The sequence below is a fragment of the Oryctolagus cuniculus genome, chromosome 3 (genome assembly GCF_051225735.1).
Source record: "Oryctolagus cuniculus isolate XC-2025 breed Fujian yellow rabbit chromosome 3, ASM5122573v1, whole genome shotgun sequence".
NCBI lineage: Eukaryota > Metazoa > Chordata > Mammalia > Lagomorpha > Leporidae > Oryctolagus > Oryctolagus cuniculus.
In genome coordinates this window covers 7,616,302-7,684,570 of record NC_142869.1, presented here as the reverse complement: position 1 = coordinate 7,684,570, position 68,269 = coordinate 7,616,302, and the positions used below count along the sequence as shown (strand labels likewise).

The following is a 68,269-nucleotide window of genomic DNA, read 5'->3' as shown; positions in this document are numbered from 1 at the left end:
AAAGAATCTGGACTGGCAGGCCTTGCCGCTAACCCTCTGCCATCCCCCAGCGCACGTCTGCTCCAGCCTATTTCACCAAGCCCAGGGAGCACCGGCCCCCCTGGGGCTGCATCTACAGGGCTCCTGCGAGTGCGAAATGCCTGCCTGCCGGGGGTCTGTCTTGTCGTCTGTCCTTTGTGATGGGGCCTCAGCCAGGACCCCACTGAGAGCACAGACATGCGTACACCACCTGCCTCCTCACAAAGGAGGTCGAGCCAGGGTCCCGTGCTGCACTGTCCAGATGTCAAAGGCGGGGCCGGCCTTGTGACACAGCAGGTTAAGCTGCCACCTGCAACGCTGGCCTCCCATCTTGCAGCACCAGACCAAGTCCCAGCTGCTCCACTTCCGGTCCAACTCCTAACTGTGATGCTCCAAGTACTTGGGCTCCTGCCACCCACTTGGGAGAACCGGATGGAGTTCCAGGCTCCTGCGTTCAGCAGGGGCTCAACCATTGCAGCCCTCTGGGGGTGAACCAACAGATGGAAGATCTTTCTCTCCTCTCTCTGCCTCTCAAATACATAAATATTTTTTTTAATTTTAAAGATTTGTTTATTTATTTGAAAGACAGAGTTACAGAGAGGCAGAGACAGAGGCAGAGAGAGAGAGAAAGGTCTTCCACCTGCTGGTTCACTCCCCAAATGGCCGCAACAGCCAAAGCTGGGCTGATTTGAAGCCAGGAGCCAGGAGCCAGGAGCTTCCCCCCAGGCCTCCCACATGGGTGCAGAGGCCCAAGGACTTGGGCCATCCTCCACTGCTTTCCCAGGCCATAGCAGAGAGCTGGGTCGGAAGAGGAGCAGCCAGGACTTGAAGCGGTGCCCTTATGGGATGCCAGCACTGCAGGCGGTGGCTTTACCTGCTGCACCACAGTGCCAGCCCCCAAACATATAAATCTTAAAAAAAGATATTTTAAAAAGATGTTGAAGTTGTAGTGCTTATTGTTTTTCTATAACGGAGTTAGGATTTTAAAAATCCCTGAGAGCCAGTAAGTTTGCCTTTCCCCCACGCCCAAAGACTGAAAACAACCCAAGCTCGTGATTTGTCTGTTAATGCGCAAAGTGGTCCTCTAACTGTGTTTGCAGGGCTGAATTTGGAAACAAAGGCGAGGCATTGTTTGCAACGCACTAAAGACGATTTCCAAAGAACAATCCTTGGCTAACGCTTGACAGGTACAGAAATAGACTCGGGCCACTGCACGGAAAAGCCCAGGTTTTCCAAGAGGAAACAATAGAGGCGAGGAGTCTGGGACGACTGTGCGCGTTCCCGAGGCCCCGCAGGAGTAGGGGAAACTTGTCTGGACGCAGTCCAAATCCAGGCCACATCTGGGCTGTGGGAGGGGGCTCCCCGGTTACCCACCGCTGCTAACATGGGGCTTCCCCTGGGGGCACGTTCGCAGGCGCAGAGTCTGCACAAAACAGCCCACTTCCTGGGATCCTGCCTGTGCCCAACAGCACCAGGGTGTTGTCCGAGCCGGGTGTGGCGCTCCGTGTTGCTGCCTGTTGCCCGGCAACCCAGTGTGCGGGGCGTGTCCCCCCCACTCCTGGCATCCAGGGCTGTGCCTGTGGGGTTCTCCCACGCTGCTGCTGGGAGGTGGCAGCTGAGGCTGGGAGCTTCCACGTGGCCACGTGTGTGCGGCCCTCCGTGTCCCAATGTGGGACTGTCCCAGGGGTCGACCCCTCTGAAAGCTTCCAGGGGTTCTCTCCCTGGGAGCTGACCTGGGCCTCGGCCAGACTTGGCTGAAGAGACAGTGTCTGCCCAACACTCACACCATCCTCACAAGAATCTTTTTATCTTTTCTTTCTTCCTTTCTTCCTTTCTTTCTGACAAGCAGAGTGGCAGTGAGAGAGAGAGACAGAGAGAAAGGTCTTCCTTTGCCGTTGGTTCACCCTCCAATGGCCGCCACGGCCGGCGCGCTGCAGCCGGTGCACCGCACTGATCCGAAGGCAGGAGCCAGGTGCTTCTGGTCTCCCTGGTCTCCCATGGGGTGCAGGGCCCAAGCACTTGGGCCATCCTCCACTGCCCTTCTGGGCCACAGCAGAGAGCTGGCCTGGAAGAGGGGCAACCGGGACAGAATCCGGCGCCCTGACCGGGACTAGAACCAGGGGTGCCAGCGCCACAGGCGGAGGATTAGCCTAGTGAGCCACGGCACCGGCCTTCTTCTTTCTTTAAAAAAAAATAAATTTGGGCTGGTGTTGTGGCATGCTGGCTTGAGCTGCCGCCTGCAATGCCAGCATCCCACGTGGATGCCAATTCAGGTCCCGGCTGCTCCACTTCCTATCCAGCTCCCTGCTAATGCACTTGGGAAGGCAGAGCAAGATGGCCCAAATCCACGAGCCCCGTCACCCACGTGGGATACCCTGGTGAAGCTCCAGGCTCCTGGCTTCTGCCTGACCCAGGCCTGGGCGTTGCGGCCATTTGAGGAGTGAACCAGTGGATGGAAGAGCGCTCTGTCTGTCTGTCTGCCTTTTTCTGTAACTCTGCCTTTCAAATAAATAAGCAAAGCTTTTAAATAATAAATTTTTAAAATTTAAGTTGAGAGGCAGAGAGAAACCTTCCATGTACTCACTCACTCCCCCAGAGGCCCAGGACAGCCAGATGTGTCCAGGCAGAAGCCGAGAGCAAGGAGCTCCGTCCAGGTCTCCCACGTGGGTGTCAGGGACGAAACTACCTGAGCCGTGGGTCACCTGCTACCTCACAGTGTGCGCATCAGCAGACACGGAGTCAGGAGCCCCAGTGTGTACGGAATGAACCCAGGCACCGTGGCACGGATCGCAGGATCCTAAACCAACATTTTTTTTTTAAGATTTATTTATCTATTTGAAAGGCAGAGATACATAGGAGAGGGCGAGAGAGAGAGAGAGAGAGAGAGAGAGAGAGAGATGTTCCATCTGCTGACTCATTCCCCAGATGGCTGCCACAGCTGGAGCTTGGTCAAGCCAATTCCACCCGGGTCTCCCACGCAGGTGCAGAGGCCCAAACCTGGCCGTTGCGACCGCTGGGGGAGTGAACCAGGTGAGAGTTCTCTTTGTGTGTGTCACTTTGCCTTTCAAATAAAATTTAAAAAAATATATTTATTTGAAAGGTAGAGCTAGAGAGCGAGAGAATGAGAGGGGGAGAGAGGTCTTCCATCCTCTGGTTCACTCCCCAGATGGCCGCAAGGGCCGGGGCTGGGCCAGGCTGCAGCCAGGAGCCAGGAGCTCCATCCGGGTCTCCCACGTGGGTGCAGGAGCCCAAGGGCTCGGTCCATCTCCCCGCTGCTTCCCCAGGTGGATCAGCAGAGCTGGATCGAAGTGGAACAGCCGGGACTGGAAGGGGCGCCCATGTGGGATGCTGGCGGCAGCTTAGCCCCCGTGCCACAACTCCAGCCCCCAAATAAATAAATCTCCAACAAATATATTTTGATCGAAGAGAAGCATCCTCGGGCGATTCACTCAGAACTCTGTTCCTTCATGGGGCAGAGGCGCGAAGAGGGCTTGGGGTGGGGTGGGGGAGGACCCGCTCGTGTTCTGCGGCGCAGGGAGCCGGGCGGAGCCGGGAGGGTCGGGTCGCTGCGTGTTTATACCGGGCGCGCCGGCTCCCAGGGAGGGGGAAGTCCAGGGGCTGGCCCGCCGCGGCTGCGGTGAGCCGTTATTTCCTGGGGAGGAAACCGGCTCCCAGCCAGGAGCGACAGCGTTTCCACTCCGGGAGGGCGCGCGAGGCGCGGTCGCGGGAGGCCGAGCTGTCCACACCCAGGCCTCCAGACGCGGGTTAAATTTAGATCTCCTATTCTGGTCCTGGCTGCGCACGCGAGCGCCTCACCTGCAGCCGCACGGTCGGCCACGCCCCCTCCCAGACGTGGACTACGCAGGTGTGGGACTGCCAGGTCGGAGGAGCGGAAGAAAGACCCAACCAGAAAAACCCAGCGCCCTAACGCACCTGGGCGACCCTGGGGCCGGGAGCCCACACAGCCCACTGCGGCTGCGCCGTGGCCACCCGCGGAGCCCGCTACCGAGCACGGGGGATCTGACTCAGTCCTGGCTGCCTGTCTACTGGAAACTCACACAAGGACTGGGAAGTGGGTGTTTGGCCGGGCGGTGGAGACGCCTGCGTCGCATGCCTCGGTGCACTTCCCAGCTCAGCTCCTGCCTCCAGCTTCCTGCTAGTGTGCGCCCTGGGAGGCAGCAGGTGATGGCCAAGTACTTGGGTCTCTGCCACCCGCGTGGGCGACCTGATGGAGCTCCTGGCTCCTGGATGTTGTGGGCATTTGGGGAGTGAACCAGCAGATGGGAGCTCTCCGTGCCTCTCAAATAAGTAAAATAAGTTAATTTATTTTAAAAATACACTGCATTAAAAACAAAAAGATGAAAAGGACTGATTAAGTGCCGTGGGGAGCGTGCGTGCGTGGAAACAATGCGGCCCACTCTACTCTGTGCCCTTCCCCCGCCCTGCAGACCAGCCGGCACCTCCCCGCCTCCACCGGGATTCGTTTTCCTCCTGTTCCACAGATTCTGATAAGGGTGAAACTTCGCTTGTCAGACAGGTCTGTCTCCAGAATGCAAACCCCAGGAGCGGGAGCGGAGGGGGAGGTCCTGCCCACTGCCCAGGTGCTGCGCACCACCAGGTCCCCAGCGCCTAGGGAATTGAACTGTATTAACGCCCGGCACTGTATTAAACGTTTCAGATGATCTAACTATACCTCATGACAGCAGAACGAGGGTTTTTATCAAGCAGGAAACAAAGCCCAAAGAAGCTGAGTTTTGTTTTGTTTTAAGATTTATTTGTTTGAAAGGCAGCAGGGGAGGGGAGAGAGAGAAATCTTTCATCCACTGGCTCATTCTTCAGATGGCTGCACCAGCCCGCGCTGGGCCAGGCCCAAACCAGGAGCCCCACGTGGGTGCAGGAACACAAGCCTCCCAGGAACACAGCAAGAGCAGGACGCTGGATTGGAAGCAGAGACTCAAATCGGCAACTCCCATGTGGCGTCCCACACTGCGGCTTAACCCACTGCCCAGCGGTCGCCCCAGAAGTTGAACCCCGTGTGGGAGGACACACTGGAGGTCTCAGACAGCCTTGCCCACGCCTGCGCCCCGGGCCTGCCCATGCCTTGCCCAGGCAGCGGCCCTCTGCTCAGCCCCAGCTTGCTGAGCTCCCCGGCCTGCTGCAGACACGCTGGGCCAGACCCTTGACTCCCACGGGCCACCCAGCCCAGCCTGGCCTTCTTGGGGCGGGAAAAGAGGTGCGTTCATTGGCCAGCGCCGCGGCTCACGAGGCTAATCCTCTGCCTGCGGCGCCGGCTCCCCGAGTTCTAGTCCCGGTTGGGGCGCCGGATTCTGTCCCGGTTGCTCTCTGCTGTGGCCTGGGAAGGCAGAGGAGGATGACCAGCAGGAAGCACCTGGCTCCTGGCTTCGGAGCCGCCATTTGTGGGGTGAACCAACAGAAGGAAGATCTCTCTCTAACTCTGCCTGTCAAAAAAAAAGAGGTGCCTTCATGCCAAAGGGGTAGATCACCCTGAAGACTCGTGCCACCCCGGTTCCCCTTATCTGAAAGCAGAGCCTCCAGAAAGAATCCACACACACTCACACACACACATTCACACACCGCACCGCCCGGGTGGGTTTCGTTTTCGCAACAGGGAAGGTTGAGAAGTCAGATCTAGGATGAGAAATTGCCTAAACAGACCTGCTGTAAAGCTGGCCTATCGTCCATCTGCTGGCCCACTTATCTGTGCTAAATGTCATTGTTTTCCCATATCCCCCCCCCCCCCCATGAAAACAGCAGTAAGCCCTGGGTTCCAGCCCCCTCTGCAGGTCCCACCGGCCCACATACCTGTCTCTGCCCTTGCAATTCTCTCTCTCTCTTTTTTTAAAGATTTATTTATTGATTTGAAAGGCAGAGGCAGAGAGAGAGAGAAAAACAGAGAGAGAGAGAGAGAGAGAGAGAGAGGCTGGTTCACTCCACAAATGACCACAATGGCTGGAGCTGAGCCAATCTGAAGCCAGGAGCCAGGAGCTTCTTCCTGGTCTCCCAAGTGGGTGCAGGGACCCCAGGACTTGGGCCATCTTCCACTGCTTTCCCAGGCCATAGCAGAGAGCTGGATCGGAAATGGAGCAGCTGGGACTTGAACCAGTGCCCATGGGGATGCCGGTGCTACAGGCGGTGGCTTTCCCCACTAAGCACAGGGCCGGTCTCCCTTGCAGGTCTCTCTTCCGTCATTTGACTTGCAGCCTCCCAAACCCTGAACCTGAGAGGGTAGAGGAGCGCTTTCCTCCTGACAATGCTGAGTTCGCTGCAGAGGGAGCGGCACTGCCGGTGCCAGCCTAGGGACAGCAAGGGACCCGCTGACCCCCAACCAGTGGTGTGGTTAGGGTGGGTTTGGGCTAACTTATCTCCCCACTCGGACACTGTGATCTGTGTAACCGAGTGGCCCTCACGTGAAGCTGTCATAACCTGGAACCCTCTCCCTCAGCCGCTCAACAAGGAAGGTCCATCAGGGTCAGCACCGTGCCGTAACAGGCTAAGCAGCCGCCTGCAGTGCCGGCATCCCATATGGACACTGGTTCTAGTCCCGGCAGCTCCACTTCCGATCCAGCTCCCTGCTAACGCACCTGGGAAAGCAGAGGAAGACGGCCCAAGTGAAGACCTGGGAGACCCACATGAAGCTCCTGGCCCAGCTCTAGCCATTGCGGTCATCTAGGGAGTGAACCAACTGTTGGAAGATCTCTCCCCCTCTGACTCTCCATATCTCTCTGTAAGTCTTTCACATAAATAAAACTTTTTAAAAAAAGAAAGGCCCACCAAGGGGGCCACTGGGCCAGCCGCAGAGGGCATGGAGGCACTCAGCCTGTGGAATTCACCCGGTTCTGCAGTGCAGCCCCTAGCTCTGTGAGGACCAACTCACATTAAACAGACTCACCAAGCACCAATGAACAAACCAGAAGGCCAACTTACTAATTTGCAAATGCTGATGGGATCATGACACGTCAACACCGAAGCACGGGGGACTGCCCTGGGTGGGCAGAGGGATGCCCATCCCATGGCAGGGGCTCTAGGGGAAGCTCTGAACTTTGATCTTTCTGTCCAGTGGCTGCCAGTTTGCCTGACTCATGGCGTGAGGGAAACTGAGGCACAGACCTGGTTGGTGGCCAGAGGGTTTAGTATTAGGAAGGTGGCGCTGACACTGTTTTTTTTTTTGTTTGTTTTTTTTGTTTTTTTTTTTTCTGTTCATTTGTTTGTTTTTGTCTTTTAAGAGTTTTTATTTATCTGAAACTCAGAATTACGGAGAGAGAGAGAGAGAGGGAGAGACAGAGAGAGATCTTCCATCCACTGGTTCGTTCCCCAAATGGCTACAGCAGCCAGGATTGGCCAGGCCGAAACCAGGAAGCAGGAAGCTTCATCGAAGTCTCCCATGTGGGTGCAGGGGCCCAAGTGCTTGGGCCATCTTTCACTGCTGTCCCAGGCCATTAGCAGGGAGCTGGATCGCAAGTGGAGCAGCCAGGACTCGAACCGGTGTCCATACGGGACGCTGATGCTCCAGGCGGCGGCTTAACCCACACTGGCCCCAGGGTCAGCTTGAGAAGGCAACGTTAGACTCAACAGACAGCGGTCACAGTACTCCAACACTTGCACACGGGGACCCCACAGATAAAGTCCTCTCCCCCAAAACCGATCTGCCTCTGTCCTCCTGCCCAGAATCCCCTACCCCCATGCAGTCCTGTTTTGAGTTAAGGTACCAGTGTCCCAGGGAGTCCCTCGTGAAACGCGACTCAGCCTGAAGATACAGAACTGGGGGCACAGGTGTGGGCCGGCCTGCTGCCTGAGACCCACCTCTGCCTCCCATCCAGCTCCCTGCTAATGCGCCCGGGAGGCAGCAGGTGATGGCTCACATCCTAGGGCCTCTGCCGCCCACGTGGGACAGCCGGATGGAGTTCCTGGCTCCCCAAATCAGCCTGGCCCCGCCTTGGCTGCTGTGGGCATTTGGGGGGAGTGAAGCGGTGGCTGGAAAATGTCTCCCTCTCTTTCTTTCTGCCTTTCTGATAAATAAAGTTGAATAAACATACAAAAGAATGTGGGATGATTTAACTCCGTATCCCGGGAGTCCTGGAGGTAAGAAAGGAATCCCCGAAATTCCTGGCCGGGCTGGGTGTTCCTATTTTGTGGAAGGACGCCGTTTTGCAGTGAGTTGCTTGGGAATGAGCTGAGGGGAAGATAAAAGAACACGGAGGAAGCTCCCGCGGGGGGGTGTGGGTGCAGCACCCACCCTGTGTCAGGCACAGGCAGAAGCCCGAGTTTCCAGATTCTTCCCCGTATTGGAAGCCTTACATGAAGATCCAAGGATTCAAACTGTGGTCCAAGTAGCTCAAAATTAATTCTTTTTCAGTGTTTTAATTTTTAATTAGCTTTTAATAGATTCAATATGGTTCACAGATACATTTCTAGGAATTTAATGATATTCCCTTCTTCCCCCTTCAAAACTGATTCTATGACACATTAATATTCTAAAATTATTCTTACTTGGAAAGTGTAAAGTTTGGGGGACTCTTTGTATGCTTGGTGTTTCAGAGACACTTCCCAAATGGTTCACTTCCCAAATGCCCACAGTGGCCAGGCCTGGGCCAGGCTCCAGCGAGGGGCAGGGAACTCAGCCCAGGTCCCTGACGTGAGCAGCAGGGACCATGAGCCATCACGGGGCCCACATTAGCAAGAAGCTGGAACCAGGCGCAGAAGCCGGCATGGAAGCCAGGCATTTGCATCTGGGACATGAGCATCTCATCCGCCAGGCCAACACCTGCCCCCTGAAGCATTTTCACAGCTGGAATGATTCCCCCAAGTTGAAATGCACAAAGAGAAAAAGGCCGTACAACAGCTGCACTCCCTGCGAGCCCACCCGCAGTGCCTGAGACGCTGCTGTCCAGCACAGCTCAGAGTCCAGACGCCTGGTAGTCTGTGAAAGCCCCCCGCCAACGCAGTCTGTCGGAAGTCCTGCCGGATGTGTCCTTTGGTTTTCCTTCTGCAACGCTGCTTGATCCGATAGAGGTCGCTTTCTACTTGCACCACAGTCTACTCAATCGCATAATTCTTTTTTTAATCAGCGCTGTGGCGCACTAGGTTAATCCTCTGTCTGCAGCGCCGGCATCCCATATGGGTGCCGGTTCTAGTCCTGGTTGCTCTTCTTCCAATCCAGCTCTCTGCTGTGGCCCAGAAGGTCAGTGGAGGATGGCCCAAGTGCTTGGGCCCTGCACCCGCATGGGAGACCGGGAAGAAGCACCTGGCTCCTGGTTTTGGATTGGCACAGTTCCGGCCATTATGGCCATTTGGGGAGTGAACCAATGGAAGGAAAACCTTTCTCTCTGTCTCTTTCTCACCCTCTGTAACTCTACCTGTCAAATAAATAAATAAAATCTTTAAATAAAAAAAGATTTATTTACTTATTTGAAAGTCAGAGTTACACAGAGAGAAAAAGAGAGGCAGAGAGAGAGAGAGAGAGAGAGAGAGAGAGAGGTCTTCCATCCACTGGTTTACTCTCTAATTGGCCACAACTGCCGGAGCTGGGCCAATCCGAAGCTAGGAGCCAGGAGCTTCTTCTGGGACTCCCACATGGGTGCAGGAGCCCAAGCACTTGGGCCATCTTCTGCTGCTTTCCCAGGCCATAGCAGAGAGCTGGATCGGAAGTGGAGCAGCTGGGACTTGAACCAGTGCTCATATGGGATGCCAGCACTGTAGGCAGCAGCTTTACCCACTATGCCACAGCTCCAGCCCCAAATTTATTTATTTATTTGACAGGCAGAGTTACAGAGAAAAAGAGGCAGAGGCAGAGAGAGAGAGAGAGAGGTCTTCCATCCACTGATTCACTCTCCAAATGGCCACAGCGTCCAGGGCTGGGCCAGGTTGAAGCCAGGAGTTCCTTCTGCACCAGCCCCTTCACCTCTGGTCTTACTGGCCAGACACCCAGCTGATTCTGTTTCTCTCAATTCCCATTCAGCCTCAAGTTGTATATTTCTTTGGAGCCTTTCTAAAAAAGATATATGGGGGCTGGCGCTGTGATGTAGCAGGTAAAGCCGCCACCTGCAGTGCCAGCATCCCTTATGGGCACCAGTTCGAGTTCCAGAACTCCTCTTTCGTTCCAGCTCTCTGCTATGACCTGGGAAAGCAGTAGAAGATGGCCCAAGTCCTTGGGCCCTGCACCCACATGGGAGACCGGGGATAAGCTCCTGGCTCCTGGCTTTGGATCAGCCCAGCTCTGACCATTGTGGCGATTTGGGGAGTGAACCAGTGGATGGAAGACCTCTCTCTCTCTCTCTCTCTCTGGCACTACCTCTCTCTCTGTAACTCTACCTTTCAAATAAAGAAATAAATCTTTAAAAATAAATAAAAATGTATTATTTATTTGAAAGGCAGAGTTAGAGGTGTGTGTGTGGGAGAGAGAGAGAGAGAGAGAGAGAGAATCTTCTATCTGCTGATTCACTCCCCAAATGGCCACAATTGTTCGGGCTGGGCCAGGCGAAAGCCAGGAGCCTGGAACTCCATCTGGGTCTCCCACGTGGGTGCAGGGGCCCAAGGAGCTGGACCATCCTCTGCTGCTTTCCCAGGCTCATTGGCAGGGAGCTGGATCACAAGTGGAGCAGCCGGGACTGGAAACGGTGCTCACATGGATGCCGGCACTGCAAGCAGCAGCCTAACCCACGACGCCGCGGTGCTGCCCTCAACCAGCTTAAACACGCTCCTTACCCTGCGGTTCCTCCGAGCTGGACTGTCATTCCAGACCTTCCCGGGACTCCATCCACGCTGGGGCATTCACTCCCAAGTCTCACGTGAACTGCTTGGCGCTCGAACTGGGCCACAGAACTGTTGACACATTCTTGCCATGCATTGATGTCACTTATCTGCCCTATCACGTAGCCAGTCCTTCAAAGTCACCTCTCGTTATGTCCTGTCACAGGCAGAACAACCCAGGGCTCTCAGGCCCTGAGCCAAAGCCAGCAGGTGCGGCGTGGGCCAACCCCAGCAGAGGGCAGCGCGAGCCCCCTGGCAGCTGACCCACTGGGGACTGGAGCAGGCGGGACACCAGAGGGGAGGGGGCAGGAGGCAGTCTGAGCAGGGCTGCTGCTTGCGATACCCATGGGGACTTCTCAAGTGATGTTTGTCAAGGAGTAGAGCAGAAGCACCCAGGATTACCAAGGAAACCAATCATGCAAAACACGCTTGCTGTGTGCTGCATAATTAAGTTGAAATAAAAAAAAACTTTTAACATTTATTTTCATTTTATTTTGAAAGGCAAAGAGACAGAGAGATATGCGATCCCCTGGTTCACTCCCCAAACGCCCACAGCAGGCAGGGCTGGGCCAGGCCAGGCTGAAACCAGGAATCTGGATCTCAGTTTGGGCTCCCACGTGGTGGCAGGGGCCCAAGTTCTTGAGCCACCACCTGTGGCCTCCCAGGATGTGCATTAGCCGTGGGCTGGATCAAGAGCAGAGCTGGGGCCAGCGGCGCAGCTCAGTGGGTTAATCCTCCGCCTGCGGCGCCGGCACACCGGGTTCTAGTCCCGGTTGGGGCGCCGGATTCTGTCCCGGTTGCCCCTCTTCCAGGCCAGCTCTCTGCTGTGGCCAGGGAGTGCAGTGGAGGATGGCCCAGGTGCTTGGGCCCTGCACCCCATGGGAGACCAGGAAAAGCACCTGGCTCCTGCCATGGGATCAGCGCGGTGCGCCAGCCGTGGCGGCCATTGGAAGATGAACCAACGGCAAAGGAAGACCTTTCTCTCTGTCTCTCTCTATTAAAAAACAAAACAAAACAAAACAAACAAACAAACAAACAAACAAACAAAAAACAAGAGCAGAGCTGGGACCGAGACCCAGGCACTCTGACGCGGGATGCTGGTGCCCCTGTGAGGCTTAACTGCCGTGCCCAGCGCCCGCCCCGAGGTGATTCCTGATACAGGTGCCAAGACGCCAGGTCCAGTCTCAGAGCTGACGGCTACTTGGATTTGAAGTCGCGATGAGGTTCAAGCTGTCTTCCACAACACGGTGTGGTAAGAAAATGCCTGGGCTCCCGTGGGTGACAAGGTCCCAGGAGCCTCCTGCCCTCCTGGGGAGTGACACCCACGTGCACAACAGCAAATGCTGATGCTCAGGGAAAGCTGCGTGAAACAGCCACGTCCATGTTTCCCGTCCTGAATTCACCCAGGCTCCTTCATCAGGAGAAGACAGCTGAACAGGGAACAAAGAAGGGATTTCTCTCTCTCTCTCTCTCTCTCAACTTACTTGAAAGGTAGAGATACAGAGAGAGAGCAAGAGAGATCTTCCATCCACTGGTTTGGTTTGCTCTCCAAATGGCTGAGCCAGGAGCTTTTTCCGGGTCTCCCACATGGGTGCAGGGGCCCAAGGGCTTGGTCCATCTTCCCCCAGGAGCATCAGCAGGGAACTGGATGGGAAGTGGAGCAGCTGGGACTTGAACTGGCACCCCTATGGGATGCCTGCGCCGCAGGCAGCGGCTTTACCTGCTATGCCACAGCACTGGCTGCAAAAGAAGGGATTTCTTGGCAGAGTCCCTGGACCTGCATTTTCCTCTGCAGTGGTGAGCGTGAGCCGTGGGCGCGGCGGCGCCTGTGATGTAACTGTCAGAGTGCTGGTTCTTGAGCCCCAGCTCTGTCACTCGGCCTTTTGAACAAATAAATCTTTAATAACCCAAGAGTCGGGGTGGGAGGAGGGCAGGGGACAGAGGCCGCTGGGAACTGGCAGGTCAGGCTGCTGCCCACACTTTGCCCTGCTTGGAGGCCGTCTGCCGTCTGCACGGTCGGTTGGACGCTCCGCCCGATGCCTCCAGGCTCTCAGGTGACAAAAGAAAATCAGGTCGGGCAGCCCAGGCCCGGAGGACCGGGAGGACCAGCTGGGGCTCCCCGGTTCTCCCATCTGCAGCTGCCCCGGTCCATTTCATTCCGGGGAGACCCTGCCCGAGCCTCTGGAAGCTGGCAAGCGTCCCAGGGCCCTGGCGAGAGCTCCCCCTCTGCCCTCTGCTATCTGCGCAGGAGCCTGGAGTGTGAACCCCAAAACGGAGAGCCCCAGGTTGGCCCCTTCGCCCAGGCAGTGCCATTTTACCCCTGTGGACCCAGCATGGCTTATCTGGTTTGCTTTTCACTTTGTGTTACAAAGAAAGTGTGAAACACACACGAGTGGGAAAAGTAGTAACCTAGACCCTCATTTGCCGGTCACCCGGATGTTTACAGTGTTCAACCTTTCGCCACATTGGCTTTCCTTCTTGCTTCAGCACAATTCTGAGCAGTCCCACTTCCACCCTCGGGATCGGACCCAGCCGGGATCCTGCACTTCACAGCAAACCACCGCACCGCGAGGTGATGTCCAGGACATCTCGGGGGACTGACAGAACTGGGCTGTAGGCTCCACAGGCTCAAGCTTTATTTCAAAGTCGAATTTTCTGAAGCTGATTTTTTTTAATCCTGTTAGAGTTACAGAGAGAGGGAGAGACAGGGAGAGGTCTTCCATCTGCTGGTTCACTCCCCAAGTGACTGCAAGGCCAGAGCTGAGCTGATCCAAAGCCAGGAGCCAGGAGCTTCTTCCAGGTCTCCCATATGGGTGCAGGGGCCCAAGGACTTGGGCCATCTTCTACTGCTTTCCTAGGCCACAGCAGAGAGCTGGATTGAAAGAGGAGCAGCTGGGACACGAACCGGCGCCCATATGGGATGGTGGCATGGCAGGCAGCAGCTTTACCCAGTATGCCACAGCACTGGCCCCAGACTTTTTTTTTTTTAATTTATTTAATTATTTGTAAGTTGAGTTGCAGAGAAAAGGGAGAGACAGAGAGAGAGATATATATTTTCCATCTACTGGTTGTCTCCCCAGATGGCCACAACAGCCAGGGCTGAGCTAGGCCGAAGCCGGGAGCCAGGAGCTTCGTCCAGGTTTCCCATAAGAGTAGCAGGAGCCCAGACAGGGCTATTTTCTGCTGCTTTTCCATGCCGTTAGCGGGGAGCAGGCTCAGAAGTGGATGAGCCACGACACAAACCGGTGCTCCTATGGGATGCCAGCGCTGCAGGCAGCGGCTTTACCCACTGTGCCACACCAGTCCCTAGAGGTGTTCTTACACTACGCATATTCTTGTAACATTCCTGCAGGTTTGGAATTATTTCTAGAACAATTTACCCAAACAGTTCACATTAGCAAACCAAGGAGAGACACTAGCACAGACAGTGATCCACACGGCCACCCCACCTCAAGTTCACGCAGTCCAGGATGTCCTGGCAGGTTTGACCAGGAGGAGGGTGATTCTGGGTCCCAGCGCCGCATCTGTGTGAAAGGCTGCAGAGGACTGGATGGCACCTGAAGGCACATGCAGAGCCCTGGGCAGGGGCGGTGGGGCGGGGCCAGCTGCATGGGCTCCTGCCCTCAGGAAGCTGTTCAGGGCTGGGGGCTCCTGCACAGGGCTGGGGGCTCCACCTGATGGGAGGGGCTCTGCAGGCCCCGGGCCAGTGCATGGGGCTGGGCCTGCAGCAATCTGCCTTGGGCGACAGGACGAGGCTGCCCATTGGAATGAGCCAGAATAAGGGCTGGCTGTCCACGGCCCTCATCATGGCTTCAGCTCTCTTAAAGGTTTAGGCCCTGTGAGAAGTTGGAGGTTCAAGAGAAAGATTAAAGATTTTTTCCTGATGCAGCTCTGGATCGGACTTTACCATATCCACTCTAATCACCTGACGTCTGTCCTTTAATCGCACTCCTCCCTCTGCAATCTTCCCTCAGCCTGAAAGCCACAACCATAGTAACAATATCCATGGCAAACAATTACCGATACCTTTGTCATCCCAGCACCTGATCCTCCCTGGAGCACAGGGTGGCTGAGACGTCCACACCCAGTATCAGTGCCTGAGCGGGAGTCCTGGCTTCAGATTCAGCGTCCTGTTAAGGTGCACCTGGGAGGCAGCAGATGCTCGGACCGGGGGTGGGGGGAGTGGGGGCAGCATTGTGGCATAGTGGGTTAGGCCACGGCCTGCAGTGCCTGCATCCCACGTGAGCCTGTATTAGAGTCCTGGCTGCTCGACTTCTGATCCAGCTCCCTGCTAATGCACCTGGGAAAGCAGTGGAGGATGGCCACGGTGTTTGGGCCCTGCCACCCGGGGGGCAGACCAGAACAGAGTTCTAGGCTCCTGGCTTTGGCCATTTGGGGAGTGAACTAGCGAATGGAAGATTCTCTCTGTGTGTGTGTGTGTGTGTGTGTGTGTCCCCTCTCTCTGTAACTCTGCCTTTCACATAAATAAGTAGACCTTTGAAATACAAAACAACAAAACCGCTTGGGTCCCTGCCATGTATATCGAAGGCCTCGGCTGGGTTCTGGGCTCCTGGTTTCAGCCTAGCTAAACCCTGGCTGCTGCAGGCATTTGGGGAGTGGATTTTTTTTAAGATTTATTTATTTAATTGAAAGTCAGAACGCCTCTAAGTCAGAATCCTGCCCAGGCAGAACGAGGTGGCAGCCCTGAAGGAGCCTCAGTTGGCCTTGGATAGCCGGTCCCCTGCAGTCCCCAATGCCCCCCCCAACCCGTGTGTTTGGACTTGGGTCCGGTGCAGAGAGCCCTTTGTCTGGGGAAATGGGGCGTGGCTGGAAAGGGGGCCGCCCTCTCAACACTGCCTGTTTGTGGGGAACCTGGCAGTAAACCGTTCATGGATGACCTGCTTCTGGGTTGGAGTTTCGCAGGTAGCAAAGCAGCTCCCTCACGGCGATCTATTGAAAGTCAACCCTCAGGGCCGGCACCATGGCTCACTTGGTTAATCCTCCACCTGCGGCGCCGGCATCCCATATGGGCGCCGGGTTCTGGTCCCGGTTTCTCTTCTTCCAGTCCGGCTCTCTGCTGTGGCCCGGGAAGGCAGTGGAGGATGGCCCAAGTGCTTGGGCCCCTGCACCTGCATGGGAGACCAGTAGAAGCACCTGGCTCCTGGCTGCGGATTGGTGCAGCGCTGGCCGTGGCGGCCATTTGAGGGGTAGCAGAAGGAAGACCTTTCTCTCTGTCTATAACTCTACCTGTCAAATTAAAAAAGGAAAGAAAGAAAGAAAGAAAGAAAGAAAGAAAGAAAGAAAGAAAGAAAGAAAGAAAGAAAGAAAGAAAGAAAGAAAGAAAGAGAGAGAGAAAGAAAAAAAGAAAATCATAGTTACACAGAGAGAAGGAGAGGCAGAGAGAGAGAGGTCTTCCATCCACTGGTTCACTCCCCCAAACGGTCGCAATGGCCAGAGCTGTGCTGATCCAAAGCCAGGAGCCAGGAGCTTCCTCCAGGTCTTCCACACTGGTGCAGGAGCCCAGTGACTTGGGCCGTTGTCCACTGCTTTCCCAGGCCACAGCAGAGAGCTGGATCAGAAGAGGAGCAGCCAGCACACGAACCACAGGCCATATGGATGCTGGCACCACAGGCAGAGAGGCTTAGCCCACAGCACCTGCCCCAATAAAAGGTTTTAAATGTGGCTGCCAGGCAGTTTCTGGTAGGTTAGTAGGAGCTGGACCACCCGACCTCTTATTCTGATGGACGCTCTTGTCATCACAGGTAAGACGGGCAGGGTCTGGGGCCCACTCACCGTGCTGCACGTGCAGGCCCTCCCGGGTGGGCACTGCTTCCCAGACCTGGCCCCTGAAGTGGTTCCCGGGGGGATCATCAGCCCTCCTCCCTCCCCAGCCCTCCGCCACCTAGGCAGGCACACAGTTCTCAACCTGCCCTAAAACCAGTTCCCCCAGGTCCTTGCAAGACCTGCACTCGGGTGTGCCTCCCCCAGCCAGCTGTGGAACAAAAAGCCTGTGTCAAGAATGAAAAATGGGGGCTGATGCTGTGGCATAGCAGTTAAAGCCACCGCCTGCATTGCCAGCAGCCCACATGGGTGCTGATCAAGACCCGGCTGCCTCATTTCCAATCCAGCTCTGTGGTGTGGCCTGGAAAAGCAGTAGAAGATGGCCCAAGTCCTTGGGCCCCTGCACCCATGTGGGAGACCTGGAAGAAGCTCCTGGCTCCTGGCTTCGGGTTGGCCCAGCTCTGGCCATTGAGCCCATTTGGGGAGTGAACCAGTGGATGGAAGACCTCCCCCCCACCATAACTCTGCCTTTCAAATAAATAAATAAATTTTTTTTAAATTGAAAAATGGAAATAAATGTTGGAGGTACATGGAGAAGCACGTTCTTTTAGGTTGAAAAATTCATTAAATTTTTAAAACATTAAAGCTGTTTTGGAGGTAGATGATCCTAAAAGTACACGTGCAGAGTCAGTCTCTCGGTCCGTTGTCACTCATGGTAAAATTAAGAGCCTGCAAAAACACACAGCCCTGGGGCTGACGCTGCGGCACAGTAGGATAATTGCCGTCTGCAGCACCGGCATCCCCTATGGGAGCCGGTTCAGCTCCCAGCTCCTCCACTCCCAATGCAGCTCCCTGCTAATGTGCCTGGGAAAACAGCAGAAGATGGCCCAAGTGCTTGGGCCCCTGCACCCACGTGGGAGATCTGGAAGAAGCTTCTGGTTCCTGGCTTTGGTCTGGCCCAGCTCCAGCAGTTGCGGCCATTGGGAGGGTAGGCCAGCAGATGGAGGATCTGCCTAAGAAAGGCGTAGGCTCCACTGCCTTCTACCCTCTTACTGGGATGCACCCACAAGTGAAACCCACTGGTGCCCCTGCATCAGGTCTCCTCTTGACACCCTGGGAACCAAAGTTGCTCCCCAGCCATGGAACCAAAAGCCGGAGAATGAGTGGAAACACAAGAGCCGGACAGCTCTAGGAAGGGAGGAGTCTGGAGATGATGATGCTGACTGGGCTGCTCCTACCCATTCACACATGCCCTGCCCCAGGCTTAGCCACTCAGGACTGTCCTGATGATGTGGCCACAGCCTGACCACACAAAACTTCCCTTAGGGGAGGGCATCATGGCGCAGCAGTTGGACTGCCATTCATAACGCCGGCATCCCATACTGGAGCCCCAGTTCACATCCCAGTTGCTCCAATTCCGCTCCAGTTCCGGGCTGATGCACCTGGGAAAGCAATGGAAGACGGCCCAAGTGCTTGGGCCCCTGCCACCCACGTGGGAGACCCAGATGGAACTCAGGGCTCCGGGCTTCAGCCTGTCTCAGCTCTGGCTCCTGCAGGCGTTTGGGCAGTGAGCCAGCAGATGGAAGATCTCTTCCTGTCACTCCATCTTTCAAGCAGATGAAAATAAATAAACATTTTAAAAACTTCCGTGCCCTCTGAGAACTTTTTTTTTTTTTTTTTTTTTTTGATTTGAAAGATACAGCAGCAGAGAGAAAGGGAGAGACGGAAAGAATCGTTCATCTGCTGTTGACTTTTCAAATGCACACAACAGCCAGGGTTGGGCCAGGCTGAAACCAGGAGCCAGGAACTGCATCTGGGTCTCACGTGGGTGGTACGGGCCTAAGCACTGAAGCCATCATCTACTGCCTCCCAGGCACATCCGTAGGAAGCTGGAGTGCAGTGGAAGTGAAACTCGGTGTGGGAAACAGGTGTCCCAGGAGGGCTGACCCAGTGTGCCACAACGCTCATCCCGGGGGCAGAGTTTTGAACACTGCCCATGACCCCTTGCTTGGCTGCCCCGTGATAATCTTTCTCCCTGCAAAAGCCCTTGGCTTCAGGTTTGGCCTTCTGTTGTGCAAGGGAAAGGGACTCACCTTGGTTTGGCAATGTAGGTTCCAGTTTCATAAAGCAGCACCCCTCATGGAGCCACTTGGAAGAATCCGGAACAAAGGGCACTGTGCTCACTAGGCAGCCAGTAGAGTCAGCATCCGCCAGCCTTTTCCCATAGCAACAACTGGAAATTCGTACCAGGCTCTTTTCTCAGCATCTTAATTGCAGTAACTCATTTAATTCCTGGATGTTACAAGAGTTACAGAGATCTGAATCTGCCTCCTCACATGTAATAAGACTTTGGCACAAAGATCATCTTGAGCTGAAGGAAACTAAGAAGTAGACCCAAGAAAAGCTTTCGGCTCTCCCCCAGCTGCCTGAAAACAGGGCACAAATTTCCCTTTGTGAAGGGGCCCACCCGCCACCTGTTACTGGGACAGGAACATAACGGATCACCAGAGACAGCACCAGGACGTCTGCATAAACGTTACTCAAGGGGCGGACGCTGTGGCTTAGTAGGTTAAGTATCCGCCTGCAGCACCAGCATCCAGTAATGGGCGTTGGTTCGTTGGTCTGCTATTCCACTTCCGATCCCACTCCCTGCTGATGGCCTGGGAAAGCAGCAGCAGATGGCCCAAGTGCTTGGGCCCCTGAACCTCTGTGGGAGACCCAGAATAAGCTTCTGGCCCCTGGGTTCAGATAAGTCCAGCTCCAGCCATTGAGGCCATTTGGGGAATGAACCAGCAGATGGAAGACCTCTCTGTCTTGTAACCCTGCCTCTCATGTAAATAAATAAATCCTTAAAGTTACTCAATAACTTCTTCTGTTTAGCTTCCTCCATATACCTTCCCACAACTTACGGTTCCTAGAATCCCAAACCCTTATCACATCTCCACAAATTTACTGTCTTTTGTGAAGATGGTATGTCAGTGCCTGGGTCTAACCACTTCTTCCAGTTTTCACTCCTACGAAGGCCTCCTGTGTGTATATTATTATTCCCACTTACTGGGGGAAATGAAGCACAAGTGATTTGTCCAGGTCACCAGCCAGCAAGGGCAGTGCCCAGGCAGCCCAGCGCTCCAGCCCCAGCCCAGTGCTTCTCAGACCAAAGCTCAGCACAAATCACTTATTATTCAGGACACAGATGTGAACACTTTCATTTCAAGAGTCTTTAAAAGAAAAGATTTATTAATTTGAAAGGCAGAGTTACAGAGAGGCAGAGACAGAGGCAGAGAGAGTGAGGTCTTCCATCCACTGGTTCACTCCCTGGATGGCTGTGATGGCTGGAGCTGGGCTGATCCAAAGCCAGGAGCTTCTTCCAGGTCTCCCACGTGGGTGCAGGGGCCCAAGGACTTGGGCCATCTTCTACTGCTTTCCTAGGCCATAGCAGAGAGCTGGATTGGAAGTGGAGTAGCTGGGACTCGAACTGGTGCCCATATGGGGTGCCGGCATTGCAGGTGGCAGTTTTACCTGCTACACCACAGTGCCAGCCCTCCAAGAGTCTTTTTTAAAATTGGCTTGAAAGGCAGAGAGACAAAGAGAGAGAAATGCCCATAACAGCTAGAGCAGAGTCAAGCCAAAACCAGGAGCCGGAACGCTATCCAGGTCTCCAGTACGGAGGGCCGGGACCCAGGGACCTTACCCATCACTGCTGCCTCCCAGGGTGCACACTAGCAGGAAGCTGGATCAAAGTGAGGGATCTGGGACATGAACCAGGCACCCCCACGTGGGATGAGAGTGTCCCAAGCGGCGACTTCTCCGCTGCACCACATGTCACCATGTCATGAGTCTTCTCAGACATATGCTTACGGTGGGACATTACTGAGCCACAAAATTACCTCCCAACACAGCTGTAACACCGAACTCCAGAGTGAAACAGCCAGACAAAGCACTACGTTGTGTATGACTCTGTTTACATGAAACGGCCAGAAAGGGCAACTCCACAGGACAGAAAGTGGAGGAGGGCCCAGGGCTGGAGGACTGGGCAGGTGAGCACTGACTGCTCTTCAGTATGGATGGGGTTTCTCTTGGGTGATGAAAACCCCTGGAGTTAGCGGTAACAGTTGTTCTACTTATGAATATATTAAGACCATTGACTTGTATACTTTTTGAGTTAACCACTTTTTTAAAAAGTTTTTTTTAAAAAATTGATTGCAGGGTCTTAGTCCACCCAAACGAGGGTGGACTGGGTCCGAAGAAAGGTAAGTGCGCCGCTCGCCCGTTCCCCAGCCTCCCGATCCCGGAGACAGTCAGACGCAGCGGGGAGTCAAGTCGAGCAAGCAAGAACTCCGTTTATTTCACGTGTAGCAAGACCTGTTAAAGCACAAGACCACAGGATTACTGGGGCAGGGCATGAGGACCAACCAGTTACTTAAAAGGTCATTTTGCAGGGTGATTTTCTACAGGACCAGCCACACGTCTGCACACTCGTCATCAGTTGTCACCTCCCCTGATGCTGCACAGGCAGTCAGCTTCGCTGGTAGACAACTTTGGATACCGCCCACCTTACTTCCTTTGGGCACCATCTTTGAATTGCCTCCTGTGCCTAATTTCCCCACAATTGACTTATGGGGCTGGTGCTGTGGCGTAGCAGGTAAAGCTGCTGCCTGCAGTGCCGGGATCCCATACGGGCACTGGTTCAAGTCCCTGCTGCTCTACTTCCGATGCAGCTCTCTGCTACGGCCTGGGACAGCAGTGGGAGATGGCCCAGGTCCTTGGGCCCCTGCACCCGCGTGGGAGACCTGGAGAAGCTCCTGGCTCTGGGCTGGCCCAGCTCTGGCAGTTGCAGCCATTTGGGGAGTGAACCAGCGGATGGAGGATCTCTCTGCCCCTGCCTCTCTGTAACTTTCAAATAAATAATTATATCTTTTAAAAAATGTATTTATTTGAAAGGCAGAGTGAGTGGGGAGAGGGGGAAGGGGCGAGTTTGACTCTACCCGCCCAGGCCCAGTCCTTCTGGACTTGTCCAGTTCCTCCAGGTTGATGTGCTCTCTCGTTCCCCTTGAAACTGCTGGGCTCACTTGACGCATCACTGCCTCCAGGAAGCCTGCATGGCTTGCAAGTTAGGGCCAGTCTCCCTGTGTATCACCTGCTCCCAGCACCCTGGACTCAGCCTCTCCGGCTAACCACCGTGCCCCATGAGGGCAGAGCTCTGCTCCTGGCAGCAACACCAAGGTCGATGCATCCTTTCAGATCCCGAGAGAGGTGGCTGACAGACACCGCTACTTCAAGAGGGGTTCTGCCCTCTCAGGGTGGCAGCTGACACAAAGCCCCTTCCTTCGGGCCCCAGTCACTGGCAGAGTTAGAGAGAGGCAAGGACAGACAGGACACCTTCCGTCCACTGGTGCACACCTTCTGGGCCAGGCAGAAGCCAGAGCCTGGAGCTCCAGGTCTCCCACGTGAGCCATCTTCCACTGCTTTCCCAGGCACATTAGCAGGGAGCTGGACCAGAAGCGGAGCAGCTGGGACTCACAGGGATGCTGGCATCACAGGCGGAGGTAACCCGCTGCACTACGGTACCTGCCCCATTAATGTTTTCTACACAGCAACCAACCAGTGGACCCTGCTCTGTTCCTCCACTGCACTCCCTGGCCACAGCAGAGAGCTGGCCTGGAAGAGGGGCAACCGGGACAGAATCCGGCGCCCCGACCGGGACTAGAACTCGGTGTGCCAGCGCCGCAAGGCGGAGGATTAGCCTAGTGAGCCGCGGCGCCAGCCTAGGCACTTTTATAAATATTATCTCCTGTTATCTGCCTAAGCCCTGCCAGGACACATTCTTGCCCAATCCACTTTTTCCAGATGGACAGAGTCAGGATGTGAGTCACCTGGCAAAGCCAGAAGCTAGTAAGTGTGAAGTACTTGCTTTTACAAAATGTAAGAAAAAGTAATTATCTAGGAAGCTTTTCCCAGTTGCTGGAACTTTCTGGATTTCGTAGGAACACTTCAAGATGTTTGTCAGGAATGTGTGATTCACTGAGGAGAGGAAAGAAGACAGGGCACCTCTGTGTGCAAGACTGAAGTCATATTCCAGGGCCATGGCCTGCGGTTTCCACTTCTAAAATTTAAAAAAAAAAAAGAAACAAACAAACAAACACACACAGGGTTTCCTCACACTAACGAAGCTATGATTAATCCGCGTAGGTGGTTTATTCTACTTGGAAGCAAGAGAATTCCCACCAGGATCAGCGCTGCTGGCTGTTGGAGTCTTCACCTTAACAGTTGAAAGTAGACACAGACGGGGGAGAGACGCACACAGAGAACAGGAGCGCCAGCCAGCTTTCTGGTTTGCTTCCTAAATGCGCCACCAGCTGAGGCTGGGCCAGCAGGAAGCCTGGAGACAGAGCTCAGTCCTCTCTCTCACATGCTGCCAGGGACCCACCTACTTGCCCATCCCTGGGGCCTCCCGGGGTCTGCGTTAGCAGGCAGCTGGAGTGAGCAGTCAAGACTGGAGTCAGGGTGGGATTGGGTCCCGAACTCAGGCACTCTGATTTGGGCTGCAGGTATCCTAGCTGCTAAACACTGGTTCCTTGATTAAAAAAAATTTTTTTAAAGGAAGCCCAGTTTGTGGTGCAGCGGGTTACACACCTGCTGGTGCCAGGCTCCCACACTGGAGTGTGGTTCCAGTCCTGGCTGCTCAGCTCCGATTCCAGCTTCCTGCCAAAGGACTTGAAAAGGCAGAGGTGCTGACCCAAGCACTTGGGCCTCTGCAAACCACACAGGAGAGCAAGATGGGGCTCCGGGCTCCCGGCTCCCACCTGCACTGGCCCCGGTGGTGTGGAATTCTGGGGACCGAACCAGTCGACGGAAGGTCTCTGCCTTTTAATTAGCAAATCTTTCAAGACATTTTTTTAAAAAAAAGCAGAGGACTTGGAGTCTGAGGTTTTAAGTCTAAAACCTCAACTTGGATGAAGGATTTCTGTTCCCTATTCGCTGGTCAATTTGGGCAAGGCTCAGTGACCTCAAATTTCAGCTGCTCGCAGAGTCAATGGGAAGACTGACCCTGCCGGGGCCGCCCTACCTAACACTGACCCTCTCCGGACCTGTGGAAATACCCTTCCCTGAGTCTGGGAAAGTAAAGAAAGCCAACCTCGATCGGAGAGCGCGCTCGCTGCAGACAGCGCCGCGACACCCACGGGGAGAAAGGCCCAAGGCTCTTCCTCCCGTGCCCAGCGCCGACAGAGCTCCCTCCACCCCGTCACTAGCTGCGAACATTCTAGAACCAAGTGCGTCCGGACCGCCTCCCCGCCGGCCTGTCAGGGGCCGAGCGGACCCCCGGCCCTCCAGCCCTCCGGCCCCAGCCCGTCCTGGGCGCCCAGCGAGCCTCACTGGCCCTCCACTCCAGGCCCCCTGGCCACTTCCGGGCCTCGGCGGCTGTGCCTCGGTTTCTCCAGCTGCACCGTCGACGGAGACAAACACAGCAGGGCTAAGTAAGCAGCGTCCGCTGTCGTCACTTCAACCTTGCTACCAACAACTTTTTTTTTTTGCTAAAAACTTTTGGGAGACCGTTTTACTGATCTTTGCCTCTTTCAGGGAGAACTTGGACTTCTTTCTCTTTGCCTCTCCCAAACCCGCAGTCCCAGTCTGCAGTAGCTGTAAATCACGGAATTAATCTGTTCCTTCCCCCATGAAAAACTCAGAATCGCGTCCTAAAAAGTGGGGCCCTGTCCGGAACGTGGCGGCCCGCCGCTCCCGCGCCCAGGGAGCACTCGGCAACGAGCGCCTCCGGCTTTCCCGGAGGCGGGCTCCCTCCTCAGCGGCCACCGCGCCCGCCCCGCCATTACGGGGCGCGAGGGAAAATGGAGGCGCCTCGTCCGCGCCTGCGCCCTGCGGCCCGCGCGCCCGCCTCGCCCCACCGGGCCCGCCCGGCCGCCGCGGCCGTTGAGGGCGGGCGAGGGGCGGGGAGGAGCGCTGTGCCGCCCCGCGTCCGAGCGCGCGGCTCCGGCGAGCCCGGCTCCGGCCCTGAGAGTCCGCTCCGGGCCGCACACGAGGACGACCCGGTCCGTAGGCCGCGGCCGCGCTCCGTGCTTTCCCTCCAGCCCTTTGTGTCCCGGCGCGCGTCGGGGGGAACGCGGGAACGCGCGCCACGCGTGCGCCTGCGCCAGGGGGCGGGCGGCGCGCCCCGCCGCGAGCGCAGAGTGGGCGCGGCTCCCGCTCGCCCCGCCCCCCGCCCGCCATTTCGCGCTCGGGCCCTCGCCTGGCCCCGGCGTGCGCGGCCTCCGCGTGATGGACGCCCGGAAGCCGCGACAACAAAGGCCCGAGCTCGGGCGCTGCGCGTGCTGCGAGTCCTTCCGTCCTTCCGCTGCCCGCGGGCCGAAGATGGCGCCCAGAGGCCGCGGCGGCGGCCACGTACGGGGGTCAGAGGGGCGTCCCCACCGCCTCCCGCGGGGCCTCGCGTGTGCAACCCTGGGGCGTGCGCCTTTCCGCGTGTGCATCGCCGCGTCCGCGCCGCCCGGGCCTCACGAGCTCCTGGTTTCCACTCATCCCTGCGTGGACGACCTCGAGGACGTGTTGGGGCCCGAGGATGTCCGCACTGTGGCTGTGTACACGGATCCGGGCGTGCGTGAGCCCGCTTGTGCGCGCAGCCCCGCCCCGCAGTCCGTGCTGCTGGGGGTGCGTGCACTCTCGCCGAGTTTCCACGCGAAGCACAGCCCCGCCCGCCCCCCTGCGCCGTCCTGCCGCTTTGCGGGACCCCTCACCTAGTGTTGGGGCTCCCGGCTGGGCCGGCGGATAGGGGGCGTCGGGACGCAGAGGCCTGGCCCGCTGCGAGGCCGGGACAGGCTCCCCGGGAAGCCCAGGGCCGCGCTGCGGTGGGACGTTAGGTGGCTTCTGCGAGGAGCGGGTGGCAGCGGAGGGGCGGTGAAGAGGAGGAGGGGTGGCCCCCGGGTCTCCCGGCCTTGGCACTGTCCCGCCTGTGGCTTTCCGAGGGTCCCCAACTCCGGCCCCTCCCTGGGCGAGGCTGGGGGCGTTGCGCCAGCGACTCCTGCAGGGCCCCTGGCCTGTCCCCACGGTGACCTTAGGGCAGACCCCCAGCGCTCCCCAGGGGGCGCCGCTCTGGGGGAGAACATTCTGGATTCCGGTCCCCGATCTGTGGGGCCCGGATGAGCAGCTCTGGACACGGTTCCTGACGCTCAGAACTGGGCCCTGCGGCGCGGGGAGCGCCCTGAGCGTCTTGGTTTAAAGTGGTGGTGGCGGGGGGAGGGGATCGGGTAGCTTGACCCCTCCTGTGTGTGAAGGCGGTGACCGCCTTGGGCACAGCCCCCCCATCTCCTAGGACTGGCGTCAGCCACCCTCCCAGCTCCTGGGGGGCCCATCCCGGGAGGAGGGCCCGGGGGACCGGGTCCTGCTGTGGTTGCGGGGTCACCCGGGCATGGGGCGGGTTTGGCCGCGGCTTGGCTGTGGCTTTAATCCGCCGGTAGGGCCAAAGGTCGGCGCCCCAGGAAGCCCAGCCTGCCCCCTGGTGTCGGTAGGGACGGTGCCCCCGCCAGGAGCTGAGGGCCCCTTGGCAGCTTCCGCGCTGTCCCTGAAGCCGGGACCTGGGTGATGTCACCCTCGAGGGCCCTTTCCTGCAGTGCAGGCGCCAAGGCCAGCTCTGCTTCCTGCTCGAGGCCAGGCTGGGGCAGAGGAGCCCGCTGGCCCCCCCAGGACAACCCGCCAGGCTGGGGCAGAGGAGCCCGCTGGCCCCCCCGAGGACAACCCGCCAGGCTGGGGCAGAGGAGCCCGCTGGCCCCCCAGGACAACCCGCAGGAACCTGGAGAGTGCCACCTCCTGCGGCCTCCCAGCGCCAGCAGCGCCCACCCCGTGCCTGCCCACTCACTTCCGGCACAGTCCCCGCGCTCGCCGAGCGCTTCTGGGCCTGACTTAGTGGAAAACTCCAGGGGGAAGGCAGCCGTGGGAACCTGACTTCTGCCGCCAGCAGGCAGCAGGGCGGGAGATGCTGCCCCTCCAAGGGTGCTGGGCCAGTGCCTCAGCAGAACCCCGAGATGGGTGGGATTTCCTCCGGGTGAGGTCCCCCAGGGGCGGCGCAGCCTCCTTGGCTGTGCACACTCTCAGGTGTCAACGCCACCAAGCCTGCTGTCCCCACCAGTGACGCCCCGGCCCAGAGCAGTTTGCTTTGAAGGGGAGCAGGGTGGGGGAGGCTTCCCTGGGGCTCTGGCACAGCCGGGCAGGGTGTCCCCGCGGGCAGCACAGTGGGAGGACCACGCAGCCTTCCCTGCACCCGGCCTCAGGGCGGTGCCTGCTGGGTCCAACCGCCCCAGCCCCAGCCTGTGGGGAGGTGGCCTGGGCGGGGACAGCAGGACTGGAGGGAGGGAGCCACTGCCCAGAGGCTGTGCCGGGCAGCTGAAGACAAACATTTCCTTATGTGGTGGCTCCGAGGGCCTGGGTGGGCGGGACCCAGGGGGCCGCTGGAGATGGCCAGACACACCCTGGGTGATCCATGATCCAGTGACCCCAACAGGATCTCGGCCTCACCTTGTGGATAAAGCCAGCCGCAGCCCCCCCCCCCCACCAGCCTGCTCTTTGTCCCCTGGAGTGGATCCCAGGTTCCCCAAGAGGAAGTGGTCACTGCTCAGCCAGGCCCTGTCCCCAACTTCCCCTTTGAGATCAGAGGTTCAGGCAGAGCCCCTGGGCCTTCCAGGGAGGGGCCAAGGGTAGGCTGCGAAGCCCCCACCCCTCCTAGACCCACAGGCACAATACGGGACCCTGGCTTCTGCGGGCCTTGGGAGCTATATTTGGCCGCGGAGGGATAACAGGGTGACTCATGGTGGGGACGCCGGGGATGGGAAGTGGAGGAGCCTTCTGCCTGGACCTGCGGCCCATCTCTGGTCCCAGGCCTGCCGCGGGGCGGGGACCTCCGTGGGCACTCGCCCGCAGAGTGGCTGAGATGGCGGTTCCCGCGGGCTGTGTTCTAAGTGGGGATTTTAGGAGGCCGGGTGCTCGCCCAGTGCCTAATTGGTCTCATTTCAGGGAGTATAATTGGAGGCTGCATCTGTAAGATAATCTTGGTCCAGGAGGCTTTGCGTGCCAGCGCCGCCCCCACCAGGCTGCGGGGGAGGAAACTGCCAGGCTCCGGGTGTCCTCTCCCCTCCCCTCCTGCTTCCCTGTGACTCCCCTGTGTCCCTGGTCCCTGAGTCAGGTCCACTCACCCCGGACTGCCTCCCCCGAGCCACTACCCTTTACTGCCAGACTCTGGGGAAGTCACCTCCCGCCCAGAGCAACCGGGGACCGGGCAAGACCCATGCCCCCGATGGGAGAGCCACTGTTGTGGGGCTCCTGAGGGCTGCAGCGAGGGATCCTGTCGCTAGGGCCGATGGCCAGCCTTGCCCAGGGCACTGAGGGCAGCAGTGGATCGGGGACTGTCCTGCAGTAAGACTGGGCTCCACTGTGGCGTAGCGGGTAAAGCTACCACCTGTAGTGCCAGCATCCCATGTGGGCGCCAGTTCAGGTCCTGGCTGCTCCGCTTTCCAATCCCGCTCCCTACCGGTGGCCTGGGAAAGCAGTGGAAGATGGCTCAAGTGCTCAGGCCCCTGCACCCACGTGGGAGACCCGGATAAAGCTCCTGGCTTCCGCCTGGCCCAGTGCTGGCCACTGTGGTCATCTGGGGAGGGAACCAGCAGATGGAAGATCTTTCTCTCTCTCTCTGTAACTCTTTCAAATGAATAAGTAAATATTTATTTTTAAAAAAAAGAAAGACTTTCCATCCTGGGGAGGAGTCTCCAAGGAGTCTGAAGAAGGGAGTGGGGGAAGTGGACAGTGACAGGTGTGAGACACTCCACAGTCCAGGCACTGCTGAGATGGCCAAGCTGCAGCATGAGGACAGAGCTTGGCAGCCATCTCAGTCAACCCAAGCAAAATCTCTTCTGTTGCATTCGTTGAGTTGGTTGCTTCCAGTGGCGGGGAGCTCACTTCCTCCATGTGTCCTGTTTGATGTAGGATTAAGTCTCTCCTTTTTTTTTTAACAGGCAGAGTTAGTAAGAGAGAGAGAGACAGAGAGAGAGAGAGAGACAGGTCTGCCTTCTGTTGGTTCACCCCCCAAATGGCTGCTACAACCGGCGTGCTGCGCCAATCCGAAGCTAGGAGCCAGGTGCCGCCTCCTGGTCTCCCATGGGGTGCAGGGCCCAAGGACCTGGGCCATCCTCCACTGCCTTCCCGGGCCACAGCAGAGAGCTGGACTGGAAGAGGAGCAACCAGGACAGAATCCTGCACCCCAACCGGAACTAGAACCCAGGGTGCTGGCACTGCAGGCAGAGGATTAGCCTGGTGAGCCACGGTGCCGGCAAGTCTCCCTTCTTTAATGTCTGTCCTGGTGGGCCTTGTTCTGTTGCCTGGGTGTTCTATGGAGACAGGGGCTGGGACAGGGGCTGCCCCCCGCAGAGCCGGGACGTGGTGGTGGTCAGTAATTGTTGTCAGCAATGATGAGGCAGCATTGCATGGCAGCCAGGTGCCACTTCAGGGCCATGCACCGTGGGCTGACACCAGCTTTGCCTTGACGATGCCCAAGTCTGTTTCCAGAACACTCCTTGCCCTTTCTACCCCACTCCTGTGTCCAGGCAGCAGTGAACACTGGAGGTGGGCTCAGTGTGCCCTGGGCAGCATGGAGGCAGAGCAGGGCAAGCCCCCTCCCACGGGGACCCTGTGCAACCACTGTGCGGCCGGCCCTGCGAGGCCTGAGCCCCCGCTGCTCCTCTGTGGAGCCCAGCCATCACGTGAATCCCACGGTCTTGACCAAGAGGAGGGCTGCTCACTGCATGTGGCCGCTCCAGCTCCAGGCCTCAGATGGCACCAGGGGGCTGCGACCTGCTCAGGGTGCCAAGATTCTGGTGGTGGCAAAGGTGCCGGGTGCGCCTTTTGCTTGATTTTCTCCGTGGCCTTGGGACTCGGCAGGTGCCTGGAGGTGGCTGGTTCTGGACGCTGTGGCTCAGCGTCGGCTCCCGCCAGCTGTGCAGGTGCGGGGTGGCTGTGAACACACAGCTCTGCTTCCCCATGGCTGGAGCTGGGGAGCAGCTGCTGGCCGACCCCTCCCACCACCACGGCTGGCCACCCCCTGCTATTTGGGGCCAGGTCAATCTCAGGGTGCTCACCCCAGCCCACAGGTGGTGGTCTGATGAAGGGCGGTGAGGGGAGGCTCTGCCCCTGCAGCTGCCTGCAGTAGCCTTGAGTCTGGCTGGGACCAGACCTGAACTTGGAGATGGAAGGCAGATGGAAGGTGCAGCCCACAGCCCAGCCCAGCCCAGGGGGGACCAGAGGCCTCTGCCCAGAGGGTGCTCCAGGCTGCAGGGGCCTGAGGCCACAGAGAGCCTGCAGCTAGCCCGGCAGGGGTGGGCATCCTGCCAGGGTCCTGGAAGCTGTTGGGGATGGGGGATGGGAGGGAGGAGATGCCAGGAACCAGCAAGGTGTGCCCAGGGCAAGCTTCACCTGGGCCTGAAAAGGGAAAGAAAGGCTTGGAGAAGGCCCTTAGCGTGGTGCTTTCCTGGCCCTCAGCCGCCCACGGGCCTGTGGGGTCAGCAGCTCTGCCAGCTGAGGCTTCCTGGCTCAGCCCAGCTCCGAAGGACCCCAGCTCGGCCTGCACACCCCGGGGGCCTGCCGGGGCCCCTCACCTGCCTCCCCCAGCCTCCCAGGCTAGCCCTCGGGCTGGAGACCCCCAGTCCTACCCCACCAGGGGCTGCTCGTGTGTGGAAGGTGCCCGGCACAGCGTGATCTAGCCAGGTGGCCCTGCTGCTGGCCCTCAGTCCCGACCCAGCCGGTAGGTGTGTCACTTTTCTAATTCTGAGAAGCCAACTGAGCCGGCCAGAGCGGGACCACAAGACCACAGCCCGGTGTGAAATGCAAAGGAGGCCCCCATATGCAAAGCAGCCAATGTCTGTGCCTTCTCTTAGGACCTGGCCCAGCCACACCCAGAGGCCCCCAGGGGTGCGCACTACCTGGCATCTGTCTGGGTGGGGCATGGGGACACTGGCCTGCTGGGGACAGGGACCAGCAGGAAGCCTCCCCTCCCCTGAGACACAGCATTCTGCCCCTTCTGAGGCTGCGTGGGTCCCTGGTCCACCGACTGTCAGGCTGTCTGCCCGGGCTCAGGGGAGGAGAGCACCTTTGAATCAGGCTGAGGCCTGCTGTGGGGCTGAGGACTGGGGTGCCACAGGTCTCTAAGGGACCACTGCAGGTCTGGGAAGGAATTGTAGGCCAGACCCCAGGCTGTTGCTTGCATGAAAAACCCTGAAGGTGGGTGGGAGCCGGCTTGGGACCCTGCCTCAGCGTGGGGGAGGGGAGGCTGGTCCCTGAGCTGCCCCGGCAGGCAGCTGGGCCGCGGGGGCCCTGGGGAGACCCAGATGTTGTCTCTTTCAGCTCACTGCTTCCCAAAGTGTGGGGGGGGGGCTGGGGGAGGCCACGGGGAGGAGCCGAGGGGCCCCTGGGGCTTAGGGAGCGGCCAGGGAGGCAGAGGGCTGCCATCTGTTCCCCAGGCTGCAGGGGCAGAGCGGCCACCCCCCCCCCCCCGGGCCTGGTGCTTCCAGGAGTGGGTGGGGCGGGAGCGATCTGGATCCCTGCAGCAGAGTGAGCACCAGTTAAACCCTGGGAATTGGGGCGGCGGGGTGGGGGGGGGACACAGGTCTGCAAAGTGGGGTCCAACCCTAAGGCACAGGGGCCTTGCAAAGCCTGCTAAGAGGGGGCAGAGCCTGCGGGGGAGGGGCTACAGAGCCGGGAGGCCTGGCCTAGGCTGTTCCTGGGGCCCTCACATCTGATGCCCCGACCCCAGGACAGCTAGAAACTCCCTCCCTTCTCCCACCCCCATCCAGGTCCCCCTCAGGACATCCCACTTCCTCCCCTGTCCTGGGGACACCTAACACTGCCACGGTCCTCACAGGCCCCTCTTGAGAGACGTCCGTCCACGCATCCATGGCCACGGTGCCACTGTGCCTCCTCCCTCGGGCCTCAGCGCGTCCGTGGGCTCAGCTCCACTCTGCGCTCACTCAGTCCTCACTGCCGGCCCCTCTGTTCCCTGGAACTCCTCCTCCAGGAGTGGCTGTGGTGGGCAGGCTGGGGAGGAGGGCACCAACCTTGGATCCCCAGGCCCCAAAGAGGCCCCACTCCCCACCAGCTGGGTGGCCTTGGGCAAGTCCCCGCCCCTCCGTGCCTCGGTTTCCCAGCTGTGAGAGAAATGAGGCTAACATGGACACAAGCAGGGGGGTCTAGACACGGGGCAACTGCTGGGAGGGGCTGAGGGGCACCAGTACTCAGCACTGGCCAGCCAAGGGCCCCAGAACCAAGCTGAGGCCTGCCCAGGACTTGCGCATCCAGCAATCTGGGAGCTCATACATGCCTGCACCTTGCTTCCTGAGCACATGGTGGGCACCCTGAGGGGGGCCCGGCCGCGCCTACAAAACAGTGTTCTCCCTGCTGCTGCAGCTCCCCGCCCCGGCAACTCTACCCAGAAGCCTGGGCCAAAAGGGGCGGGAGCTGGCAACAGAAGAGTTAACTCGCGCGGCTCCTGGAGGAGGCCCTGCGCCCCTCCCCTTGCCGGAGTCCCCTCCTCTCCTCCCACCGAAGGGGACAGAGGGCTCCCCCACGTGGCCAAATGTGCCAAGGCCGGAAGCTGGGGCGTCCAGCGCGCCTGGCTGCAAACATCTGGCCCCTTGGGCCCAGAAATACATCTGCCTGGTCGCACCAGCTGTTGGGCGTTGGAAAACCAGGTCACCTGGCGTGTGTTTGTGCCTGCACGGGTCGAGCGCCGTGTGCAGCCCAGGAGCTGTATTCTTAGGGGTCCGTGGGAACTGCTTGCGGCCGTTCTAAACGCTGCCGGGCCTGGTCTGCTGTGGGTCGTGGGACAAGGGCACAGAGCACGGGGACAGGAAGTGCGGTGCCCAAGTGCAGCTAGAAGCTAAAAACATACCAGGAACCCTTGTGGATTTCAGGCCTGTGTACCTGTCACCATGCTCAAGCCTTCTCATACTTTGTTTCATTTGTGTGTGTGTGTGTGTGTGTGTGTTAAGGTTTATTTTATTGATTTGAAAGGCATAGTTAGAGAGAAGGAGAGACAGAGACAGGAGAGAGATCTTCCATCCTCTGCTTCACTCCCCAAATGGCCGCAATGGCTGGGCTGAAGCCAGGAGCCCAGAGTTTCACCTGCATCTCCCGCATGGATGCAGGGGCCCAGGCACTGGAGCCGTCTTCCGCTGCTTTCCCAGCGCATTAGGGAGCCGGATGGGAGGTGGAGCAGTCGGGACTCGAACTGGTGCGCACAGGGGATGCCAGCACTGCAGGCCAGGGCTTTAACCCACTGTGCCACAGCGCTGGCCCCTGTTTAAGTTCCTTGTCACAGCCACCTGGGAGGGAGACAGTCTTCTTGTCCATGTTTGGCAGATGGAGAAACTGCGGCTGGGTGAAGCTACAGCCCTTGTCCGGCACAGTCTCAGCCGCGCCTGACTCCTCCGTAAGCCTGCCTCGGCTCAGGATGGCGAGGAGGGACCGCGGAATCCGCTGAGACGCTCACGGACGAGCCCAGCCCCTCCTCACCCCCGCAGCCTCAGCGCGTGCTTCCCTAGAGCAAGCGGAACGAGGCTCGGCTGGGACCGGCACAGGGAAGGCATCCACGTGGAAGGAGCGGGAGGGGCCCGGCTCGCCTCCCAGGCTCACACGCAGCCCGGCGGCCCCACACCTGCCAGCCACAAGGTGTGTGAGACAGCGTAGGGCTCGGGTATTGGTTCCCTCAGATTTCAGACACCCAGAGAAGCCCACGGCCACTCAGATCCAGATGTCCAGCGGCAGGATGTCTCGGGCCCCCTGGCAGCCACACACGGGCAGGGGACACACACATGGGCTCCACCACATGTGGCCCCGCCCACGCATACATCTTCTTGCCGCTGCCGTCTTTTCTGTGCAGATACAGCTGGGCGCTTGGCCCCCGGGTGCTCAGCCCAGCCACCCGGCAGGTACGCGCGCGCACACACACACACACAGGGGTCTCAGAAGGGACGGCAGTGGAGTTGGTGGAGGAGCTGATGCCCCTGAGGCCCCACAGACACGGGGGGTGGGGGCGTAAGCCCTGGCCTCAGCCCCAAGCAGCGCTCCCACCTGCCCTCACCCTCAGGCTGTCTTCTCTCCTCCGCTGGCCAAGGTTGGGCCAGGGCCTGGAATGCCTTTATTGACCACCAGGGGGCGCATGAGCATTGACTAATCCATCAGCCCAGCCTCCTTCCAAAATTCTCACTCATTCATTCCTAAATATGCATTAAGAACTCATTTTGTGTCAAGTGCTAGGACTCAGGGAAGAAAATGGGGGAAGGGGAGGTGGAGGGCAAGGGAAGAGACTTGTGCCTATAGTTTAGTGGGCAGGTGTTAGCAAGAGGGACTGAATCAGAAATACAGCTAGAACGCACGGAATAGCCGCTGTCTCAAGCTGTTCTGGATTTCTGACGGGCACTAAGGCGTTTCCTCCAGGCTGGCTTGGGCTGGGGGATCTTTCTACTTTATTATGCAGGCAGTAAGGCAGACCTGGTGGTGGTTAGCACTTCACGGGGGTGTCGTAGGGTCGGTGTGCAATCGTGTGCAGCACTCGGAACACTGCCCAGTCGTGACAGAGGGGAACTGAGGCACAGGAGGCCTACGGAGTAAGAGGCCACCCTGGTTCCCGAGTGTGGGCTCACCCAGCTCCCAGGCCTCCTGGTAGACCCAGTCGGGGGTTCTGGGGACACTGGGGCCAGGAGGCACTAGAGAACTTTAACAGGAGAGACACGATCGAGTGCGCATCTCACGCTGGCTGCAGAGTGGGCCAGCCAGCTGGCGGGGTAGCAGTGGAGGGCCGGAGCCCCGCACCATCTGAGAGAGGCCCAAGAGGCAACCTGGAGGGGCGGAGCCGGGGGAGGAAGAGGCAGAAGCCAGGATGTGGAGGGGGAGAGCTGGCGGCACCCAGGACACCCAGGTGGAGAAGCCTGGGAGGTCCAGGCCTGTGGGGCTGCAAACGAGGGAGAGCGGCACCAGGACCTGCCGCCTGTCTTTCCTGCAGTTACTGTGAGGGCCAGGAACGCCCAATTCCGGCTGCCTTCTGTCCCGGGCCTGTGGGGCTCAGGGCTCCAGGGGGGTGGGCACTGAACCAGTCTTTCATCCCAGCAGGATGAGACGGACCCGCTGTTGGCAGCTGCCAGTCCTCAGCACAGGGCAGAGTGCTAATGTCACAGGAAGCATGCACACACACGCGTGCACACGCACGCGTGTGCCCCTCCCACACGCGTGCACACACGCGTGTGCTCGCTGAGGCTTTATCCTCACAAAGCCCTCTCTGCAGGATCGCACTTAATCCTCAGGCCACCTGGGAGGCAGGCCCGTTCGACCTCCGCTCACTGCCCCGGGAGCTGGCCCGAGCTCACGAGGTCGCCGTCCGCACCAGGACTCTTCCAGGATTTTTGCCGCAAACCGCGGGCTCCTGTCTCCCACCCACTGCCTGCACCACGCCGTCCGGGGGGTGGCGGTAGCTGTCCCTTGCCGGCTCTGATTCCCGCGCAAGGCTCGGGCTGGGGCTGCGCCCAGGGCGTGGGGTCCGAGGTGCCGGCTCTGGTAGGGCCAGGCCCCTCTGGGGGCTCCAGGAGAGCAGAGGAACCAGCCCGGCGAGGCCTGGAGCCTGCGGGAGGGTGGGGGTGGAGAGGGACGGGCCCGGGCAGGCGAGCGGGGACAAAGAGGGAGCCGGCACACCTGACGGCCCGCGGCCCGCGCCCGCCAGCGCCGATTCAAAGTGCAGCTGAGCCTGTGATTGGCGGCCCGGCCCAGCCCCACCCCTCCCTCACCTCCCGGGCGGCGACCACGGCGGCGGGAGTCGGGAGGGCGGCTCGCGCAGCCCCGTGGCCATCGACAGCCGCCCGGCGAGCCTGGGCTCGTGCCCCGTGCCCTGCGCGACCCCGTCCGGCAGCCCCGGGCTCCGGCCGTCCAGCCGCCCCTCCCCGAGCCGTCCTGTCGCCCGCGGCCTCCTCCGCGAACTCGGCTGGCCCCCAGCCCGTCCTCCCCGAGTGTCCCCTGACTCCAGGCGGCCACCAGCCCGGGCCTGTTTCCACTCCGTGCCCGTCGGGCCTCACCATGCGGCGGCACGAGGGACGAGCAGGGTCCGAGTCGCGGGGGGCTGGGCGAGGCCCCGGAAGGGTCAGCGACTTGGGGGCTCGGGTTTCGGGGCGGGCGCTAGAGGCCCCGCGCGGGCCGCGACCAATCCCCGCCCGGCCGACGCCCCCGAGCCCCGTGGCCGCGGACCGGCGTCCTTTGTTCCAATGCGCTCTGCGCCCCCCACCCTGCCCCGGCCTGCCCCAGCCCCCTGGCTTCCGGGCTGGGCTGAGCGGGGACCTGGTGGGTGCAGGGCCGGGCCCCACCCGCGAGGACTCCCTCTTGGCCGCCAGGCTGGGGCCTGCTCGTGGGCGCCCCAGGGGCTCTGGAGGGCTGGTCAAAGAAAGCCCCGGAAAATCCCTTGGGGAGGCCGAACTGGACCGTGGGCGGGGCCCCCTGGCACCTGGATCTGGCAGTGGTCCCGCGCCGGCCCCACCTTGGCACCCCGGCCTCCTCGCCCACTCACTGCCTTTGGGTACATTTGCCTAATGAGCCCCAGCCTCTTGCCGGGTCTGTTTTGTGGGTGCCTCCTCTGAGACGCCCCTGGGAGTGGCAGGTGCCTTCCTCCACCTCCTCCGGCCCACCCTGCAGTGCCTAGCAGCTCTCCCCGGCCCAGTGTCTCCTGGGGACCCACAGTGAGGTCCAGGCAGGCGGCCGAGGCTCCTCCAGGCCCGACACTGCGTGAGCTCTGTCACTCAACGGGAGTCACAGATTTCTCATCTGTGAAATGGGACCAAGCCTTGTATCAGTGTCAGCTTTTTATCCCACGTCAGGCTTGTTTGTTGTTAAAGATTAAGAGGAGCCAGTTGGAGTCCCACCTGCCCCACTTCCGATCCAGCTCTCTGCTGTGCCCTGGGGAAGCAGTGCAGGATGGCCAAGTCCTTGGTTCCCTGCACCCATGTGGGAGTCCTGGATCAGCCCAGCTCCAGATGTTGCAGCCATTTGGGAAGTGAACCAGGGGATGGAAGACCTGTCTCTCTCTCTCTGTCTCTCTCTCTCTGTAACTCTGCCTTTTAAATAAATAAATAAATCTTTAAAAAAGAAAAAAAGCAAAAAGTATCATTCTTGGATACTTCAAAGTTAATTAAGTTTCTAAAAAAAGTGAAATTAACTTCAAGATGCAATGACTTTGAATGACCCTTGTCTTGACTGTTGAGGAACGGTTTTTTTGTTTTGTTTTGTTTTGCATTTTCATGCAAACTGTTGAACTCTTTAGCATAGAGTTGGTCTTCTGTGTATAGTTAATCGAAAATGGATCTTAGTGGAGAATGGGACTGGGACTGGGAGAGGGAGGAGGAAGGGGTGGGAGAGTGGCTGGGAGGGTGGGTATGGTGGGAAGAATCCCTATATTCCTAAAGTTGTACTTACGAAATGCATGGAGTTTGTATTCCTTAAATAAAAGGTTTCTTTGGGGGGATAAATAAATAAATATTGAAAAAAAAAAGAGGGGCCAGCGTGGTGACACAGTGGGTGATGCCCGGCGTCCCGTATGAGTGCTCAATCAAGTCCCACCCGCTCCACTTCCGATCCAGCGCTGATGGCCTGGGAAAGCAGCAGAAGATGGTCCAAGTGCTTGGGCCCCTGCACCCGCGTGGGAGACCTGGTTGGAGTTCTGGGCTCATGGCTTCAGCCTGGCCCATCCCTGGCTGTCCCAGCCTTTTGGGGAGTGAACCAGTGGATGGAAGATTGTGTGTGTGTGTGTGTGTGTGTGCGCGCGCATGTGCATGTGTGACTCTGCCTTTCAAATAAGTTAAATAAATAGATCTTTTTAAAAGCGATTGAAAGAACTAAAACTCGCAAAGAGGGAATGGAGTTGTGGTGTGGCAGGTTAACCCTCCCTATGTTTCAAGCATTTGGGGAGGATATCAGTGGATAAAACATCTTTCTCGGGCCGGTGCCGCGGCTCACTAGGCTAATCCTCCACCTAGTGGCGCCGGCACACCAGGTTCTAGTCCTGGTCGGGGCGCCGGATTCTGTCCCGGTTGCCCCTCTTCCAGGCCAGCTCTCTGCTGTGGCCCAGGAGTGCAGTGGAGGATGGCCCAGGTGCTTGGACCCTGCACCCCATGGGAGACCAGGAAAAGCACCTGGCTCCTGGCTCCTGCCATCAGATCAGCGCGGTTCGCCGGCCGCAGCGCGCCAGCCGTGGCGGCCATTGGAGGGTGAACCAACGGCAAAAGGAAGACCTTTCTCTCTGTCTCTCTCTCTCACTGTCCACTCTGCCTGTCAAAAAAAAAAAAAAAAAAGAAAAAGAAAAAGAAAATCTTTCTCTGTTTCTCTATTTATTTATTTGAATGCAAAGAACAGAGACCTTGGAGGAACCACAGCTCCAGGCAAGCCCAGCCCCCGCCCCCAATTGCAAATCTGGTGGCTGCTCCTGCTCTCCCTCCTCCCCTCCACTCAGAACTCCACCCTCAGCCCCTTCTCCCCTTATTCCCTCCTCCTGTGGACGCCCCTCCCTCTCAGACCCCACCTGCCCCGTGGCCACCTCTCTCCTGGGCCCCTGGAGCCACCTTCCCTGGAAGCATCTGGAAGCCAATTTGCTCCCAAGTTCTTCCTCACTACCCCACCAGCCACACCTGCACTACTTCCGTGCTGGGCTGTCAGGGCTCACCATGGCCCAGGCCAGGGCCCTCCAGTGGTCCTACCTCCAGCACTGTGGGGACCGTGGCTCCCAGGAGTGGTCCGCCCTGCCCTCCCAGGGCCAGCATCCCGGCTCATGTTCTCCTGCCTGTCCCTGGGCTCCAGTCAGCCTCCATGCCCACAGAGCACTCAAAATGCAGGGCCCACCTCCTCCCGTTGCCCTGGCCATCAAGTCCTAGCTCCTGGTGTCTTGGGCAGGGCCCCACATCTGGCACCAGCTGCCTTCCTGTGGCAACCACAGGCATAGGGCGCATCTTCAATGAGAGCCCCTGCTTTGGACCAGCAGGTTAGGGAGTGGGTCCTCCCTCCCGGGGTCCAGAGGCCGTGCCAGGCCCCGAGGACAAGCAGGGGAACAGCCGAGGCTGGGGAGCACACTGCTCCTCAAAAGGCACACGGGGTCCGAGTCCTGGCTGTGCACAGGTCCGCTTTGTGGCTCTGGCTTAGGTGGCCACCCTCTCTGGTGCAGGGAAGCGCAGGGTGGGGGCTAAGAACAGGCAGGGGCTGCCTCTCCTGGGGGGTCCCTGGGCCCATCTTCTAAGTCACCTGGGGGGGGGGGAAGGGAGGGGCGGGGGATGCTGAGAGAGACCAGCTGCTGTCTGCTTGGGAATTCCAGGCTGATGATAAGCGGAGGAGCCGGGCCAGGAGGGGAGGCTTGGCCTTGGCCCCCAGTCATGCCAGGAGGGCCCTGTGTGGCCCATTGGGCAGGAGGTACTGACGAGGCCAAGGAAGGCCAGCCAGGACCCCAGCAGAGCAGGACAGCACCCCCAGTCCCGCTCCTGGAGAGCCATGGGAGGAATTTCCCTCCCGCACCCGGGGCCCTGCTCTGTGGTCTGTGCCAGGCTCCCCTGGCCCCCTAGGCACGGAGCTGCCCTGTGCCCACAGCCAGCTCCTGCCATGTGGGCCGTGGGCGCAGCTGACAGGCTGTGTGTGCGTGTACGCAAGCGCGTGCTCCCGCTGCTGCGTGTGCCAGCCTAGCAACGCTCCCAGGGCGCCAGCGGCAGCGCCAGGAGGGGCTGGCAGCTCTCGTGCGCTCCCCCCGCCTCCTCGTTTCCCCGGCTGCCTCCGCTCCCCGCCAACACCTGCTCCAGGGGAGGCAGCCAGCACGGCCCCCAGGCCTGAGGCTCGGCCACCTGCACCTCCCAGCCTGGCCCCGCGGAAGCCCACCCCTCAGGTGCCAGGAGCGGAGCTTTGTGGGGAGCAGCAGGGGGCATGGCATATCCCAGGAGCCCCGGGCCACCTTCCCCCTCAAGCCTGAGTGAAACTGGGGGCCGTGGGAGGGTAGAGAGGGCAGACCAGGGCAGGGACAGTCCAGGGGGGCGGGAGAGCCAGGCAAAGGATTGGAGGGGCAGTGAGGGGGCCACGTCCAGGGGCTGTGCGGGGCCAGGCCACTAGGGTGGGTGAGCTGTGTATCCCGGGGCAGCAGGCACCGCAGGACATGTTGTGCAGGAGCTCTTGATCCAAGGGGCACGGGGAGACTGTGGCCCGGAGCAGGGAGAGGAAGCCGGGGCATCGGGTGGGGTGCAGGGGGTGACGCCGCGGGCCTGGGCTCCAGCCCTGACCTACGGCGCCTACAGCACCACTGGCCTCAGCTCTGGTCCAGGAGCCGCACGGTGACCATGTGCAGGTTCGCTGGGGGTGACGTGATGCAGGGTCGATGTGGGCACCTTTGCTCACCTCTTCCGGGCGCTGGTGTGCAGACAGCGCTGTGGCCCGCCAGAGCAACTCTGTCTCCCCTTGTCCCTTCCTTCCTTTCCCGTACCTTTCCTGCCTTCCCTCTTTCCTTCTCTTTCTGTATGATTTGAAAGGCGGGGGGGGGGGGGGAGGGAGAGAGAGAGGGAGGGGGAGAGAGAGGCATATCTCCCATCTGCTGGTTCACTCCCTAAACGCTTGCAACAGCTGGGGCTGGGCCAGGCTGAAGCCGACAGCCTGGCACGCAATCTGGACTCCCCCTTTGCGGGTGACGGGGACCCAACTACTTGAACCATCACCTACTGCCTCCCAGCGTGCAAATGAACAGGAATCTGGAATTGGGGGCCCCAGGATGGGACTCGAACCCAGGGACTCAGATATGGGATGTCCCAAACAGCGTCTTATCTTCTCCAAACACCCGCCCCCGGGATCTGTCCTGGAGCCCACGCCTGGCAAGAGGTGCTGGTGGTGGAGGCCTCAGCCGGAGCAGGCAAGCGAAGGCAGGAAGGACAGGTGTTGCAGCAGTGGCCGGCAGAGGCAAACCACTCTGAGCACCCCCGAGAGGCCTGGACGCCACCAGGGGAGAGGCGATGGGGCCAGGAGGCAGGACCCCACCACGCTTTGGATGGCAACGGGGACTTGGTATCGAAGGCCGTCAGAGTTCAGAAAAATAATGCTGCCCCCACCCCGCTGAGCCCGCCTGGGTGCTCGGGGTTTCCCCTAGGCTCAGGGTCACAAATGGGCAGGGGGTCCAGCCTCAGGGAGGGGCTTTGCAGACACTGGGCCCCGAGGGCGGAGAATGCCCACTTAAGACCCCGAGGCCAGCGCCGAGGAGGCCAGCTTGGTGCCACCCGGCGAGGGGACCAGGCTGGCCGGGGCCCAAGGCCCTGCCCGGCCCACCCTCCCTGGCCACAGTGGAGCCATTGATGCACAAGAGGCGTGCAGAGCTGCTGCAGCTGGCGCAGCGTGGGCACTGCCGGCCTTGGGAGGGGAGTCACGGTGACCCCGCTGTCCCCAGGCCACTGGAAGGCAGGCGCCAGGACCCGGGGTGGGCATCTCTGGTGTGCGGCAGGCTGGGGTACCTGAGTGGCGGCCACGTGCCCTGGAAGGAAAGGCCTGGTGCCGGCAGAAGACGGGCCCTGTCTGCCCTGGGCCCTCGGCGCACGGCTCCTCTCTGCCCAGGCTTCCCGAGACCCTGTGGCCCCTCGCTGGGCCTTCTGGCCCCCCACTGCACTCCCAGCAAGCCCCTTGCTCACCCCCGCTCCCTACCCCACTTCCGAATCTCTGCTCTCCGTGCACTGAGCCCACTGGGCACTTCCCCACCCAGCTCGCCCACCTGTCCAGGGCCCAGCCCACCCCCCAAGCCTCAGCTGGACGTGTCCCCTTCGTAGGGGCCCTGCAGGGTGGCTCCAGGCTGACTCAGGCCCCACTAGGCTACCCAGCATTTAAAAACATTTTATTTCTTTTTTAAGATTTATGTATTTTAAAGACAGAATGATGGGGGGAGGGGAGACATACACAGACACGCACACACAGAGAGGGAGAGAGAGGGAGAGAGGGAGGGAGAAATCGCGTGCGTGTGAGAGAGAGATCTTCCATCCTCTGGTTCACTCTCCTAACTGCCCACAGCAGCCAGGGCTGGGCCGGGGCAAAGCCAGGGGCCGGAACTCAAGCACCCAGGCCATTCCCTGCTGCCTTCCAAGGTGCGTTAATGGGAAGCCGGGTGGGAAGCCGGGTGGGAAGCGGAGGAGCCCGGGACGGGGAAGCCGGGGATGCGGGCCTCCCAGGTGGAGGCTGAGCTCGCGGGGCCACGCTGCTGCGCCTCCCCCGGCAGTTTGCAGGCCCTGCAGCGAGGTTTTCATCTTAATTACCCTGCTAGATTATGAAGGTTCCTGGCAGAGCTCCTTAGGGGAGGAAACTCCCGCTCACTGGCCACCTCCCTACCTTCCTTCTTCCTGCTGGGCCCCAGGGAAGACGTCCTGCAAGGGCCACTCGCTGTCCGCAATGCAGCCTCAGGTCAGTGCCCACCGTGCAAGCCTGGCTCCATCCACCCACAGAGCTGAGCCCGGGCGGATGCCCGTGTGAATGCACACCCGCACTCACAGACGTGCACACACACACAGACACTCAGAAATGCAGGCCCAACAGAGTTCTTTGGCCTGGCCCAGCCCTGGCTTTTGCAGGTATTTGGGAACTGACCCAGCAGATGGAAGACCTGTTTCTCTCCGCCTTTCAAATGAAATAAGTAAATAACTTTAAAGAGAAACACGGGCACACAGACACGTGCCCACTCTGGCAAGCACAGATGAGACCTGCACACGTGCACGCGCGCACACAGGCTCACGCACACCGTACCCACGCCACACACGGGCATCCCTGGAGACGTCTGCAGGCACGTGCACTCACACGCAGGTGCACACGCAGGGACCATCCTGTCACTTGCACACAGCCCAGCCCACCGCCCCCCACCCCCCGCCAGGCCTTCGCGGAGGGAGGGGCACGGAACCCCGGCGGCCATCTCCGTGCGCGAGGAGCCCCCGAGCCGGCAGAGGGCGCCCGAGGCTCCTTCCCGCCGGGCCCGGCTCGGCGCGGAGGGAGAGCGCGTGGTCGCCACCTGCCCTTCCAAGCCAGGTCCCCTTTGTTCCCCCTGCGGACAGTCGGTCACCGAGCCCCGCAGGCCTCGTGCGGTGGCGCTCGGCCCAGCCCCGGCGACGGGGCGGGAGGAGGGGCGGGGGCCGCGAGAGGAGCCGGGCTTGAAGCGGGTGCCCAGCCCTGGCACGGAAGCCGCCCCCGGGTCTGCCAGCAGCTCCCAGGGCCCTGCGAGCCGCCCCCTCCCGGCGTGACGCCCAAGCCCAGGCTCGCACCCCCCCACACCGAGAGCTTGTGAATATTTTCCCTGGGAAGGGGCCCCCAGAACCCCAAGCCAAGCCTTCGGCCCTGGCTGTCTTTCCAGCGGCATAGCTGTTGGTGAGGTCCTGGATCTCTTAAGGAAAGATGCTCCGGCCCACTCCCCACCACCCTAACCCGGAGTCCAGAGACCTTCTCGACCCTCTACTGTTGGCAATGTAAGAGCCTGGGGTGAGTGATTTAACCTGAGCCTCGGTTTTCTCATCTGTAAAATGGGCCGTCTTAACAGCATTCTCCCTAGCCCCACCTTGCATGTAGATTTCAGGGCTGAGGCCTTCCCTGGCTGAGGCTTTGGGCAGAGTTTAGACGCCAGCAGAGAGCCAGAGAGCTGTGTGGGACGCGCTCACTAAGCCCTGCGCCCCGAGAGAATGAGGGGACCGGGGCGGCCCCGGAATGCCCACCTGTGCCATCAGCAAACAGCCGGCGTCAGGAAGGGCCTGGCCAGATGTGAGGCCTTGTTTTGCAAGTGGTTTGTTTCTCGGGGACTCGAGTTTCTATTCCTGGTAGGGCGAGCCCTCGGCCTGGCCCCACGCCATGGCTGAGCAAGACGCTCCTCCTCCGCCATCAGGGAGGACTGGCTGGCCCGCACCCCCCAGGGGCACCACCGCCGCCCAGCAGGGGTGGCGCACCTGCTCTCCTCCCCCGGCTCCTCCCCCGGCTCCGTGGGCCCCAGGGCGGGGGTCTCTGCCCCTGCGGAGGACAAGCCTGCGGCGGGGGTGGGTCCTCCTGCCCCCCACCAGGGCCCCCTTGCTCAGTGGGCAGCCGCACACGGGGCTCGGCAGGGCCAAGCCGCCTGCTGTCCTCATTAGCGGCCGGCCTCACTCCAAGTGAATTAGTTAGTCCTCAGGGAGTGAGCGCAGAGGCCTGCAGGCTCCCGGCGCTGCCAGTGAGTCATTCCTCACAACCTCACCCCGGCCGGGCCGGCCGGAGGCCAGTGGAGTCCCTGCCCCCAGCCCACCGGCCTGGGCCACCTGCCCCTGGCGCCCTGTGTGCCGGGCTGCTCTCTGCTCTGGGGCGGCCACCTGCACCTGCAGGCCTGGGACCTGGGGCTGTGCCCGGCCCGGCCTGCCCCGCCCCGTCAGATCCCCCTGCTCCCTTAGTGCCCTGGCACCTGGAGCGGGCCCGGCCCCCGTGGTCGTCCCCCCTCCTCCTGTGTCTTCTTGCTGCCCCCTCAGCTGCAGCTCTGGGATCCACTAACTGGCCTTGATGGAAAGCAGAGGACTGGCCTGCAGAGCAGGCTCTGGCCGCCTGCCCAGGGCCTGGCCGCTGTCAGCCTCCGATGCAGACGAGGTCGGCAGCACCTCGAGCAGCCCCTCACACCCCCACCCGGTGACCCCGCCTCATTCATTCACCCAACGGGAGGCAGGTGCTCAGCGCATGTGCGGATGAATGAATGAATGAGCGGTGGGTGAATGAATGAGTGGGTGGGTGAGGAATGGGTGAGTGAGCCGGGCCCTTGCCTCAAGTGGTCCCTGGTCCTCTGGGGCGTCCTGTCCCCGCTGACAGCCCACCTGCCATAGCCACAGAGAGCGGGGTGGCCGGGAGATCGGAACTCCCACCCGGGCCCCTTGCCTGGATGCAGTCTCTGAGCCACACGTCCTCAGGTTCCTCCGCCGGGACTGGTGCCCCTCCCCCAGGCCAGCGGCAGGTCCCACCCCAAGGCGGGTGTGCCCAGAGCGCTCCGTCCACACGTGTGTGCCGCTCCCATCCCCCCCATCCACTGCGCTCGCGTGGCCTCACCACAGGCCGCTCGGTTCCTCCTCCTCCTCCCGTGCCCACCTTTGCCAAAAGAGGCCGGCGATGGCTCTGAGGCCACCCGGAGCGGAGGAGGCCCGGCTCACCCCCGCCCCAGCCTGTGGGGTCTGCAGGGGAGCCGGGGCAGGGAGCGGCTCAGCAGGCGGGAACTGCGGGGACCTCCACACGGCAGGAGGCTTCCCGGGGACGCCCAGTGTGGGTGCAGGATGGGTGCTCCCTCGGGTGCTCACCTGGGTGCAGGGACTTGGGCGGAGGTGGGGTGACCCCAGGAGGCGGCCGTGGAGGGACTGCACCTGCCACAGTGGGAGTGGGACCAGGTTAGCGCCATAAACCCTTTCTGTCCTTGGCTTGGATGATGCAGAAACTTCTAGAAAGAGACGTGGGCCCAATGACGTAGGCCTGCGCTGGAACAGAGCGCAAGGCTCGGCAGAGGAAAGTAGGTGGTTAGGGAAGTGGGGACACCTCGGGGCCTGGGCTTCTGGACCCTTGGAGAAAGGGGCGTGGAGGAACCACAAGAGGGGAGGCCCGGAATCCACCTGGATGCTTAGCCCAGGCCCTGCCTGGAGCAGCACTTCTCATCCTCAAGTCCCTGCTTCAAGGATGCCTCCCCTGGGAAGCCCTCCAGAACCGCTCAGGCAGGCCCACGCTGCTTATTCCCTCTCACACTTAGATGGCCCTGTGCCAGTGCCTGCCGCCTGCACGGGGCAGTGCTCTGGGCAGGGAGTCGTGTGTGTGCGTGTACATGGGCGCATGCTTACGATTTTGAAAAGTTAAAAATATAGAAGAGTACTCACACAAGGGAGAGCAAAGCTGACGCCCTGGACCCAGCCTCGAGGTGGGACCCCGCTGTGAGGGCCTCAGGCGTGTGCTCACGGGTGCACGGGCACACACTCACATCTGGCCACACCTGGAAACGCCCCCTGGCAGGAGCTGGCTGCTGTGCTGTGGCTACTGTGCACCTGCCGTGCGCCTCTCTGCTGGCGTCTCCGCTGTGCCAGGCCTGCTTCCCATCCAGGCCTCTGTCGGGCCAGGCAGCACAGGCTCTTTTGTATTGATTTTTTTTTTTTTTTTTTGACAGGCAGAGTGGACAGTGAGAGAGAGAGACAGAGAGAAAGGTCTTCCTTTGCCGTTGGTTCACCCTCCAATGGCCGCCGCTGCAGCCGGCGCACCGCGCTGATCCGATGGCAGGAGCCAGGATCCAGGTGCTTTTCCTGGTCTCCCATGGGGTGCAGGGCCCAAGCACCTGGGCCATCCTCCACTGCACTCCCTGGCCATAGCAGAGAGCTGGCCTGGAAGAGGGGCAACCGGGACAGAATCCGGCGCCCCGACCGGGACTAGAACCCGGTGTGCCGGCGCCGCAAGGTGGAGGATTAGCCTATTGAGCCACGGCGCCGGCTCTGTATTGATTTTTTAAAAAGATTTTATTTAGGGGCTGGTGTTGTGTTGCGGTAGGTTGGGTCACTGCCGGCATCCCATGTGGGCGCTGGTTCCCGTCCCAACTGCTCTGCTTCTGATCCAGCTCCCTGCTAATGCACCTGGGAAAGCAGCAGAGGATGGCCCACGTGCTTGGGCCCTGCACCCACGTGGGAGACCTGGAAGAAACTCTGGGCCCTTGGCTTTGGCTTGGCCCAGCCCCGGCCGTTGTAGCCATTTGGGGGAGGGAAGATATTCTCTCTCCTCTCTCTCTCTCTCTCTCTTTCTCTCTCCCCCCTCCATGTGTGTGTGTAATTCTGCCTTTCAAATAAATAAAAATGAATCATGAATCTTTAAAAAAACTATAAAGTCTTAAGAAAAAAAAGGATCAATCCATCAATTCCCCTTCAAGTGGCTGCACTGTGGTTTGAGATTTAGAAAAAGAGAGGCAGATTTTATTCCTCTGAAGAGCAGAGTCACACAGGGGAGTCGGGGGAGAGAATCTCCCATCTGCTTGTTCACTCCTCAAATGGCCACAACAGCGGGGGGAGGCTGGGCTGAAGCCAGCAGCCTGAAACTCCATTCGGGTCTCCCACGCGGGTGCAGGGCCATCTTCTGCTGCCTTCCCAGGCACATTAGCAGGGAGCTGGATCGGAGGTGGAGCAGCCTGGATTCAGAGGCGCTCCATTATGGGATGCCGGTATCACAGGCAGCAGCTTAACCAAGATTGTGCCCGCCTAGGCACAGTCCTTTAACCATGGGATTTGCACAAGTGAGCATGCGTGGCCAGGGCCCTCAAAACTTGTTCCTGGAGTCTCAGGTGTGGTTTCCACCCAGCCTTTCCTGCTGGCCTCTCTGCCAGACTAGCTAGGGACGCTAGCAGCCAGATGCAGCAGGCAGCCCAGTTCCCGGTGCACGACTGTGGGCGTGGTGGCCCTGCACACACACACACACACGCACACACACACCAAGTCACATGGCCTCAAGAGGGTGGCCCTGGTGAGTCTGCTTCCGGGGAGTCTGGGGTGACAGCTCAGGGCCCCAGAGGCCAACACGTCCAGTGGCAGGGGGCCACCAAGTCCCCAGACCCCCTGAGACCTCCAGATGCCTGAGGGCCCCCCCCCCCCAGTGCAGACCCGTGGGCGCTGCCGTGCGTTCTTGGAGAGCAGCAGTCGGGGGCTCTGTGTGCCGGGGGCCACCACCGCCGCGTTAGAAACTGTGGGCAAGTTTCTGGAAAAGCTCACACGTGCCCCGTGGTGCCGCGGGCTCCCACTGACCCCAGCAAAGCTTCGGGTCTCTGCTCAACACAAATGCCCCCAGCCTCAGTGCGGGGGGGGGGGGGGGGCCGCAGCGGGGGTGGGGAGGGGAGGGGTGGGGTGGGGGTGGGCCACTGCATTCCACTGGGATATGCAAGCCCCTCGGGGCCCAGGCCCGCCCTGGAGAGCTTGCTCTGTGGACTAGGGCTTGCCAGGCAGCCTGCCTTTGGGTCTCCAGGGTGCTGGCCTGCACCCAGCCCGGCATGCTCAAGTCGAGGGGCCCAGGGAAGGGGCAGTGGGGTCTGGGCCTCTCCTGCTTGCTCTGGGAACATGGTACTGGCTTCCTTAAGGCTGGGCTGATCCCCAGGGCCAGGTGCGTCTGTGTGGAGGCAAAGGCCAAAGCCGAACTGTTTGGGGTAGACACCATGGCAGGGGTGGGGATGGTGGATTTGCCACCCCTCCCTGACTAAATAATGCAGTGAACTTAAAAAAAAATTGTTTATTTGTTTATTTATTTGAAAGGCAGAGTGACAGAGAGAAAGAGAGAGAGAGCTATCTTCTATTGGCTGGTTCACTTCCCAAATGGCCACAATGGCCAGGGCTGGGCCAGGCCAAAGCCAGAACCTGGAACTCCATCTGGGCCTCTCACGTGGGTGCAGGGGCCCGAGGGCTTGGGCCATCTCTGCTGCTTTCCCAGGCCGTCAGCAGGGAGCTGGATTGGAAGTGGAGCAGCTGGGATTAGAACTGGCGCTCTGACAGGGTATGCCTCAGTACTGCAAGTGGCAGCCTAACCTGCCGTGCATAGCAGAGTGGACTTGACAGTCTCTTGGGAAGTACCCACCCCGCCCCTCCCCACCCTAGGATGGAGGGGAAATGCAGGAAGGGACAGAGCCACCAAGCTCTGTAGGGTGGGGGTGCTGGGGAGGGCTGGGGGCGGTGGCCCCCGGAGCTCCTCTTCCCCACGGCGGGCCGCCTCCCTGGGTTAGTGTGGGTTAAATGACAGAACCTGGGATAAAGGGCTCTGGTTTGGTTAATTAATCACCACTTTAATTAATTTAGGCCTCGGTTCTATAATTTATAGAAATACTTAACAGGGAAAAAAATGACAAAGTTGGGCTAAGAAAGAAGGGGAGGAGCCCCAGGGGAGCTGGGGTAGGGCCAGGTGCTGCTGTCAGCCTTGGGGTGCAGTGGAGCTGGGAGCTAATACCCAAGGGGGGCTCTGAGCTCCCTGCCGCCCAGACAGACGCCTTCAGCTGCAAGACCTGGAGAGACCATAAAGCAAACATGAAAGCAGTTATTCAGGAGAAGCTCAGCTCTTCCCAGTAAAAATAAATGGCAGCTGAAGATCAAGAGATTTTTTTAAAAAACATTTTTATTATTTATTTAAATTGATACTGCTTTATTGGGTGCAACATGATGTTTGGAATTCTGCATACATTCCCAGCTAGTTAACCAGTGCATTATACCAAAAGACTTCTGGGACCTCCATCACACTTTATCTACTGTTACTTATCTTAAAGGCAGAGAGAGAGAGAGAGAGAGAGAGAGAGAGAATCAATCTGCTGTCCACTGCTTTACTCCCAAAAAACTGCAACAGCCAGGGGTGGGCCAGGCCAAAGCCAGGAGCCAGGAACTCCATCGTGGTCCTCCCCATGGATGGCAGAGGTCCAAGGACTGGGGCCCTGGTCTGCATGGGCCCGGGGTGCAGAGCAGGAAGCTGGAGGGGAGGGAGGCGGGACTTGATCCACTGATGTGGATGCCGGCAACCCCGGGAGGTGACTCAACCTGCCGCACCACAGCGCCTGCCAGAGGTGAGAGGGCTTGCAGCGCCAAGCCCTGGAGGAGGCAGGCGAGGGGCGGTCCTCAGAGGAGGGGCTGCCCTTGGTGCCCATGGCTTCCTTTAAAAGGAGCATTGCACAGGGCTGTACTTCCAGGTCTGCAGCCCTAGAGCAAGGCCATCGGGAACACCAGCCTGGGAAAGGGTTCAGGGCAGAGGCCCCCACCTGTCTCCGGACGCCGCGGAGTACCTGGTGCTTAGCAGGCTTTCTGGCTGCCTTGGGTAACGCACAGCTGCTCAACACCCTGCCCTCTGCCACCAGTGCCCGGAGGGGGCTTCAGCGTGTGAAGGGAAGTCCTCACCGGCAACAGAGGAGCCCCAGTGCTGTGAGGGACCAGACCTGACGGGGGTGGGGTAGCTTCTTTTTTTTTCTTCAAGATTTATTTATTTGAAAGGCAGCGTTAAAGAGAATCTTCTGTCTGCTGGTTCACTCCCCAGTGGCCGCATCAACTCAGGCTGGGCCAGGCCAGGCTGAAGCCAAGAGCCTGGAGCTTCTTCCAGGCCTCCCACCTGGGTGCAGGGGCCACAGTACCTGGGCCTCTTTCCACTGCCTTCCTAGGTGCATTAGCAGGGAGCTGGATTGGAAGTGGGGCAGTGGGGACTCAAACCACTGTCCATCCGGGATGCCACACCCCACGTGGCACTTAACCGCCTGTGCCACAGTGCCGGCCCCAGCCGTGGGCTCACTGTTGACCCAGGCAGTGAAGGAAGCAGCAGCCGCAGTGCCAGGCTGCCTGGGTTCAAACCCAGCGCTGCTGCCCACCAGGAGCTCGAGAGTGCTGTGAGGCGGGAGGGGGAGATGGACAACGTCTCTGCTTGGAGTTGGCCTCGCTCACCCCTGGGCTCTCTCCCCAACTCTTACCTAAGACCCCCTTGCACCAGGAAGGACTCTTGGCTGCCCTGGTCTCTGAGTTTTCAGGGCTGATGTCAGTGGCGGTGGGGGTGGGGTGGAAGGCGGTGTGGAGCGTGGAGCAGCCAGGCCCAGGGGCTCTGTTCCTGAGCAGGGCCAGGACCACGGGGCTCCGTTCCTGAGCAGGGCCAGGACCAGGGGCTCCGTTCCTGAGCAGGGCCAGGACCAGGGGCTCCGTTCCTGAGCAGGGCCAGGCCCAGGGGCTCCGTTCCTGAGCAGGGCCAGGCCCAGGGGCTCCGTTCCTGAGCAGGGCCAGGCCCAGGGGCTCCGTTCCTGAGCAGGGCCAGGCCCAGGGGCTCCGTTCCTGAGCAGGGCCAGGACCAGGGGCTCCGTTCCTGAGCAGGGCCAGGCCCAGGGGCTGTGTTCCTGAGCAGGGCCAGGCCCAGGGGCTGTGTTCCTGAGCAGGGCCAGGCCCGGGGCTCCGTTCCTGAGCAGGGCCAGGACCAGGGGCTGTGTTCCGGAGCAGGGCCAGGCTTTGGGCTCAGCGTCTTCACCTGGACACTTCCCACCGCCCCCCTGCAGGCAGGTGCAGTCGGTGAAACAGGCTGGGGTCACCTCCATTCTCCTGTGGTACTGAGAATGCCCCGGGAAGGGGACTTAGTGCGATACTAGGAGCAACTGAGCAATCATTTCCTTTTTTAAGATAAAATTTAAATTCTTTATAAAAGATTTATGTTATGTATTTGAAAGGGAGAGAGAGAGAGAGAGAGAGAGAGAGAGAGAGAGAGAGAGAGAGAGAATCTTCCATTTGCTGGGCCAGGCTAAAGCCAGGACCAGGAGCTTCTCCCAGGTCTCCTATGTGGGTGCAGGGGCCCAGCACTTGGGCCATCTTCTGCTGCTTTCACAGGCACATTAGCAGGGAGCGGGATCAGAACTGGAGCAGCCAGGTCTTGAACTGGTGTCCATATGGGATGCCGGCTTTGCAGGTGGCAGCTTTACCCACTGTGCCACAACTCTGGCCCTTACATGTTTACAATTTATTTGAAAGGCAGAGAGAGACCTCCCATCCGTTGGTTCGCCGCCCAAATGCCTGCAACAGCTGGGACTACTTGGGCCATCACCTGCTGCATCCTGTAACATCAGGAAGCTGGAACTGGGAGCGGAGCCAGCACTCGAACCCAGCACTCGGACATGGGATACAAGTGAACTGAGCCACATCTTAACCACTGCACCACACGCCTGCCTCCAGCCCTCTTAATGGGGGAAACCTCCAGCATATGCCGCAGGCCCCCAGAGGACACGGATTAATGTGGAGGTGATTCACACCGCCCTGCTTGGCCAAGGACTCGGTACCCCAGAGCTCCGCGCCCTGAGCAGTCCAGGTCAGGGTGGACACGGCAGCTCTGCTGGGATCTGAGCCTTACGCCTTCCGTTCAGCAAGCTGGGGGTTCGGAGACCCTGCCGGCAGCTGAGGCCTTGAGGTAACGCTTGGAGCATCCCAACAGCAACAAGGCGGCACGGCCAGGAAGAGATCTGCACGGGGCGGCCGGTCAGGGGTCACGGCGCCAGGCCTGGCCCCGACTGCGCGCTGGCTCTGGAGAGCTGGCTACAGCTGGGGAAAGCCCGGGGCGGCCCCTTCAGGTACAGGAGCGCCGGCTTTCCTCTCTCTGAGCCCCCTCGGCCCCCCGGGGACCCCTGGACCAGGAGGTTTGTTGAGATGAGCCTGAGACATCTCCTCCGGGTACTAGAAGTGCTTGCCCGCCCGGATCCCCGCCCGGATCTGGAGACCAGTGGGTCTCTGTGAGCAGCCCTCCAGGCTGGGAGGCGACTGACAGGCCTCCCGGAGCACGTGGGAGGTCCCGCTGCCGCCGGCTCTCTGTGATCTGCCTAAGCCCCTCAATCCTTCCGCTGTGCCATGTGCTGGCCAAATGCTCTGGGGTCCTTCCAGCTCCAGCCCCCGGGCTCTGAGGGCAGGGCACGCAGCATCCGTTGCTGCATCCAAGGCCGTGGGCCTCCTCCTGGCAGTGGTTACAGATTCCTTCAGGAATGTCATTCTTCCCAGCACGAATAACGACCGGACCACAGTGACCGACAAACACGCCCCGGGTTGCCGCGGAGTCTGCTGGCTGCAGCCCGAGGCCCCTTCGTCCCTGGCAAGCTGGGACGGGGTCACCCTGGGTGTGTGTGCCCCTTAGCTAAGAGGGGACCAAGTCCTGGCGGGTCCTGTGACCCCAAACAAGAGTGGAAGGGACCTGTCTGCCTGCGGTGGAGGGAGGTGGAAAAAACTGTCTCAGGTGAGCAGGGAAGGGTGAGCTCCCTGGGCTGGGCCTGCCGGCCTGGTACTTCACTGGGGGCCTCCCATGGCGCGGTGGTGGGGGCAGGTGGCAGCGAGGGGCGGGGGTGGAGGTTTGCAGCCCAGTCCGCTGGTCCGCAGAGGCATCCCGCCCTGCCTCAGGTGCGCCGCTCTCCCAGGTAGCGCCCAGGTGCGTGCCAGCTCTCACGCTCCTCCCAGCAGCGCCTTCTGCCACTGAGAGGCTGGGCCCACCCACTCGCAAATGGTAACCAAAGCTTAAGCCAAACTCCACGGAGCGTGAGCCGTGCCACCGGCACGGACCTGTGGAGGGGACAGGGATTCCCAGAGCCGCCAAGGTATCGCAGGCACACTCACCTCCCTGGCTCCTTCCCGGGCTCCACAGGCCTTGGCAGCGGCTTGCAGGCCGGCTCTGAGTGTCCAGAGATGGTCCCCACCCACCCACTCCCTGCCAGGCAGGAGCCTCCCGGGGTGGCCAGACCTGTGCGGGGACCAGGAGCCGGGCCTCTGGCCCAGCTCTCCAGGAGAACGGGCAGGCCCGGACGTGTGCAGAGAGGGCGGCTGGGGGGGGGGGGGGTGGCTCTTACGCAATCCAGGCCGCCAGGCGCGCCAGGCGGGAGGGTTGAAAGGCCCCTGGCAGCTCGAAGGCCCTTACGCCTGGGCGAGGAAGCCACAGCCTGAAACTCCTGGGCTCTGCCAGGGCGGGAAGGCGGGGTCCGAGGCTGGGCCCACTCCAGTGGCCTCCTAGGCTCGCTCTCATTCCTCCGAGGCCTGCGGGGCTGCCAAGCGTGTCGGGCACCGCATCGTAGGATTCGAAACCCAACGGCCAGCACCCTCCATTGCCACCGAGCGTGGGGAGAAGCTGTGGAAGACATTGTTCCTTTGTCCAGAGCCCTGCAGACACGGAAGACCAGCCCACTCAGGTACAGATGGCCTCTGGACGAGGGAGTCCCCAGAGCACGGCCACCTCCCCGCTACATGAGCCAGACACTTTGCACATTTCTGCACATTAACTCATTCGTGCCCACAGGGACCCCGCGAGGTGGGTACTGTCATGCCTGCCCAGTGTTACAGGTAAGCCGGTTGCACACAGCTCACCTGTGACCCGGTCGGACGTCGAACCCAGGCAGTTGTAACCAGCATGGACAGTTTGGCCTGGTTTTCCAAGAATCAAGCAGATTTGCGAGCTAAGCAATTAGGAACACACTGGAGCAGCGGAGGAACGGGCCTAGGTTGGACATTTCAGTGCCCACAGGGCAGGCAGTTGAGACAAACGTGACCGGGGCTGGGCAGGGACAGGTCTGTGGGCCTGGTGGACGGAATGCAGGTAACCCAGAGGTGTCCCCGTGACGATTCCCTGAAAGCAAAACTGGCCTGCAGGCCATCGGGGCCTCTCACCCAAGTCCAGTGCTCAGACCTGGGCCGGAAATGCAGCCCAGCAGGGCACCGCGGTTCAGAGGGGCAAGGCCCCCAAGCACCTGACCTGTGACACATGCACCCTGGGGAGCAGCGGCTGGACCTTTCCCAGGGTGGGGCTGGATGAAGAGCCCCTGCAGCAACAGAAGAGGGGCCCAAGGACCCCACCAGGCAGGGGCGGCCAGAGCCACACCCCCCGGAGAGGAGGCGCCAGGGAGTCCACTTTCGCCAACCGCAGCTCCAGGACCTTACTATACCCCCTGCGTCTACTTTTTCAATTTGTGACAAGCAAGTGGACACCGTGTTAAGAGGCTGGAACCGGCAGAAGTGGGTTTCAGCTGGTTTTGACTCAAGAAACATCAGTGGGGTCCACTCAAGCCCGTCGTGCCCCCCCCCTCCCCGCCGTGTAAGCATACAAGGCTCCCTGCGGTGCCTGCGTAACTGGGTGGCCTTGGGCCTTGCGCACCCATTTTGTAAGCACAGCGGGGTGCTCCGGCGAGGTCAGGCAAAGCAGCTTTCCGAGGGAAATTCACATTCACCCAGCCCCCACAGCGGCCGCGGCGACGCCCCCCTCCCCGTCCCGTCGGGGAGGAAGCCTCCAGGGCCGAGATGTGGCGCGGGCCCAGCCCTCGCCGCCTCCCGGTTCCGCGGCCGGAACAATGCCCCGGCGAGGAACCGGAGCTTCGTGTCGGCGGCGCGGGGACGGGCGGCCCGAGAGCTGGGGCTCGGGCGCGGCGGCGGCGGTGCAGGAACAGACAGCCGCAGCGAGGGCGCCGAACAAAGAGCGGGCTGGGCGCGCGGCCCTCGGGGACACCGGCCGCAGCGTGCTCAGGGCTGGCGCGCGCCCACCCCGAGGAGAACCCCACCTCCAGCCCGGGGGCGCCTCGGGCCAGGGCGGGGGCTCGCCGGGACCGGACGGCGCCCGCTGGGCGCGCGCGCGGGGGGGGGGGCGGCACCTGCCCCTCAGTCAAGTCTCCCGGGAGCGCCCCACGGGCCCGCAGCCAGACTGGCACACGCGGGAGGCGCTGCGGCCCCGACGCGTGCGGGACAGGGGGCGGAGGGCACCCAGCCTGGGGGCGCCCGGGCTGCGCGCCCGTTTCTAGCGCAGCCCAGGGTGGGGGGCTCGCGCTGGGGGTGGGACCAGCTCGCCCGTGACCTAGGGAAGCACACAAGGGCGCCTCCGTCTCTCTTTTCGCCCTAGACTTCAAGCCCCGCGGAAATTTGGCATCCGTCCTCTCTCCACGATCCCAGGCTCCGGGTTTTCCTCACTCCCAGATCAGCCGCCCCAGGAGACGGACGGCAGCGTCCGCCAATGGCAGGACGCAAAGCGTCAACTTTGTGTTCGCCCGCCACTCTCAGCCAGTGCGAGCTCGTTTCTCCGGAGTCCCGCCTACCGTGTCGGGCGCCCCCTTCTGGCAGCACAGGGACGATCGCCATCTGTCGCCATCTTGTGTGTGGCACAGGCATTTTTCTGGACTACCTTCCCACCTATTCCAGTGTTTGCTTCCACACAGCAGACTTCGTAGCTCGACAGTCAGCTGCGGTGGCGATTAGCAGCGGCTGTCGTACGGTTTTCGGATCGTGTGCGTGGGTTGGATCGCCACGTCACGCCACGCTTGCCGAGCTCGACGCCATCTTGAGTGTGGCTACATGATGGTTCCCTTCTCGGGGCTCCGCGTGGTCCCCTCAATGGCTCCCCAAATTTCAAGGAGCCCCCAAGGACTACCCCAGCTTGTCTGACGGACGGCCGCCCTCCGCCCGCCTCCCCGCAGTGTCCCCGTACTCGTCGCAGCCCCGAAATGGGACGGGAGGGGGGCAGACTCGATGGCCGGGCGGGACCCCGGGAGGCGGCTGCCCTCAGGGCTTCGCGACGGCGACGGCCGCAGCCCATGGCTGTGGTGCCGGGCGCTGCGAAGCGCGGGAGTCGTCCCGCTCGAGGGCAGGATCCCGCACCCAGCATCGCGTCTCTGGCACGGGGCCCGCTCGTCGGCTGGCGCGGGCGACGGACGGCCGTCTAGGGACGGGCGGGGGGCGACAGGGTCACGGTCCCGCACCCTCGGGACGCGGGCGCCGGGGCGGGAGGGGGCGACGTGAGACGCGGACGGGGCGGCCCGGGGCGCGCGGGCGGCCCGCCGCTCGTCGTGAGGCGTCCGTCCACTCGCGCGGGGACGGGGCCCGGCCGACGGGGCCCGGCTGTGGTGTCGCGGGGGCGGGCGTCCCCGCAGGGCACAGCCCGGGGCGAGCGCGGCCCGCACCCCTTCCCCTCCCCCTCGCTGGCAGCCGTCGTGCGCGGCCGCCGCTCCCCTCCCCCTCCTTCCGAGCAGCGGCGCGGGGGGCTGGGCGGGCCGCTTTGCCGCGCTTTGGCTTTCTGCGTCAGCAGCCCCAGCGAAAACAGCGGCGGGAGCGCGCGCCCCGAGCACGCGCCCGCGCGCGCAGCCCCTCCCCCGCGGCCGCGGCGGCGCCGCCGAGCCCCGGCCGACTCGCGCCCTGAATGACAGGACGGCCGGCGACTGCGCAGCGCGGGACGCGCCGAGGCACTGCCGCTTTAAGCACGCTTGCCCATTGTTCGGATTCGAGCCAATGAGCGGACGCCCGCTCCCCGCGCTCAGCCAATAGCGTGCGGGCAGAGGGCGCCGAGGGCCGCCCACTAATCTATATTAAAGGTTCTGGCGCCGCGTGAGTCCCCCACTGGCTGCTCTGAAAAGCCATCTTTGCATTGTTCCCGGGCCCGGCTCCCCGCTCGCCGCATCCGCCTCCGCCGCCGCCGCCGCGGACTCCGGCAGCTTTGTCGCCAGAGCCCCCGAACGCCCGCTTTCTCTCGAGTCCGCTGCCTCGGATCCCCGGCGTGCCCCACCATGTCCGACGCGGCCGTGGACACCAGCTCCGAGATCACCACCAAGGTGAGGCTGGCCGCCGCCCGCGCCCTCGGGGTCCGCGGTTCGCCTCACGGCGACGGCGGCCCCGCGCGTCCCGCTCTTTGTGTGCGCGGGGGAGGGGGCGGCGCGGCGGGCGGGCGGCGTGGCCGGCGGTGCGGGCCGGGGCGGCGCGCGGGGCTCGCGGCGGGGACCCGGAACTTGTGTGGCCGGCGGCCGGCGGCGTGAGGAGAAGGGGCGCGCGGGAGGAACTTTGAAACTCGAGCGCGCCGGGAGTCGGAAGTGCGCGGGGCGCGTGTGCAGCGCGGGCCGGCTGCGGGAAGTGGCGGCGGCCGCGCCGCGCCGCTCTTTGTTCGGGCGCCGGGCCGCCGGGGTTTGGCGCGCTGCGGCGGGCCCGTGGCGGGCGGGCTGGGACGGGGCGCGGAGGGGCTGCCCGCGCCGGGCGCGGCGGCGGCGGCGGGACGTGCAGCTGCGGGGCCCCGGCGCCCAGGTCCCGCGCTCCCGCTCCCCACCCTGCGGGGCCCGGCGCGAGTCACCTTGGCGTCACCTCCGCCTCTCCCAGGGGCGACTCCCCAGGCGGAGCGCGCCGCGGCCGGGCGCGGGGCCTCAGCGGCCGCGGGCCTGCGGGGTGAAGCCCCGCGGGAGGCGCCGGCCCCGGGGCGCGGGCTGTCTCCATCCCCGCGACTCCGGCGCGGCCTCCCGCGGGACTTTGCCCGCCAAATGCAGAGGCGCGGGCGGCGGCGGGGGGCGCCCCGGGCCCGGTGTCCCGCGGGCCGGGGGTGCACTTGGCCGCCCGGGCCACGTGCTCCGTGCGCGCGGTGCGTGCCGAGGCCCGCGCCGAGTGCGCCGGGCGGGGGTGGCGCCTGCGCGCGCCACGACCTCCCCGCCCCCACCCGCTCCCCGGGGCCTCGGCCGCCAGGGGGCGGGAGCGGGCGGCGCCGGGGTCCGGGCCGGCAGGTGCCCCGGGGCGTTCGTGCGGGAGAAGTTGGCGGGGCGCGGGTGGCGCGGGGCCTTCCGGGACGCGGGCCGGGTGCAGTGCGGGGCCGGCCGGGGTGGGAGCTGCCTGGCCCTGGGCGGGGGGCGTCCCTCGACGACGCGGGGGCCAGGGTCGGTGTGCAGGGTCCTGCCGCGGCCGAGGGCGGGAGTCTCCCCGCAGCGGCGCCCGCCTCGGTCGCGGGCCTTATTTGTGGCGCGTACCTGTCGCCGTCCCCGCCGGGCCGGGGGCGGAGCGAGCCGGCGGGGGGCGGGTGCAGGTGCGGGCCGTCCGCCCGGCCCGGCGGGTTCGGGGCTGCGCAGCCGCTGGGCGCGCGGGACGGGCGCGCGGGATCGGGGGGCAGAGGGGACTCCCGGGCCGCTAAGCCCCGGCTGCCCTGTTCCCGAAGGACTTGAAGGAGAAGAAGGAAGTGGTGGAGGAGGCGGAGAATGGGAGAGACGCCCCCGCCAACGGCAACGCCGTGAGTGTGCGCCGGGGCGGGGGGCCGGGGTGGACGAGGCTGGGCCGGGGCGGGGGGCGGCGGGCGGCGGGCAGGGGCCGGGGTCCGCTCGGCGACGCTGACGCGCGGGTCTCGTTCCGCCGCGGCCACGCCGTGAGCGTGCGCCCGCGCTCGGGGGAGGAGGACGGCGGGGGCCGGGCTGGACGAGGCTGGGCCGGGGCAGGGGGCGGCGGGCAGGGGCCGGGGTCCGCTCGGCAGCGCTGACGCGCGGTCTCATTCCCGGGAAGAATGAGGAGAACGGGGAGCAGGAGGCGGACAACGAGGTAGACGAGGAAGAGGAGGAAGGTGGCGAGGAGGAAGAGGAGGAGGAAGAGGGCGATGGTGAGTAGCCCCGGGGAGGGCGGCCGCACGGCCGAGACGCGAGCCCTGGCCCTGGGCTGGGGGGCTGGGGGGACTCAGTGCCGCCGGCATCCGGCGCTCACCTGGGCCTTCCCCAGGTGAGGAAGAGGACGGAGACGAAGACGAGGAGGCCGAGGCGGCTACAGGCAAGCGGGCAGCTGAGGATGACGAGGTGGGTGCCCCCCGGGGCAGGGGCGGGCTCCGGGCCTGTGGGTGTCCGAGGCCCGAGCTGAGTGCCACCCCGCGTCTCTGCCCAGGAGGACGACGTGGACACCAAGAAGCAGAAGACCGACGAGGATGACTAGACCGCAAGGCAGAAGGCACCCGTGAACCCGAGGCCGCCGTGACCTTCCACCCTCACTCCCGTCTCCCCCAACGTGGTCACCTCCGAGTAGAGGCCGCCCGCGCCCCTGCGGACGCAGCGCTCACGCCCACAAACCCAGTGAATTCGCAACAGGGGAGGGACAGCACCAAACTCCAGGCCCTGCTTTCTTTCTTAAAAGTACTTTAAAAAGGAAAATTTGTTTGTATTTTTTATTTACATTTTATATTTTTGTACATATTGTTAGGGGTCAGCCATTTTTAATGATCTCGGATGACCAGACCAGCCTTCGAGCGTCCTCTGTCCTACTTCTGACTTTACTTGTGGTGTGACCATGTTCATTCTAATCTCAAAGGAGAAAAAAAACCTTGTAAAAAAAGCAAAAACGACAACAAAAAAACAATCTTATTCCGAGCATTCCAGTAACTTTTTTTGTGTATGTACTTAGCTGTACTATAAGTAGTTGGTTTGTATGAGATGGTTAAAAAGGCCAAAGATAAAAGGTTTCTTTTTTTCCTTTTTTTGTCTATGAAGTTGCTGTTTATTTTTTTTGGCCTGTTTGATGTATGTGTGAAACAATGTTGTCCAACAATAAACCGGAATTTTATTTTGCTGAGTTGTTCTAACAGAGCTGTCTCTGCCTGCTTCTTTGGGGAGGGGGGTGGGACCTGGGAGGGTCCCCCGGGGGCCTGGGGGGCTGCTTGCTACAGGTTGTGCTGGGGCGACGGGAGTCCCAACGCCCAGGCCTAGGAGGTGTCCGCAGCCCCGGCCACTTGTTGGGCCACGGCTCCGCAGAGCCCAGGCTGAACCGAGGCCTCGCCCTGTGGCTCCGCCAGGCAGTGGCTCCCCCTGGTGGTGGCGCGTGGTGTCTGCTGTCCTGGCTCCCCCTGGTGGTGGCGCGTGGTGTCTGTCTAGGACTTGGCTTTCCTTTCCTGGGCGCCCTTGGAGCCAAGCTCTGGTTGCCCTGGAGGAAGGATGAGTTAACGCCCCTTGGTGTGTGGGCAGGCCCACTGCTGAGCGGACACGGGTTGTGAGTGGGAGGACTTGGCCTCAGGGAGGTGGTGGGAGCCCACCAGGGATGACGGCCCCGGGGGTCGCTTAGGCAGAGTCCCCCCTGCTGGACTGAGGCACAGGATGGAGATCGGGGTTCCCAGGGACAGGCCTCAGCTGGGAGGTGAATTGTTCACAGCTCCTGGGAGCCTCCTGCCCAGCGTGTGGAGGGGCTGCGGGGGGCCCAGAGAGTCATCGTGGGGGTGGGGGTGGGGGTACAGGAGGGGCCCAGGGTGCTCCTGTCTCCCGCAGGCAGTGGGCACTGAAGCCGCGTGTGCCTGGGCCTCCGACCTCCAGTCCCCACAACTGGTCTTGCCTCAACAGCTGACGGCTGTGGTTGGGGGGAAGGCGCAAACGGCATTATGGGTAGATCCCGGCATCCCAGCCCTTCCCCCCCACTACCATCCTGGGTCCCCACTGTGTGCTAAGTGCCAAGCCCCTGCTTAGCTCCTGCCAGGCAGGCAACTGGTGTGTGCCTTGGGCAAAGGGTGGAGGCTTCCCGGGGAAGGAGGTGCTGAGGGTGAGGCTAGCAGGCAGGGCGTCAGCGGCCCAGAGAGGCAACGCTTTCAGGTCAGATCCAAGGTAGCAATGGAGGATGCCGTGGAGTGCAAGCGGGAGAGCTTTGCAGCGTGGTGTCTGCAGCGTCAGGGTTTGGGGAGAGACGGGTGCACTTGAGACAGCAGCAGGCGCCGATGTGGTGGGTGGCAGAGCGGGTTAAGCTGGAACCCCATAGAGTTCGAGTCCCAGCTGCTCCACTTCCAATCCGGCTCCCTGCTAATGCGCCTGGGAAAGCAGCGGAAGATGACCCCAGTGCTTGGGCCCTGCCACCAAGCTCCTGGCTCCTGGCTTTGGCCTGGCCCAGTCTTGGCTGTTGGGAGCACTTGGGGGAGTGGAGATCTCTCTTGCTCTTTCAAATACATAAATCTTAAAGAAAGGAAAAAGGCGACACAAGGTCCCTGCATCTCCCTACCTGTTCAGATCAGACACCAGAGTTCTGGGGGGCCCTGTCCAGCGATCGGGGACAGAGAGGCTTTGGGGGCAGGGACCCTCGACCCTGGGCGCCCGGCCCCCAACCCTGCACAGGCGGGGCTCCTGCAGCCTGGCTCAGATCAGAGATGTTCCCAAGGCCAGCGCCCACCACGCAGGCCTCAGGCAGGCAAAGAGCCGCGCAGGCCCCACGTCTAATGCAGCCCTTAGGCTGCCGCCTGCGGGCACTGTTACCCAGAAAGAAGGTCAGGGCCGCCTTGCTGGGGTCCCCGGGCTCACCGACGTCTGTGCTGAGCCAAAGGCAAGGTTTGGCCTCCAGAGCCCTCGCTGCTCCAGCGGAACGCACTTTCCCCCAGTGCAGGGCCTGGCACGCCATGACCACCGCCTGGAGACCTGCCTGAGGGCCGGGGTCACCTTCCCCGGCTCCCAAAGCGCCTACCACGGGCAAGGACAGAGCCTCCCAGAGCCCGTGTTGGAAGGGCGCCCGGGGCTTGCGAACCTCCCAAGATTTGCGAGGGGCGGGCGCCCTCTGGTGGACGCAGGGGAACTGCAGGGGGTTCCCCTGGGTTCTGCTGGGCCAGGAGAGAGCCTCAGCCACACTCCCACCCTCGTCCTCCAGGCCTCCATCCCAGTGACATGGCCCTTTCTTTTTAAAATGTATTTATTTGAAAGGAGAGAGAGAGAGAGATCTTCCATCCACTAATTTACTCCCTAAATGACTGCAACAGCCGGGGCGGGGCCAGGTGGTATGTCAGCGTTTCAAGAAGTAACCTGCAAGGGCCAGCGTTGTGGCATAACGGGTAAAGCTGCGGCCTGCAGTGCTGGCATCCCATATGGGCGGGCGCTGGTTCGAGTCCCAGCTGCTCCACTTCCGATCCAGCTCTCTGCTCTGGCCTGGGAAAGTAGAAGATGGGCCAAGTGCTTGGGCCCCTGCACCCACGCGGGAGACCTGGATTGAAGCTCCTGGCTCCTGTCTTTGGATCAGCGCCGCTCTGACCGTTGTGACCAGCTGGGAAGTGAACCAGCGGATGGAAGACTCTCTCTCTCTCTCTGCCTCTTAAATAAATAAATAAATCTCTCTTTTTTCTAAAGAAAGAACCCGAAAACTGCACCACGAATGCCAGACCGCTGGTTTTTCTTTTCCTGGAGGGGAGACCCCAGGCCTTCCCAGAGCTGGGGCCAAGATGGGCTTCTGTGGGGTCTGGGCCTTCCCTGGGTTGCCGATTCCTGGGCCCCCTCAGCGCACCTGCCGCCTTGCTAGACACCGTTGCTGTGGTCCGGTGCGGGCTGAGTTGGGTCTCACGTGTCTCCTGTCTTCGCTCCCACATTCCCGTAGCTCAGCTCCTGACACAGGTGTGGCTCAGGTTTGCAGTATGGCTTCCTGTCGCCTCATTCCCCAAGCCCTTGTAGCCTGGGAAGGCACAGGGCTGCCCCCACCCCCACCCCCTGGGCCCACCACTCTGACCCCTAGCTTTGCTGGCAAGGTCTGGCCCCAGCTCAGAGAGGCGATGGCGGCCCAAGTTAGCAGCCACAGCTGAGATATTTTAAGGTTGCCTGGCCCAATGCTATTTTTTTCCTCCTAGCTACTAGCTGGTGGCCGGCTTGGATTCCAGGAGCACAGCCAGGGACCCTGGCTTGGTGGGTGCGTGGTCCAGGGGCTCCCCATCAGGCTACCATCACTTGAAGCCACCTCAGTTCACGCACACCTGTGCAGGGCCCAGGTGTTAGGCTCTGGGTGGGCAGAGAGCGGAGCCCTCACAGCCAGGAGCCGCTGGCCAGGATTCCAGGAGCTGCGAGGCCACAGCTGTGATGTTTGCCACTGGCAGCCATCGCTTCACCCTCCTGGCAATAATCCCCCCCCCCAGCAGCAGGGTCCAGTTTTCCTCTTCTCTCCCTCTCAGTGGAGCCCCAGGGGCAGAACAGATGGCTCCGTCCTGGCCAATCAGTGCCCTGAGGCCCCCTGGCCCGAGCAGTCACATGGCCCAGGTCATCCAATCAGAGTGAGCCTTGGGATGCTTGGGTTGTTGGAATGGGGGTGGCACTGAGGCTGAGAGCCGGGCCACCCACAGAGGTGCAGAGCCGAGCCCAGGGGCGAGGGCGACCCCGGGTTCTGGTGCCACTGCTTGGGCTCCTGGCTGCAGCTGAGCCTGAAACCTGGGCTTGCCAGTGACAGGCACACCCGCGTGGTGGTGACGTGGTGGGCACTAATGGACTGTGTGTGGCTGTCTTCATGTGCCCGAGCACGCCCGGTGGTGTTTGTGCGAGGACAAAACTGCCTAACGGTGCATTTCTCAGAACCTGCTCCTGTTAGGGGTCGATGCCTGACTGTATGTGGCTGGTTAATTCCCTCCCTCCTAGGCTGTGACAGGCTGTGTGTTCTTTCCTCTGGAACCCGGAGGCCCGGCTGCAGACCCCAGGCTCCCAAGCTGACCACCTCCCCAAAGACAGCTGGGGGGGGGTTGCACAGAGGCTTCTGATGTAGCCAGTCAGGGCCCCACTGGCCACCCTGGTTCAGAGCTGGCACATGACCCCTGGTTACCCAGACGGAGCCCTGGGACGCTTGACTGAATTGCACCTGCTTTTTGTAAGAGATTGGGAGGCACACAGAGAAGCGAAGAGTCCCGCCGGGACGGGGCATGGCTGGGGTCACCTGCCTCGCATCTCTGCCGGTCCAGCCCCTGGTGACCTCTGACCTCACAGTGCTCTCGCTGTGCCTTGGCGGAGCAGGCTCAGTGAACCAGCTCCATTGCTCTGGGGGCTCCTGGACAAGGGATGAGAGCCCACCCCCTGCAGCCCGGAGCCCGCCCGCCAGTCCCCCAGCTGTCTGTCTGCCCCAGCGTGCGCCCGAGAGAGGGTAGGTGTGATCCCCACTGTTTGGTGCCGTGCTGGGCTAAGCCACACTAAAGGATTTTCTCCTTGGGGACCCCCTGGGGCCTTCACATGCCAAGGGGCGCTGAGTTTCCAAGAGGAAGACTCCCTCTAAATTTATTTGACCTGGATTTTTTTTTTCACGGAGAGCCCACGAACATCTTGAAGGACACCTGTGTCTGGAAAAAGCTGATCTTGCACAGGGGCCCTCGCGAGGGCTCAGGGAAGCTCTGCTGGACGGAACAGATGGGCGATGCCTGTGGGAGCCAGTTCCACCGTGTGGCTGTGGGAACCCTGCGTGGGGCTCCTCTCTGGCGGCAGGCAGCCTGGGGCCCTGGGCTCACGCATGCGCGGCAGTGTTACAGAGGAGGTCACTGGCATTAGCAGGTGGGGCACAGCGAGGCAGAGAAACTGGTGCTGACCTTTCTGGGAAGCATTTTGGGCCCTGGATATTAAGATGTGCCCTTTAAAAAAAATGCATGTATTTATTTTTGTTTATTTGGAAGAACGACAGAGAGGGAGGGAGGGAGACATACACACACGGTTCTTCCGTCTGCTGGTTCACTCCCAAATACTTGTAACAGCCAGGGCTGGGCCAGGTCAGGTCTCCCGCATGGGTGCAGGGGCCCAAGCACTTGGGGCGTCCTCCACTGCCCCCCCCAAGCACATGAGCAGGGAGCTGGATCAGAAGCGGAGCAGTCAGGATCGGATTGGGTGCTGGGCGCACCGCCGGCACACCTGCTCTGACCTAGGAATTCCACTTCCAGGAAGCCACCCCAGGGCAGAAAATGAGGTGAGTGGGTGGCATAGCCCTCGATCTCTGCGTGGGACATCCGCATCCCGCCTCGCAGAGTGCCAGGGCCAGAGTCCTGGCTCCTCTCCGGATTCGGGCTTCCTGCTAACACACACCCTGCAGAGCACAGGAATGGCTCAAGTACTTGGGTCCCTCCACCCGCGGGAGAGATCTGGATTGAATTCTAGACTCCTGGCTTTGGCTGGCCCAGCCCCTGCCGTCCTGGGCGTTTGGGGAGTGAACCACCGGATGGGAGATCTCTCTCTGCCTTTCAAATAAAAACAAGTGACAATACATGCATTTTTCAAAAGATTTATTTATTTGAAAAAGCTATAGAAAGACAGAGAGAGAGAGGCCTTCCATCCTCTGGTTCACTCCCCAAATGGCCCCAATGGCTGGAGCTGAGCCAAGCTGAAACCAGGAGCCAGGAGCTTCTTCTGGGTCTCCCACAAGGGTGCAGGACTTGGGCCATCTTCCACTGCTTTCCCAGGCCACAGCAGAGAGCTGGATAGGAAGTGGAGCAGCCAGGTCTCGAACCGCTGCTGCAGGCGGTTTGCCTGCTATGCTGCTATGCCACAGTGCCGGCCCCAAATAAATACATCTTTTAAAAAAGAGTTAACTTATTTAAAAAATAAATCAAGAAATAGCCAAGTAACTTACAGTACAAACGCTCAATGGATGGAAGAATGTCCACAAAGGACTTTGAAAATTATTTTTATTAGCCGGTGCCGCGGCTCACTAGGCTAATCCTCCGCCTTGTGGCACCAGCACACCAGGTTCTAGTCCTGGTGGGGGCACCGGATTCTGTCCTGGTTGCCTGTGGGCAGCCACAGGTGCTCCCTTTGTTTATACTTAAACATATGGATGGAGACTTCCCCCGCACAGACAATTAGACTAAGGAGATCCCGGGAAGAGGCAGAAGAACCTCATCTCACTGCTAAACCTCTCACAAGAGAGGATATAGATAATCAGTCACACCTGAAACCTGCATTTATCACCTAAGTGTTTTATTGTACCCTTGTAATCAATAATTAAGAACCTTATCGGGAACTCTTTGTAACCTTAAAAGCCTTTTTGATATGTAAATATTTTGTGCTCCTTCTTGTAAACAACTGGTCATGTTTAAATACTGCTGGATTTGCTGATCAGGACTTGTCTTGGCTCCATTCTTTGTGTCCTTGTCCCTGCATTCCCACTCTCTGTTTCAGGAAACCTGGTTCTTTGTGCTGCAGGCCGGCACAGTTGCCCCTCTTCCAGGCCAGCTCTCTGCTGTGGCCAGGGAGTGCAGTGGAGGATGGCCCAAGTGCTTGGGCCCTGCACCCCATGGGAGACCAGGAGAAGCACCTGGCTCCTGCCTTCGGATCAGCGTGGTGCGCCAGCCGTGGCGACCATTGGAGGGTGAACCAACGGCAAAGGAAGACCTTTCTCTCTATCTCTCTCTCTCACTGTCCACTCTGCCTGTCAAAAAAAAAAGAAAGAAAATTATTTTTATTTTTCTATATTTTCATTTTATTTGAAAGGCAGAGAGAGAGAGGTCTTCCATCCGCTGGTTCACTCCCCAATTGGCCACAATGGCCAGAGCTGCGCCCATCCAAAGCCAGGAGCCAGGAACTTCCTCCCGGTCTCCCATGTGAGTGCAGGGGCCCAAGGACTTGGGCCATCCTCTACTGCTTTCCCAGGCCATAGCAGAGGGCTGGATCAGAAGTGGAGCAGCCGGGAACCATCGACCGGCGCTTCAGGCCAGGGTGTTAACCCACTGCGCCACAGCACTGACCCCACCAAGATACCTGTTAATGGGAGGGCCGTGTCCTTTCTGTTAGTGAAATGGGGCTGAGGCACCATCTTAAGCCCCAGGCACCACCTTAGGCTCTGGCCCAGTCACCATCTGGTATAGTAAGTTCGGCCTGGCTTACTGGAAGTCACGTGACCAAATGGCCCAGCCACAAGTGTCAACTGCATGCCCACCCTAACGGCATTCGCTGCTCCCTGCAAAGCTAAGACCTGCTTTCCCGCACACACTCTTTTTCTCTCTCCCCTCTCCAGCCTGTTGGTTCCACCCCCTCCCAAATAAACCTTCCTTTTAACTCCGGTGTTCCGTGTGTTGTGTGGCGGCTTTTCACTTTCTTCCAGAACTACAAGTAGCTTTGCGTACGTAGGGAGAAGCTTATTTAAAAATGTCAAGAGAATAAAAGGGTGGGACGGAACTGTGTCTACTGCATAATCTGATGACCAAAGAACAGAGTCCCAAGGAATCCCACCACAATGTTACCGGCCAGTGGCGGGATTATTTTTTTATTTTTTATTGACAGGCAGAGTTAGACAGTGTTAGAGAGAGAGACTCAGAGAAAGGTCTTCCTTCCGTTGGTTTACTCCCCAAATGGTTGTTATGGCCGGCGCGCTGCGCTGATCCGAAGCCAGGAGCCAGGTGCTTCCTCCTGGTCTCCCATGCGGGTGCAGGGCCCAACGACTTGGGCCATCCTCCACTGCACTCCTGGGCCACAGCAGAGAGCTGGACTGGAAGAGGAGCAACCAGGACAGAATCCGGCGCCCCGACCGGGACTAGAACCTGGGGTGCCGGCGCCGCAGTAGGAGGATTAGCCTAGTGAGTTGCGGCCCTGGCCGGTTTTTCTTTAAGTTTCTTTAAGGTTCTGTCTTTAATTTCTTCTTCTTCTTCTTCTTTTTTTTTTTACAGGCAGAGTGGACAGTGAGAGAGAGAGAGAGAGAAAGGTCTTCCTTTGCCGTTGGTTCACCCTCCAATGGCCACCGCGGCCGGCACGCTGCGGCCGGCGCACCGCGCTGATCCGATGGCAGGAGCCAGGTACTTATCCTGGTCTCCCATGGGGTGCAGGCCCAAGTACTTGGGCCATCCTCCACTGCACTCCCTGGCCACAGCAGAGAGCTGGCCTGGAAGAGGGGCAACCGGGACAGAATCCGGCGCCCGACCGCCGCACGGCGGAGGATTAGCCTAGTGAGCCGCGGCGCCGGCCCTCTTCTTTTTTTAAAGATTTATTTATTTATTTGAAAGAGTTACAGAGAGAGGGAGAGACAGAGCGAGATCTTCCATCGGCTGGTTCGCTCCTCAGATGGCTGTAATGCCAGGGCTGGGCCAGGCCGAAGCCGGGAGCCAGGGACTGCATCCAGGTCTTGCATGCAGGTGCCGGGGCCCAAGCACTTGGGTTATCGTCTGCTGCTTTTCCAGGCCATCAGCAGGGAGCTGGATCGGAAGTGGAGCAGTCAGGATACAAACATGGTGCCCATAAGGGATTCGTGCCTTGCAGGCAGTGGCTTTATCCACTATGCCACAGCGGCCGCCGTCCCCCCAGCTCCACCCTGTTCTGTGTTTTCTAAATTTTCCACGTTTGGAAGTGTATCAGGTAAACAAATGAACAGTAAATAAATAGGAAGAAAAAGAAGGAAAGGAGAAAAGGCAAGGCGGCAATCTGCATATCCATGAGATTCCTTTCAGTTACAAGTGACAGCAATCCAGTTCAGACTGGCTTATGACTAGAAGGTTCTGCGATGTCAAGGCCGTGTCATCGGGAGCCTTTTCCCTCCTCCTGCCGGCTCCGTCTCCCTCGGTGTGCATTTGTTCTCTGTTGGTTTTGCAGCTCCTGTCGGACGTGGTGACTGCTGTCCAGAGCGATTTCACAGCAGCCTAGTTCGGTGGCGCAGGATGACAGTGACAGGTTTAGTTTCAGCTGCTCGTGGGGCAGGAGGACCATGTGACAGATATGACTTGGGAGAGCTGAGGGGTCCCATCAGGGGGACAGAGGGTGGGACAA

At 60.6% G+C, this 68,269-nt stretch overlaps 2 protein-coding genes across 2 annotated transcripts; one reads left to right on the top strand and one right to left on the bottom strand.

The window, feature by feature from the left end:
• Window positions 1–19,774: 19,774 nt before the first annotated feature.
• On the bottom strand, window positions 19,775–56,619 carry LOC127491831 (uncharacterized). The gene is made up of 5 exons (XM_089329713.1): window positions 56,452–56,619; window positions 55,866–56,130; window positions 55,546–55,776; window positions 25,311–26,577; window positions 19,775–20,928 (listed from the first exon to the last, which is right to left on the bottom strand). The coding sequence occupies exons 1-4, from the start codon at window positions 56,617–56,619 to the stop codon at window positions 25,628–25,630; spliced, it is 1,614 nt and encodes a 537-aa protein (XP_089185839.1). The 3' UTR covers window positions 19,775–20,928; window positions 25,311–25,627.
• PTMA (prothymosin alpha) lies at window positions 56,446–59,415 on the top strand. Its single transcript, XM_002712451.6, has 5 exons — window positions 56,446–56,662; window positions 58,018–58,089; window positions 58,356–58,449; window positions 58,566–58,639; window positions 58,725–59,415. Exons 1-5 carry the CDS (start codon window positions 56,618–56,620, stop codon window positions 58,770–58,772), a joined length of 333 nt encoding a protein of 110 aa, XP_002712497.1. The 5' UTR covers window positions 56,446–56,617; the 3' UTR covers window positions 58,773–59,415.
• Window positions 59,416–68,269: the final 8,854 nt, after the last annotated feature.

Bases quoted from the DNA above. Each gene is read 5' to 3' on its own strand.
- PTMA (XM_002712451.6), top strand. From the start codon at position 56,618: ATGTCCGACGCGGCCGTGGACACCAGCTCCGAGATCACCACCAAG. The intron at 58,090-58,355 runs GTGAGTGTGCGC...ATTCCCGGGAAG, and splicing joins CCCCCGCCAACGGCAACGCC to AATGAGGAGAACGGGGAGCA. The intron at 58,640-58,724 runs GTGGGTGCCCCC...GTCTCTGCCCAG, and splicing joins GGGCAGCTGAGGATGACGAG to GAGGACGACGTGGACACCAA.
- LOC127491831 (XM_089329713.1), bottom strand. From the start codon at position 56,619: ATGGTGGGGCACGCCGGGGATCCGAGGCAGCGGACTCGAGAGAAAGCG. The intron at 56,131-56,451 runs GTGGGGGACTCA...CTGCTGACGCAG, and splicing joins ATGGCTTTTCAGAGCAGCCA to AAAGCCAAAGCGCGGCAAAG. The intron at 26,578-55,545 runs GTACGGGGACAC...GGTTCTGCTGAG, and splicing joins CCATTTCGGGGCTGCGACGA to GCACTGGCCCAGCACCCTTG.